The 72089-nt window shown below is 39.7% G+C and overlaps 1 long non-coding RNA gene across 1 annotated transcript; it reads right to left on the minus strand.

Annotated features, from left to right (window-relative positions):
• Nucleotides 1–24153: 24153 nt before the first annotated feature.
• On the minus strand, nt 24154–38077 carry LOC104140134 (uncharacterized). Its single transcript, XR_693221.2, has 3 exons — nt 38001–38077; nt 37605–37664; nt 24154–24220 (listed from the first exon to the last, which is right to left on the minus strand). It is a non-coding gene; the product is annotated as an uncharacterized lncRNA (long non-coding RNA).
• Between the last annotated feature and the right edge of the window lie 34012 nt (nt 38078–72089).

Here is a 72089-nt window from a genome sequence, read left to right on the forward strand (position 1 = left end):
TGGGGATAAATGTAATTCAGAAATGTGTTTGCATCCACATTGACTTTGGGATAGATGTGGTTAGAATTCAAGAAAAGCACAGATCACTCAAATACGGGTTTTTTTCCAATCTGATAAATTCTATTTGTCAGTGAGCATGTCATTTTTGTGATGAAATGGAGCCACTATGAGAGAACAGTTAAGACCAGATAATTGTTTTTCAGTAATGCTACAGGTCCTATTACACTTCCAAATGCTTTTACTTACACAGGTCATATACTATAGAACCCTGTCATAGACTACAACAAGCCTGCTAATGATGACCAGTTGGCAACATGGAGACTGGCAAGCAGTCTCAGCAAGGATATTTGGTGCTGAGGCACTACCATTGTACCCATAGCTGAAGGATTAAAGATTTGTTTTATATTGTACAGGATATGCATGTTTTCTCCATTCCATGTCACACCAGCATATTTCTAATGATAACACATCAAGGGTAGTGAGACATCTGGAAAACATACTTTTTGTATGCAAAGCCAAAGAAAATATAAATTATTATTTGAACAACAAATTAATTGAAGTATTTTCTTTCTGCTTCAGTTTTTTACTTATTTAGTTTTTACACCCAGTTTTGCCTTTCAAGATACTGAAGAATAGTGAAGCAAAAGTAGCTTTCTTTAAAGGAGAAAATTTCCTAAGGAAAAAAAGATGCTGAATCTGAACTGCCCCTATGTATTAAAACTTTATATTTGTTTTTTACTTTAAAATTGCACACTACTAAATTAGAATTTATGTTGGTATGACCTCTCTGATATAAATAACAGTCCTAAACAGTTTCCCTAAGTCATCTGTTTAAAAATACATCTTTCTAAAATCATAAATGAATGACTACATTTAATATAATGTAAATGACTATTGTGCATTTTAATTTCTATTTAAAAAAATGAGGAAAATAGTATTCTTTTGGGAAGTTTTTGTGTTATTGCATAATCTTTCCCAGCATAGCCGGTTGTGCTAACTGCAGCACGTTATGATACAATCTGGGCGTAGAAATACTCTTGAATTTATTTTGTTTTAAAAATGATAAAAGTCAGTTGATGATACTTAGTGATGACTGAAGTTATTAACTTACCTTTTTTAGCACAAAGTGTTTATGTGGAAATGAAGCTATAAGTCAGTTTCAATTAAATCGTTGGGGCAAAATCTCAAAATTTCGAAGGGAAATAAATAAGTACTAGGTCCTCAGTCCTAGGTCCTGAGTGATGGGTGCTACACACACCGCAGGGATTTCTGCAGGTGAAATACTAACCAAAAAAAGACTCAAGTAATTTTAAATAGTGTCCATGAAACCAGAGTAAAACTGTTGATCACACTGAAGTTCATATGAATCACAATGAGTATTCCTGCAGTGTAGAGCATTTGCTTTCTCTCCAGAGAGCCTGTAAGATTCTTGCTGGGGGTTAATTTCTCTAACAAGATTAAAAACAAAAAAAGAACAAAACAAAAAATCTAACTTTGAGGAATGGCTTTCAAAGGAAGGAGGGAAAGAAATATGTTTTAATTCATTATTCTAGTATGCTAACTTATGCTTTGTAAATCACTCTGCATTGTACTTAATGGTAGATACTCTTTAATTTCATTACAGAACCACAGAATCACAGAGTGGTTGAGCTTGCAAGGGACCTCTGGAGATCATCTAGTCCAACCTCCCTGCTCAAGCAGGGTCCTCTAGAGCATATTGCCCAGGATCACATCCAGACGGCTTTTGAATATCTCCAGAGAAGGAGACTCCACTACCTCTCTGGGCAACCTCTTCCGGTGCTCTCTCACCCTCACAGTGAAGAAGTTTTTCCTCAGGTTCAGACGGAACCTCCTGTGGTTCAGTTTCTGCCCGCTGCCTCTCGTCCTGTTGCTGGGCACCACGGAGAAGAGATCCTCTTGACACCCTCCCTTCACATACTTGGACACATTGTTGAGATCACTTCTCAGTCTTCTCTTCTCCAGGCTGAGCAGGCCCAGCTCTTGCAGTCTTTCTTCAGAGGAGAGATGCTCCAGTCCCCTCATCATCTTGGTAGCCCTCCGCTGGACTCTCTCCAGGAGTGCCATGTCTCTCCTGTCCTGGGGAGCCCAGAACTGGACACAGGACTCCAGAGGCGGCCTGAGGAGATCACCCCCCTCCACCTGCTGGCAACACTCTGCCTAATGCACCCCAGGGCATCCCATTGGCCTTCTTGGCCACAAGGCCACACTGCTGCCTCATGTTCAACTTGTCCACCAGCACTCCCAGGTCCTTGTCTGCAAAGCTGCTTGCCAGCAGGTCCACCCCTGCTGCAGCCTGAACTGGTGCATGGGGTTCTTCCTCCCCAAGTGCAGGTGCAGAACCCTGTACTTGCCTTTGTTGAACTTGAGGAGGTTCCTCTCCGCCCAACTCGCCAGCCTGTCCAGGTCCCTCTCCATGGCAGCACAGTCTTCTGGTGTGTTAGCCTCTCCTCCCAGTTTAGTATCATCAGCAAACTTGCTGAGGGTGCACTCTGTCCCTTCCTCCAGGTCATGGATGAGTACGTTGAACAAGACTGGAGCCAGGACTGACCCCTGCGGGACACCGCTAGCTACAGGCCTCCAACTAGACTCTGCACCACTGACCACAACCCTCGGAGCTCAGCCATCCAGCTCATTCTCAGTCCACCTCACCGTCCACTCATCCAGCCCACACTTCCTGAGCTTACCTATGTGGCTCTGATGGGAGACAGTGTCCAAAGCCTTGCTCAAGTCCAGGGAGACAACATCCACTGCTCTCCCCTCATCTACCCAGCCAGTCATTCCATCCGAGAAGGCTATCAGATTGGTCAAGCATGATGTGTGAATCCACGCTGACTACTCCTGATCACCTTCTTGTCCTCCACATGCTTAGTGAGGACCTCCAGCAGGAGCTGTCCAGGGATGGAGGTGAGGCGGACAGGCCTGTAGTTTCCTGGCTCCTCCTTCTTGCCCTTTCTGAAGGCTGGAATAGCACTGGCTTTTTCCCCAGTCCTCTCCTGATCTCCAGGACCATTCCAAGATGATGGAGAATGGCCTAGCAATAATATCTGCCAGCTGCCTCAGCATTTGTGGGTGCATCCCATCGGGGCCCATGGATTGGGTCTGGAATTCATGACAGCTGGCCTTTGCAGTAAAGACTGAAGCAAAGAAGGCATTCAGAAACTCTGCCTTCTCTGCATCCTTTGTTACAGGGGCACTTACCCCATTCAGCAGCAGGCCCACGTTTTCCCTAGTCTTCCTTTTGCTACTGATGGATTTGAAGAAGGCCTTCTTGTTGTCCTTGACATCCCTTGCCAGTTTTAATTCCAAATGGGCCTTAGCCTTCCTCCTCGCATCCCTGCACACTCGGACAACGTCCCTGTATTCCTCCCAAGTGGCCTGTCCCCTTTCCCACATTCTGTACACTTCCTTCTTCTGCTGGAGTTTGGCCAGGAGTTCCTTGATCATCCAGGCAGGTCTCCTGCCCGCTTTGCTCGACTTCTTCCTCAGAGGGATGCACCCATCTTGAGCCTGGAAGAAGTGATGCTTGAATATAAACCAGCTTTCTTGGACCCCTCTTCCTTCTAGGGCCCTGTCCCATGAGATTCCTCCAAGTAGGTCCCTCAAGAGGCCACAGTCAGCTCTCCTGAAGTCCAGCGTTGCAATCCTAGTCATTGCCCTGCTCCCTCCTCACAGGATCCTGAACTCCACCATCTCATGGTCACTGCAGACAAGGCTGACCCCAACCTTCACATCTCCTGCTAGACCTTCTTTGCTCGTTAGTACAAGGTCTAGCATTGCACCTCTCCTCGTTGGCGTCTCCACCACCTGAGTCAAGAAATTAGCATCAATCCTCTGCAGGAACCTCCTGGACTGTTTGTGCCGAGCTGTGCTGTCTTCCCAGCAGATGTCAGGGTGCTTGAAGTCTCCCATGAGAACCAGGGCCTGTGAGCGTGAGGCTACTTCCAGCTGTCTGTAGAAGGCCTCATCGATGACTTCCTCCTGGTCAGCTGGCCTCTAGTAAACCCCCACAACAGTGTCACCCATGTTAGCCTGCCCTTTAATCCTTACCCCTAGGCTCTCAACTTGCTCTTCATCCACCCCTCTAGGCAGAGCTCCCTACATTCTAGTTGCTGCCTCACATAAAGAGCAACTCCACCACCTTGCCTTCCTGGCCTGTCTTGCCTAAACAGCACATAGCCATCCATGACAGCATCCCACTCATGTGAACTATCCCACCATGTCTCTGGAACCGCAACGAGATCATGGCCTTGCGACCGCACACAGATCTCTAACTCTTCCTGTTTATTCCCCGTGCTGCACGCATTGGTATACAGGCATTTCAGAGAGCCAGTCAAGCATGCAAGCTTCTCAGGAGAGGTGCAAGAGGATCCTCCATAGCCATGTGCCGTGCTGTCTCCCCTGGTTGTATGCACCCGCTGGAGGCATCCTGACTTGAGCGGTGTTTTATTGACTCCCCTTCCACTATACCACTCCCCTTCCCCCATCTTGCCTAGTTTAAAGCCCTCCTTACCAGGCTGGCCAATCTGTTGACACAGACACGCGTGCCCCACTTGGTAAGGTGGATCCCATCGCTCCCCAAAGCAATGGTTTACAATTGTCCTAATCTGTACAAATTCTATAGATGGTCCCTCTATTCTTAGTAGAAGTATATGTGTTGTGCCTCTGTAGGTGGAATCACATGGGTTCCACTTAGCTTTGGGTTTCTGTTTGCCACTCCTTGTCTGGGGACATCTGTCACAACAAAAAGATAAAAAAAGAAAAAAAAATCCTACAGCAGGAGAAAAGTAAAGGAGGAAAGCAAGAAGAAAGTGGTAAAGTAAATTTGTATGCTATAGTGAAGGGTTATGTCAAGCACCATGTCAGCAGGCCTGTCCTGGGCAATCTGTCTGCAGAAGTTCTGACTCTGAGTGCCATAACTGAAAGAAAACTAATGAGCAAACGATTCATTTGCATCCTTTCTCTGAAGGACCTGGCAGTGCTGATGGACAAGTTAAGCAGGAGGCAGCAGTGTGCCCTGGTGGCCAAGAAGGCCAATGGGATCCCCTGGGCTGCAGTAGGTAGAGTGTTGCCAGCAGGTCGGGGAAAGGGATCCTGCCCCTCTCCTCAGCCCTGGGGAGGCCTCACCTGGAGTCCTGTGTCCAGTTCTGGGCTGCCCAGGACAAGAGAGACATGGCACTCCTGGAGAGAGCCCAGCGGAGGGCTACAAAGATGATGAGGGGACTGGAGCATCTCTCCTCTGAAGAAAGACTGCAAGAGCTGGGCCTGCTCAGCCTGGAGAAGAGAAGACTGAGAAGTGATCTCAACAATGTGTCCAAGTATGTGAAGGGAGGGTGTCAAGAGGATCTCTTCTCCGTGGTGCCCAGTGACAGGACGAGAGGCAGCGGGCAGAAACTGAACCACAGGAGGTTCCGTCTGAACCTGAGGAAAAACTTCTTCACTGTGAGGGTGAGAGAGCACCGGAAGAGGTTGCCCAGAGAGGTAGTGGAGTCTCCTTCTCTGGAGATATTCAAAAGCCGTCTGGATGTGATCCTGGGCAATATGCTCTAGAGGACCCTGCTTGAGCAGGGAGGTTGGACTAGATGATCTCCAGAGGTCCCTTCCAACCTCAGTGATTCTGTGATTCTGTGATTCTGTGATTCTGTTAAAAAGACAGATCTTCATGCTTGATGAGAAGGCAGGATACAGCAGCAGTATTTGAAATTGGAGAAGTGGATTTGTGATCATATTGCTTTTCATGTGTATTGAGAACACCTGTGGAAGACCTGGAGAAGAGTGTGTGACCCGCAGAATATGTGGTAGCAGGCCCAGCATGTGAAATGACACACTGAGCAAATTCCTGGTAGGGCCAGGCAAGCCTATTCCATTCTGTCAACAATGTCTAGCTGCTTCCTAGACAGTAGGTAGTCAAGGTTAGCCCAGCTGAGATAAGCAAATAGCTCTAGTAGATTCAAAGAGCCCTTAGGATTCAATGAGTTGAGTCCTGCCTGGGCGTCCAGCCTGTGCTTCCAGCAGCCTCCCATCAGTGACCCCTCCATGTGGTTTCCCAGGGCTCCCCGTGCAGCTTGGGGTGTAAGTTAGTCCTTCATTAAATCTATCCTGTTTAATCCCTTATGAACTTTGAGTGTCTCTGGTAATATCCAGCTCTCTCTTACCCACGTTGTGGGCACATCAGGCAATCCAGTAAGGCTATGGGATGTGTATATGTGTGTGTGTGGGGGGAGATAAAAGTTGTGGGGGGCAGTAATGAATGTTAATTGCTTTTTTTTTTTTTTGTATCTGAGATGTGTTCTCCCACCACTGAGAACTTTCAGGTATATCTTCCTAGCCATTCTCCTGTAAATACACACAATGACATTTTCACAATAGTCTGAAAAGCTTTTAAGTTTAAAAATAATTCATTGACACAAGTGATCATTGTGACTTATTGGGATTAAAATTAGGGGCTGCAAATCTTTTTAAAGATCACAAAATCAGAAGTTGTGTTAGCTTGAAGGGGTGATGGAGCAGAACAGAAGAGATCAAAACCATTCTACTTGAAGGGGATAACTCAGCTTAGAAGTATACACATAGTTGTAACCAGTATTCAAATAAGCAATGTTCTGTCCTGTCACATCTGAAACACTCTGCACTGTCAGAGATAAGATGCTGGATGAGATGCATCATAAATATGGTATGATATGCCAATTTCTATTTTCCCTGGCTCTGTCTGTGTAATAGTGCTCATTAATTGCTCATTATGTGAAAAACACAGAATCAGATTCAGTTCCACATTTCAGAACCATAACATACCCTTTGTGCTTATAGGAAAGTGAAGCATTTCTCCTAAAATTCACCTCCTTTTTCTCAGTTGTATTTGCAAGTTTGAGATTCGCATTGTCCTTCTGGTAAGGAAGAAGAAGAAAATTAGTGGTTGTCTCCTTATAGTTTGTCTTTGAGCAAAGATCCTTTAACAGCCTTTTGGTCATGCCTGTTCTGTTCAGTGAAATTGGCCTGATGTGATTAATTTTTTTAATTCAATAGGATTAGGCTGACAGGCCAATTAATCTAACTTCTCCTTCTGCCCTTTAACTATACTCTTATGGTGTTGCGCAAGTTACTACTCTCAGGAGGAATCATTCTGAACTGCAGGTACAGAAACAAGATGTTACCATTTGAATTTGTTATTTGCACACCTTCAGTGCTGTGAAAAAAAAATGGGGATGAGCTTAACAGTATTCTTTTAAATCTAAATGTATACTTGAAAAAGTACATAATATTTTTAAAAAGACTTTGGCATAGAAGGGACGTGCACTTTACTGTGAAAAGCATCCTGAGGTTCTTTCACTATGGCACTAAAACAGTTACATTTGAAACCCAATGTTTATGAAAGTGTTAAGTAGTTAAAGCACACAGATGAACCCAAAGACTCATCCATTTAGAAGTACTTCACAGGCTTGCTTTATGACCCTGTGGTTCATTTGAATGGTTCAGTAAAAGAATTTCGGTTTATGCTAAGATTTATCAGAATCTCAGGTTGTATAACCCTGTAATGTGTCTAGGCTAGTCACTTTTGTGGTATGTTTCTATTCTTTAAATAAGCATAAACTATGAACATACATGATACTGTTATTCTATCATGTTATTCTATCATAAGAAACCTTTATTAGGAGCTTCTTCATGTTTTCATACTGCTGTACTCCACACACATCTTCAAAGCAGTGAAAAGGCTTTAAATCTATCACATGAATATGTACAGCAGCATCCTCTATCTTCACAGCTAGTAATACTAAATTTAACTATTCTAGACAAATATTTATGTGGAAACTTTTTAAGTTGAACCAAATGTAATAAAAAAGGTAGTTGCATTACTATGCAATGAAATAGGTATAATTAATATTTTAATAATTATAGATAATATATCTATATCTATAGATTATATATATTATATATATATCTATATAAAAATATCTATAGATTAGAAAATAATAGATGCTAATATTCTTTATAATTCAATGCAAATATTTTGCTGTATCATAAAACTAGTATTATTATGATGATTCAGATTTCAAAACACTGTTTGTGTATGCTGAGGTTGCTGTTTGAGAAAAATGTGAATTTTTTCAATTTATTATTAATTCTAATGGAGTCAAACAATGACACAGACCATGGAAGGCATTTTATTACATGGTTATGTTGATGGGAAACTCAGTAAAAATCAGTAAAATCATTCATGCTCAGAGTGAGAAACTTGTGTTTAAAATTAAATCTAAGTTTAATTTCACTTGTGAATTACGGGCCAGAGGAATATTGCTGAGGGAATATTGCTGAGACCTTTCGAACCCTGTTAGTATGGGGACTTCTATCTAAACTATCAAACGCTTTTTAATAGTGTTTTCTCAGCATTGGTTATTGTGTATTGGATGTCTTCATGACAGGGAAGACTTTTACATAGAGCTTTATGAAGCTTCATTATATCCTTAGCTTATGCTAACAGGATAGGTTAATTGCTGCTATTTGATTAATCTCACACAATCCCAAACATTCTGAGCAAAAGACATGATCATTTCTGTTGGTTACCTTTCATACTCTAAATAGTTTGGTCTTTTGGGGTTTTTTATACCTCAAAGTAGCTAAGCACATATTTGTAGCAACAATCATCTACTCATTTTTCCACAAAAATCTGAAAATCACCTCTTTCCCACCTCCTGTTTGCTTCTCAAACATTACTTGATACTATCTTTTACATGTGTCTCACTCTCTTTGGAGCTGTTATCTACTTGGAGCTGTAGACAAAAAGCTAAGTTTTGGTAGACCCAAATCAGCTGTCATATTGCAAGACAATGTACATGTATTTTCCAGGGAAAATAGTCTCTCCTATAACTGTCTGGGCCAATCCTCCAGTTTGCACTTGGATTTAACATGCTCCTATCCCTGTTGAAAGAAGTATTAGCTACTTGCTATCTCTGGCATGCCACCAGTGCTGAATGAAAGATGAATAAGAAGTTTTCTGCGATAAGTCAAAGATGCAGTTTGTTACCGTTTCAGAAAATCACTGTATTTGAACATACTCTGATGCTTTTTGCCCTTTAAGCTAGTCATTCAAAATGCAAAATGATTTCTATTTATTCTATTTAGAAATGCTACTGTAGTCCTTCACAGCTGTTTCCTAAGCCCCCATTATTGTAAATAAGGTAGGTTCTGTGTTCAGTGCTGTGTACCATTCTTGATGGCCTATGAGTCCCATCTTCCTTTGATATCTAAGAGGTGGAACAGTAGTTAGCTGTTCTGTTTATATGTTGGCCCATCATGCCAGCAAAATGTAACTAAGTGATTCCCCAAATGCAGCTAGTAGGGGAAGGATTTGCAATAACCAGAAGGCTGGCACTGTGGAAAGTGTGAGCATTCCCTTTCCTCATCTCCAATATGTGTACAATTGCACAAGGAAAGGATCACAAACTTGCTGTACACACGTGACAGGACTATGCTTCTGGTCCAGTGGTTTTGTTTTGTTTTGTTTTGTTTTCTTATTCCAAACAATTGTTGGGCACTATGAGAGGGTATAACAGCTTTTACAATCTCAGTGGGAGGCCTACCCTTGAAAAAGAGAAAGGTAGAGTAGTAAGTACGAATAACAGTTTTTCCAAGGCACATACAATTAGTTGCTAAATGCATAGATTTATTTAATTCTTTGATTCAAAAGTATGTTGTCTTCAATAGTGAAAATCAGGCCTAGTAACAATCCATAGCAATCATTGTGTCCCATTTATGCTCTTCAAATTTTCGTCAAGTGTTTTTCGTGTAAGCAGAGAATAAGTCCAGTCTAAACCTTCTGAAACAGCACTAGATCTTTGAGTTTCTTCTGGCTATATAAAAGTAATCTGGAATTGTAGAACTGCTGCTCTGCAAAGGGACTTGTTGTGTCTTTACATACTGTATCAGGAACACAATCTCTGTGGAAAATTTACAGTACATAACTTCATTACTCTTAAGTCTTCCTAATTATAAGTGGGGAGTTTAAATTTAGTCATCATTCTAAAATGAGGATTAAATTACAATACTACTGAGCAAAGAGTGCAGGCAAGAAATACACCTGTTGTTCTACAGTTAAAAGAAGTTCCTCTACAGTTATCTGCTGGTGTTCAGAATGTCACCACTTCCATGCTTAAAGAGCTATCTGTGCCAAGAAAAACAATTTCATACAGAGCTGGCCTTTTTGTGTGTTCATCTTGGATGCCTTTTGCTAGGTCTAAACTTCTGGTTAGGCTCTGAATGAAAATAAGCTAACTTTGCTAGGTTGTAACATGACTGCTTTTTGATGTTATCTCTGATACATACTTGCCTTGAACTCTCAGCTGTCAGAAAAATGGCTGGGCATATCTAGGAAAGATAGATGTTTTAAAATACATTGTTATTGAGTAGGGGAGTCAAAGGTCAGTTATGCTTCCCTTTTGTTTTGAGACAGTATCTCTGAAACACCACAAATTTCTAAAGCTCTGTATTCTTCTAACAGTTTTATGAAACCACCAAAAGCACAGATGCATCTAAGAAAGATATTTTTCCTTCAGTCATCCTCAGCCTCAGAAAATTACTTGAATGCTAACAAATCAAGAATCTCTGATATGTGTGATTTAGTGAAAAAAATCACATTTCTGATTTTGTCTTTCTCTTAATGGCTGATGTTTTATGACAGTACAGTTCTATGAAAGTTAGCATCATAAAAATAGTTATGCTTTTGGAATTATATTGCAGCCCTTCTTACTTCCTAATCCTTATTTTAGAATTACTAAAAGGAAAATGCAGTTAACATGTTTCTGGATTTTGTCCCTTCTGAATATTGTGTCTATGTAGCTACATACCCCAGAGCTGAGCAGTAATTTTTGCAGGTACATAAATCAGTGTAGGAAAAAAAAATTGTAAATGTTCACATTTATCACAGACTGTATGGAGTAACTGAATCAGGATTCACCATTGATCACTGTAGTTGGTTTTTGGCTGTTACTCCCCACATAAATGTAATCAAATCTGAATCTGAAATTTAGAATATCTAGACTATCTGGATCTCTGAACTGATGTTTGACTTACTTAAATTAAAACACTGGATCAATTCTATCTCATGCAAACTTGTTACTTAGACAGAATAACTGAATTCAGCAGCCTGAATGTACCATTTCTCCAGAATGCTCAAATGACAAAGAATTTCTGCATTTGGGTAGTAGCTGCTCAGCATCCACACAGAAAATGTAGTTGCTCTGAAATGAAAAAGGCTATTTTTGAAAATGCTATCCTTCAAAGGTAGCTTAATGTCAGGTGTTCGAAAGGTGTTTAGGTGCTTTATAGGATTCATGCTTAAGTACCTTAGTAGATAAGGCACTTAACATTCCTAAGTTTCAAAAGTAGTAAGAAACTTGTTAAATCTTGTTAGGAGTATAGAGAGCGATCACTTTGCAGCTTTTGCAGGTATATAGGTCTTGATTTGATTTAGCGATTCTTGACTTCTTAAATTACTTGGCAACTTCAGGAAACTGATTCTAAATTTTAAGGTTTTTCTTTTGTTTATCTGGGGAATTTTTAAATTTCGTTTTATTTTATGCTTTCATCTCTCAAATGATGTTATTTATTGATGTTTTAAAGGATCGAAGGAAGTCAAAGTGTAATCTTAGCATGTCATATTAACCATATTGAGTAGGATAGGTATATGAGAAATGAATCTGGGCGATAAGATGAACTGTTATTCTTTTTCCTGTAATTAATAAAAGGGCTGATTACTCTCTATAGGAATAGGTCTTAGAGAATGTTTATTATAAAAAAGACCCCTAGAAACAAAGAGCTTACATTAGTAAGCCACCTAAATGTTATTGTGCCCTATTTTAGGTGTGAGTGCCTTAAGGATGATAACGATATCTCATTGTTTCCTGACTGGGCAAGTTAGAGAGGGATGAAAGGGTGCAAACATCAACAAGATGCCATGAGCATGGAATCAGATATGCTGACTATAAATGAATAACTCTTTATGATAAGACCTTTGTAGTAGAATGAGAATGCCTGCAATATTTATTTGTTTTAAAAGGCAGGCAGATACATAGAACTTGAATTTTATTAAAAATGACCAGTTAGGCTGAAATTTGACATAGAATCATTTTATCAGTGTTGGACTGAAGGACAGAATGTGTGATAAATAGGTCAAGTTTCCCAGGTGAAAGGCCAAGGAAAAAATTGAGTCGATGGAGAAGAGAAAAAAGAAAAGTTATTAATATCCTTGTGATCCATTCTGATTAAAAAGTACTGGAGCTTATTCTGTTCCTACTGTTTTACATCTAGGAAACTCCAATGAGAGTCTCTAATTGAATATAGTTGCTAGTGAAATTTGAATCATACACTCTAGCCTGAGATCCTCAAATCAGAGAGCCTGAATTGCTAAGTTGGATTGCTAAAGTGTCATCCTATTGACATCAGTACATTTGTATGAAAGTTTTAAGAAAGAAAATCTGGAGACAAATCCTGCTTTGGGAAAGAAATTTGTTAAATCATTGCAGCATCATTCTCTGAGATGACAGATGGTATTTTAACTCCTTAGCAAGTGCACACAAAAACCAACAGCAAAGGCCAGAGCCTCAAAACAAAACAAAAAGATTATGGGAGATGCTAGTTCTGTCCACACATTAGCCTGTGTGTTTGCATCACTTTTACAATGTTAGCTCTCCCTTTTCCCTTGTGCGTAGATTAATGTTATGTGAAACAAGTGTATTCAGTTTAGTAAGTATATCGTGCTTGCTAAATCATAGGGAGTTGTATTCCCTCTGCTCCTTTCCCCTCTTTTACATACTCATTTCAGTACAGGAAAGGAAAAAAAGGGGGAGGGACTTCTGAGATGTTAGCACTATGGCCTTCTTTATATTTAGGTTGCAAATATGTAGCATATGACTATATCTCTTGAAACTGAATGAGAGAGAATAGAAATAGCATGTTTGTAGATGCTCTTTTGTTCCTGTTATTAGGTCACACACAGTACTACAGCTAAAAAACAAAAGAGAAATAAGTAACTTATGCTAGCCTACAATAAGTATAGGTGGTGAGCTTTAAACTGATTTTCCATGCCCCAGGTTCCTAAAACATTGGAATAGTCCCATCTAAAAATATAATGTTTACTTTTTCTTTCATTCATTTCAATTGGAATATTCCCGCTGAGCCCACTGCGCTTGACAATATTGAGAAGGGATCCTGCCAAAGGATCAGTAATGTATCACTGAATTTAGTATTTTGCATCGGGTCCCAGGGACTTGTTACAATGCCTTTGTACTCTTTGATGACTTTACCATTTGGAAATATGATTCATAACCTAATAGTCTTCTTTTCTGCCTTCCCTGGAAATACAGACAGAAATGGTAGAGCTTTCTGTGGTGTACTGCACTGACAGTGGCTGATTTCTGAGCGAGCTAGAGGACTTCACTCATGCTTGTCATAGTAACAGCTTTGCCCTTATTGGTCTTAGGGTTAGTAGTATGGATATCAAACATGAATCACTTTGTGAGTCACAGAATCATAGAATCACAGAATGGTTGAGGTTGGAAGGGACCTCTGGAGATCATCTAGTCCAACCTCCCTGCTCAAGCAGGGTCACCTAGAGCAGATTGTCCAGGATCACGTCCAGACGGCTTTTGAATATCTCCAGAGAAGGAGATTCCACTACCTCTCTGGGCAACCTCTTCCGGTGCTCTCTCACCCTCACAGTGAAGAAGTTTTTTCTCAGGTTCAGACGGAACCTCCTGTGGTTCAGTTTCTGCCCATTGCCTCTCATCCTGTTGCTGGGCACCACGGAGAAGAGATTGGCCTCATCCTCTTGACACCCTCCCTTCACATACTTGGACACATTGTTGAGATCACTTCTCAGTCTTCTCTTCTCCAGGCTGAGCAGGCCCAGCTCTTGCAGTCTTTCTTCAGAGGAGAGGTGCTCCAGCCCTCTAATCATCTTGGTAGCCCTCCACTGGACTCTCTCCTGCCATGTCTCTCTTGTCCTGGGCAGCCCAGAACTGGACACAGGACTCCAGGTGAGGCCTCCCCAGGGCTGAGGAGAGGGGCAGGATCACCTCCCTCCACCTGCTGGCAACACTCTGCCTAATGCAGCCCAGGGCATCCCATTGGCCTTCTTGGCCACAAGTGCACACTGCTGCCTCCTGCTTAACTTGTTGTCCACCAGCACTCCCAGGTCCTTGTCGGCAGAGCTGCTTGCCAGCAGGTCAACCCCCAGCCTCTCCTGCTGCATGGGATTATTCCTGCCTAGGTGCAGGACCTTGCACTTGCCTTTGTTGAACTTCAGGAGGTTCCTCTCCGCCCAGCTCGCCAGCCTGTCCAGGTCCCTCTCCATGGCAGCACAGTCTTCTGGTGTGTTAGCCTCTCCTCCCAGTTTAGTATCATCAGCAAACTTGCTGAGGGTGCACTCTGTCCCTTCCTCCAGGTCATTGATGAATATATTGAACAAGATCCAATTGCACAGAGTTGTTTCTATGCATAGCTGGAATTTTTCCCCTTTAAATTTTCGGTGATGTGGCATGTAAGCTACAAGATGATGTGTTGCTGAATGTCAGGTCTTGTACTTGTGTTAAATCTTGTGCTGTGCTACTTGAATGTCTTGCACTTGACACATTGAACTTGTTCTCTTTGATTTAGTGAAAAGTGGTATTATGGACAGTCTCCTCTTGGCAAAGCTGTATATTTTGTAGTATTTTATATGAGGCTGTTTGGCAGATCCCTATGTTTCTTTTCTATATAGAATGAAGTTTAAATTAGCAAAAGAATATGCCAGGCTTGTAGGTTGTCAATGCTAAGTTTTACGTTGCTGTCAGGATGAGTCAGGGGAAATCACTAATATTTTAAGGCTAAATATTTACATTCATATTTTACACTTGCCAGATTTCTCAGATACCTCTATCTATCTGCATAAAAATCATATGCTTTAATTGCACAGCTGCACGCGGCTACTTAGTTTTTAAGCGTGTATGAAACCCTACACAGCAGATGGTTCAGCAGATATTATAAGCATACCCTACATGAGTGGCCAAAAAGTTCTATGTGAATTGTTTGAGAAAAGGAACAAGGAAAATTATCAAAGGGCAGAAGTAAATGAAAATCACTTTTGAAAGAAAAGCAGAAATTTATTTATGTGACTCCCTATCTTTTCAACTTAATTCTTTTCAAATTGAAAGAATGTCTGTTGTGAAACCAAGGAATACTGAAGTTTTGAAAGATCAATTAAATTATGCAGTGGACTAGCTGCATAGGAATTACAGATTTTCCTTATTTTTAAGTGAAAGCTGTACTGAAGAATGAAGTACGGAAGTTTTGTATCCATCAGAATATAACATTTTTCTTTAATTTTCAAACATCTTTCTGTGTAAAAGATACATGCAAGTGACTCTGAAGCTTGAGAGGAAATTCTTGTGTAACACAGCATCTTGTGTTAGGTATATGGATCATGCTTGAGAAGTGTTCAACATCTTGAGATGGGATTGTAAACAAACTTCTGAGCTTGGTGGGAAGTTGCTGGCATCAGTAGTCAAATATACTGCGGAAAGAGGTGTGCCTTATAGCTGTTCTTTTTCTGGATCCTAGGCATTTCTCTCACAACTGGATGAAGGCAGTTCAGCTCATTTAAACTCACAAGCTCTCCTAATGGAGAGGGCTATGGTTTTTTTGTATGAAAGCAGAATAAGGCTCACTCCTTTCTTTTGAATCATACCCATTTTTTATGACAGAAAAATCACTGTCCAAGATATGTGGGACAATAATTATTCTAAGAAATGTAGAATTATTCTTTTTAATAACTGTGTCATTCATGACTCCAATTTGCCTATGAGGTAGCTGTGTTTCCTGTAGAGTAAATTTGTAGTCCTCACATATTCGCCAAGGGCAGGGCATGACACACATTTGTGTGTCACTCACTGTATTTTAGCGAACTACCTAATTTTCAAAGAGCCACCTATGTTCTTCTCTAATTTAAACACTTCATAAATAGCAGCTGTTTGTTAAGTTTTACTTACATAGCTGGTAAATACTTGGTTAGATTCTTCTATTTTTATTACAGTCAAAGAGACAATTTATTCCTATGAAGCATCATAAATTGACTATCAATACCAGGTAAAGCATATTTTTCTCATGTAAAGTATGCTGCCATCTCCTTTTGCCATGCTATGTCATACTTTCCTTATCATTTCCACAACATACCTATCTTCCTCTGTTCTATGTGATAGGAAGTCAAGTACTGCAGTGAGTAAACTAAAAAATGTTAAGGGCTCATTACATTAATGGATTAAATTAAGGAATGTATTTAAAATCCAAAATATCTTCCATGCTACAGTTATCTTTGTAAAAATCAGTTTGATTTAACTTAAAGTTGTCAAAGATCCTCCTAAATATGCGCTAAAAGTTAAATTATCACTCAGAGGTGTATTAAATAATTAAAACTTGATTGTGTTTACTGGAACAAGTGTGTCATATCTATTGTCTTTATGCTAGCATTTATTCAGTTCACAGCATTTCAGTAATTCAAAGTAAAGCTTCTGTTGCTTGTGAAATTCTAATGTACTTTAAATTAATTACATAAAATTTATTTTAAGGTCCTTGTTACTCCAGCAAATTGGACAATTCTTTCATGAGCAAAGGTAGATGCATACTCCCTTTTGTACTGAAAACGGACCTGCAAAGAGACTGGCTTGTCTGAGTTCACGCAGGAAATGTAGAAATAAGCTATTTTGAGTTCCAGGCAGACACTATAATTGCTGAGCTACTTTGTGGCCAGTGTATTATCTGTATCTGGTTGTGTCTTGATTTACTCATATTTTCTTTGCTTCCTTACTATCACTAAAATTCAAGAACTATATACTTGTTTTAAAAACGTTTTTGCCCAAACTTCGCGTTTTGCTAAGATTCAGCATCTGGGCGAGAAAAAGAAAAGAGACTCATGAGGGAGCTCTTCACACCTTTACAGTTTTCTGAATGTAAGTACCAACTCTGCTATCATCTGATTATCTTTGCTAATTAGCAGATTTCCTCAAAAGCACATGTGCCATCTGCAAAGAACTAGAGCCCAGGGCATGTTCTTTCCCTGTGCTTGCATCTGTGAGATGGGCCAGCTGTGAGCCCTTCCCACACTCAGAGAATTGCTGATCAGGTTCAGTGTAGATGAGTTGCCAGAGAAGGAAAAAGCAGAGAACTCACAAGAAAATTAGACTTGTTTTTATTTTAATTATCATCTGCAGGAAACTGATGACTAAAAGTATTAAGAGGTTTAGGATTCAGTGGACAGATAAACAGCTTATAATTATACAGTTATTTATGTGCTATGAGACCTGATTAATTATATCATTGTGAAAGAAACTTGCCACACCAGGGTGAGAGAGGGGTATGGAAGGGAGCTGGAGGCTTGTATGGAGGAACAGTACTGCTAGTTTGCAGTTAGCATGTTGGTATAAGCAAAAAAAAAATCTGTTACAAATTTGGAAGGACGTCCTTGTCACAGTACGCACAAGGATGGTGGACACACCAGTTAAAAAGGCATCTTTGATTTAATTAAATTGAATGCGTAAACTATGAGCTTGATTTGTTTGGGTCACGGTAAAGGTTCTCCACTTATACGAGTGAGTTTACTGTAATGCCCTTAATGCTACCAACTAATTGACATATTAATACTACAACTGACAATACACAATTAATAATGCACATAGTATAACACCAGAACTTATTTACAGATATTCACAAGAAGCTTCTGTGGGTGTATGGATGAAACAGGCGACGTAACCTGACGTCGGTATAGCTGTCGTGGAATAATGAATGATGTCAACGCGTCGCACACAGACGAAGGGGCAGGGGTTGGAATACCCTTACTGGATACCTGGATGGACGTATCCCCCGGCCTCACCACGTTACGCCAATGGGCGTACTGGCGCTGTACACCAGGCTACACCAGAGGGGTGTGCCGGCTTAGTTACACACGGACACGTGTGTAACTCACGTGTCCGTGAGCTAAACGCCATGGGGAATGACGACTGACAGGATCCCAGCTGCGCCAGGACTCAGTGTCCTGAGCCTAGGGGTGAGGCAGGTCTTCAGCAGGTGCCGCTCCTCCGCTTCAGCGCTGGCCAGCGGCTTCGGTGTCAGATGATCTGGCAGGGTCTTCGACCCGAGGCAGAGCCGCGATCAAGGCTGCTGAACTTCCAGCCTTGAGAAAGGCTGCTCAGCTTCTCTGCTTCCTGGCACATCGATTTTTCCTCCGTCTTCATGATTTCAGCTCTTCTTCTAGCGCCGAACTGCTAAAGCGCTAAACTCGGCCACTTTTATGCCCAAGACCCCTTGTGTACGCAGGCTTAAACCATGTCTCCGATTGGTTCGGATTTGAATCCTGGCTCCAGTTGGTCCAATCTCAATCCTTCGTTTAAATATTCTGGAACCTGTTCGTACTTGACAGTGGCTACTGCCACCCACACGTGGTGGTTTTCCACCAGTGGTTTTGAATCAGTGTGGCGGGAAGCTTGGCTAGCTGAACTGGGGTTACGTAAAGGTGCCCTGTATGTTTCTCTACAGCATTCAAAAACTTTAACATCCCAAACCATAACAGTCCTTGTCCTGTACTTTTTACATTCTGCTTGTAATCTGTAAGAACACGTATGCATGCCAGTTTTAATCAAAAGAGTCCAGGAGTGCTTTGCCTGTTGTTCCATTACTGTCTAGCTTATTTTGTCTGTTGAAACAGAAGTGCTTGTTTACCTTTTTGAAATAAGTTCATAACCAGCACAGTGGAGCAGTTATTTCCTCTAGGTAGTTTTCCACTGGTTTGTTGTTGATAAAAATTGTATTCCTTGCAATTTTTTTATAAGACCTGAATTAGCCCTGTGTTTCATCTATCTTTTTCATCAAGATGACAGAAATACCATTGTTAATGGAAGTAACTGACACTTGGATTGCACAGAGGTAGAAGACACCACTTTGGAGTAAAGTTATTAGATATTTATTAACTTGAAATCCCCAAACACAAGGGGAACAACAAGGGGAACCTTGTAGCATGCACTGTAGATAACAAGGGAAGGAGGAATCCTTCAGGTGTATACTGTGTACTGGCGCCTATGTGGTACAAGTCTAAGGGTCGTGACCTGCTGTTCTCATGGGTTCCGTATATCAAGTGTTTTTGCAGCTCAAATAATTGATTGTTCAGCGTGCTCCTATCTCCTTGCCAATCTTCCACTGTTTATCCACTACAACCATATTGGAATTTAATATCTGAAAGGACAAATGTAGGAAAAGGGTGGAGCTTAAAGATAAAGTTAGTCTCAGAAAGAGATGTACGACTTTTTTTTCTTTAATAGAGCTTTCTGGCAGACACTGACACAAATGAAATCATCATGTCACATCTTAGGTGGTTTTTTTTTTTTTTTTACATATTATAGCATTCTGTTTGGGGATAACATATGAGCAGTCAGCGATTGTACTGTGCATTGTAGTGCAGATTTATAGAGTTCAAATGCTCTATTTTATCTCTCACACAGGATGAAAAAATAGGCAAATAATATTTCCTTCATTCTATCTCATAATGTAAGTACAATTTATAGGCTGATGCTTATATATGTAAATATATATGCATTTACCCAGGGAAAATAGGGGGGGGAAAAGACCTAAATGCTGAGAGATTTTTTGTGTAAGACTTACAGCACATTTCTGATAATGTAATGTCCATTCTCTGTGGATTATTGCTGATTTTAGAGATCTTGCCAGTATGTCAGTTCCTTTTGTATGATTCCAGCTGTCTCTCCAAGTGTTGGAGCTCTTTACTCAGCATAGAAAATGCTGTATATTTGCAGAGATATCTGGCAAGAAGAGTAGTGACAAGTCTCTCTGTTTCTTCCACAAGCCTTGCTTTTCCTGTAGATCAAGGGGTGGTAAGTGATGGATCTTACAGCAGATCACCAGAAATAATTAAAGATGTGGCTAGTATTATCTGCCTTTATAGAGAACAAGCTGTAGCAGTTACAGAGATCACAGATTAGTGGAGGAAGTTGTTACTACCCTCAGCTAAGATGTAGCTTGTTTTCAAACAAGGTCCTCAGGTTCAGCAAGTCTGAGCTCGTTGATTTGCTTAGCGTTCTCTCTTACATACTTGTTACATGCCAAAATTCATGCATCTTTGCACCTTTGTGCTTGGAACTAGCTTTTTGTGCCAGAATGGAATGGAACCTCTGAATGAGTTTGGACCAGTGATCTCTCTGGTCCCTTACCTTATCTTCAGCTGTTTAGGATACTCTGTAAGTGATTTTTCCAGGTGCTCATCCCTTGCTCTCTAAGTCTGCTTACCTCTGCAATTTCTGCAAGTACAAGAATCTTGGTTTTTATAATCTGCACAAGACTGTGTTTGTGTTCTCCTCTGGCACAGTAGTCCGAGGCCCTGTCTCACGTATGTGAGGTGGTCGTCGCTCTTCTAACTTGTCTCCAAATCCTGCCTTGAAATTGTGATCTAGGGAAATTCTCTGCCTGTCTGACAGGGGAGACATCATGACCGGGAAGGCGAAGTTGTGATAGCAAGGATATGTTTGTCTTATTCCCTTGGAAGTGAGGGTAAGGGATGTAAAACAATGTGCAAAAAGAGATCTGCAGAAGAGTAAAACAAGCATATGCAATGCTTCCCCCAAGTTCAACTGTTCTTGGCTCACTTTAGTAACTCCTAATGGGTTAAGACTCTTCTAAGCATTTTGTTCAGTCTCCTCTTGAGTGCATATAAACATTTTGCATCCTGAACATACTTTGTGGAGAAGCTGCACTACCCAAAGGATGACAAAATACTTCTTGTCTTCAGTTATTAGTAACCTACTACATTTTGGATTTTTTCATGGGTTAGTGTTATGGTATTTTATTAATGAGCTATCTAACTTATTGATTGCTGTTTATTATTTACAGATTTCAGGTTACAGTCACTTGCCTGTTAATGATCTGCATTGCAAATATATTCTTTTAATAGACTACACTTGGTTTGCAGTATGCTAAATAGGTAAGAGTGACACAGTACTGATGATATAACCACAGTACTGTTTAGTAATGCCATTTCTCTTCAGTACCTTGCCTGACTTTTAAATCATTACATCTGAGTTACTGACCATAGGATGTTTATATGTTTGAGCGACTTTTCAAAACCATCTTCTTCATTTAAGCAACAAAAAGTATTTCTTACACTACCCTGGGAAGTTTTCTAAATTGAGAAATTGACAATATCCTCTGCAAGATAACCCCATACTAATCTGGTGTTATTCAAATCACGCCTGGCTTTCAAGTGTATTTCAACAGAGGAGGCATATACAATATTAATTTTTATTGGCATAGCACCTTTATAAATGTTACATTTAATAAGATCATTGCTGAAAGGTTAAAGCTAGTGAAATTCCTGCCTATATAGGTAGGTAGTGTGAATTTGACTTTTTGAATTATCATCCTGAAATCTAAAAATGCACTTCCTGTTATGCCTTTCTTTATTTCATTTGTCTATGAGGGCTAGACAGGAATGGCTTCTGCAGCTTAAATGGAGGTTTCTGTTGTATATCTGTTTCAATTTACCCCCTGTGGAACAACATCTTCTAATCTCACTCTGGTTCCCCCTGCTGAGTCAAACCCCTACAAGTAAAGTGACAGATGAGATGTGGGATCAGAAACATTCCTGAATGTAAATTATATACTTTTGTGAACTCTTAGCCATTCTTAGTAATTGTGGCAATGTTAGTTTTTCCTTTTCCTATTTTTTAACAGATTTTTTGTTGTTATAGTCCAAAAGACAAGCATATAAATACTTTTTGCATTCATTATTGACAGTAGCATAAGCTGTACTTATTGCCTTGTTTAGTTGCCTATGGAAAGAAAAGAAAAGTGTGTTTCTGCAAGTGGAGGGGAAAAGAGAAAGGAATATACGGAAGCAAGAACCGAATTACATCTCAAAATGTCCCTTGCAGGAAGCTTTTCATAATTTTCCTAGCTTTCTTCTTTCTGCAACTATTTCAACATAAATTGTACCAATAAGATTCAGCAGGTCACATGCAAAACTGTAATTCTTAGCCAGCTGCAAATGTTGTTGTATGACAGTTAACATAAATATTAATGAAATATTGTTAATATCCCTATAATGAAATTCCTGTATAGTAAAACTCATAATTACTCATAAACTGAATCAATGAAGAAAGATGAGCAGTCATATTGTAAGTTCAGATCTTCCAGTAGGACTGGTCCACAAACTCTTTTAATACTGTGTAGCCCAATATTAGCGTAGCTTTAAAAATGAAACTGAGTGTTATTATTATCACCATTAATTTGCATTTCTCCAATGCAAATAATGATTTTGTGAGTTGGGAGAAGGGCCTATAACCATCAATATCCCTTCTCTTATAAACTCAGAGGATGGGGTCTATATGATGCAGAGCTAGTGGAGGTGAACAGTTACTTTGTGAATGTCCCTCTTTGAGGTCCTTGCTTCATATTAGGTCTCATAGTTAGAAGCTATAATGCCTAACAATGTTTTTACTTTTCTGGAACCTTTTTTCTTTCTGAATATATTTCTTTAGGAGCTTAACTCATTTTATTTCTGAAAGTATAGAGTTGTCTGACCTGGTATCAAATCTTTACAAGATGGATCTCTCTCAAACTCTCTATTGTTTAATCCTTCCTTACTGGAGAGTGTTAAATGTTCCCTTTCACACTGATATCCATCCCTCTCACAGGCTAAGCATGTGAAGTCTAAGGGAAACATTACTTTCTTTGAAATAAAACAAAACGTGAAACCACTTATGTGCTTCCAGTCTACCTCTCTTCCTTTGCTTTCTCCATTCATTTTTTACCTCTCGTACTTGAAGGCTAGGTACTCCTCAGTAATAGAGAGTAATAATGTGGTCTTTGTGACTAGTTTGAAGTCAGGTGTCATTGTCCCAGATTCTATGATGATTATTGTCTCTTGCAATATCCTGCAAAAGTTCCTCTTCAAGGGTTTTAGTGTAGGAGTAGGAAGGCCCTATAGATGCAGTCAGCAATACTACAATACTTGCACTTTCCTGAACTTTTCACGCTGCTTGGTAAACCTACTTGTATTTTCTTTGTTTTCCCATTGTAGAAGACTATTCTACTATTTATTGCCGAGAAACAAAATCCATTAGCATTAGATATATATCCTTTTATTCTTGTGCTAGCATAATCTTTAACCCTGAATATCTTTGTTTAAGGCTAAGTACCTTTGTCTGCTTTACTCATTCTAACTTCTATCTGTTCAGAGTCATTCATCTTCTGTTTACTTTTTGACAGAATAGTGACTATATTGCAAGAAAGAAGAGCTATATCTAGTGTTTAAAATACTTTGAAACTTCATTTATTGACTTGCTATTGCAATGGACAATGCATAAATGGTGACTTTTTATATGACATTTCTAACTCTTATTTTTTTCCTGTACAATTTTGCAATTATATTCCCCAGAATTAAAGTCATGAAAGTTTAGTTTCTTCCATAATATTTGGAAGCTGTTTTACATTCATAAAACATCTTCTTTAATATTTCAAAGCTTATCTCATTGGAGATAATCTTACGCTCTGACAGTTAACAATTGTCTATCAATTGTACCAGTCTAGCAACTGTAACAGTCACTATGCTCTATTAGGTTCATACTATGAATTAGAAATCATTATCATTACAGCACTTCTAATTGCAGTACCTTCTGAAAGTAGACAGTGTATTAAATATGAATAATGACAAACATTTTCTATGAGTATTCTTTTTCAAGAAATAGTTTTTCACTGTTTAAACTTCATTTCATGCCTTGACATCCATTCTGTGCTACTCTGGTGAGGGTGAATGTGGGGAAATATACAATTTCACAGTAGCAGTAGAGAAATCATACAGATCGTTTCTTATGGACACCTCAACAACTGTTAGGAAAGACTTTTAAAAGGCATCCTTGAATTTTATTTGCTTATTTATTTATAAATCATGAGCTCTGCATGATGTTATTAAGGACTGGAAACTATATCTCTGCACGAGTGGTCCAGGGTGGTCCAGTAGCAGAAAGCTCTGTACTAAGGACTGTCAATGATCTAAGAAAACCTTGGACAAGTCACTGAACTTCTATGGTATTCAGGTCACTATAAGGAAGAGAGATGCTGATGCTTTCTTTCACCCATTGTTTCTTTGTCTTCTTCTGGATGACGTTGAATGATTTCACTGGAAAAAAAAAGAAAAAAAGAAAAAAAAGGATTTATATCAGCCTTTTTTTCATTCCATCCCCCCTCCATTTTCCAATGAGGGAAAATGTGGAGGAAAGGTAGCCCAACTACAGCACTCATATGAGTGGTGAGACAGAGGAAGGTTTGCACAGCTGTGAACAAATATGGCTGCTTTTCTTTTCATCAAGATAAATCTATGTTTGGAGAAAAGAGGAGGCACGTTTCTGAGGAAGTAGCGATATGGGGGAGAAGCCTTTATAAAAAAAGTGGAACTAGAAATGGGGAGCTAACAAACTAAGAAGTGGATGTGACTGTTCACTCAACTCCTGCTCAGGCTGTGGGCCTTAACACACAGCTCGTGCCTGATGCTTGCTGGGAACAGCAACATTAGGCCAAAATGACAGCAACTGTATGCCAGATACTCAAGGACAACAAAGAATGAAGTCTGCTGTCTTGCCGCTTTATAAGTAGCTGCTTGTTAGCACCTGATAAGCACCTGAAACTCTTTGGAATTAAGTAAATCCTTGACAGTGACTGAAGCAACCAATAGGAATTGTATAGACCAAACTTTTCAAGCTAGAAAGCATAAATAGGTCTGCCCACCCAGACAGCCTTTGAAGTGCATCCACCAGCAGCTGGACTGCTGAGGCTCTCATGCTTTCCAGAGCAACACAGAGGACACCAGCTTCACAATGGCGGAGGAAGGATGAGTGCTTTTGCCATTGGTTAGGTAACCGTTTTGCTCATAAGCACGCAATGCTAACAAATTATCAAGTTAACGAACCAGCAAACTAGTGAATTAAATAACTAGAGAACTGACAATTTAGGCTGGTCTACAGCAAAGGGATTAACCTCTTGTTTTCTTGTTTGCTTGTTTTTTTCTTAATGAGCTCATAAAAATAAAGTCTGTTTTGCATAGTATGCAGGCTTGTAATTTGAGAGATCACACTGAACCATGACAAGAGGGTTGTCATAAATTATACATTACCAGCTAAACCTAAGCTCCAAAACATCAGTGATCACTATTGCAAGTCATGATTAAGATAGTAAAAATTAACAAACTAGTGAAAGGCAAAGCTATCTTTGAAAAACAGGAACAGGAAAACTGTTGACATGTCTGCTTAATTCTGGCTCCCCAAAAGGTGCCAGAACTTCTTATTATTTGCTAGTACCTACAAATAGAAGAATAAAAATATACACAGAGGAAAGAAGGGAAAAATAAGAGCAACAGGCAACGCAGTGTTTTGAAGAACAAATTACGTGAGACATATCTAATTTCTTTCTGTGACAAGCTAACCTGCCTTGTGGACTGGGTCAGGATTTTTTTACTTTCAGACTTCATATTCTGACAAATGACCGTGAAGAGCATGATATAGAATGCATTATGAATAACATTGGCTAGAAACCTGTATACAGTTATTTATTATCCGTGGTTCATAATCAAAAGAGAAGAGCATAGTGAGTTCTGATATTCAATATTTTCATTAGTGTTATGAAAGATAGAATGCAGACTGTTTATTAAATTTACAGATCAAACTAAATTGAGAGAGTCTACAAAGTTTCACTTTCAGGCTCTTACAAAGTTGTGGTTGCAGAATAGGTCTAAAGGATTTAAATAAAATACAATGTGAACTCAAACCAGAGGTGGCACATTGTTGCAGAGCCCCCAGTCCACTTGCACATGTATGAGGATGAGTATTGTCTCTAAGTCATATGAAGGTATTCTTTCCCTTTTTACTACTGTGTTCTCTTCCGAAGTACTGTGAAAAGTTTTGGGCGTTACAATTTAAGATGGGTGTTAAATAGTTGTAGCGAATCCACAGAAAATACTGGAAGTTAAACACTGAGCTTGCTTACTTAAGGAAGTCTGATGATGACTGAACAGTTGCCAAATATATCAAGGATGGCTGCAGAAATGTAGGCTACTGTAATTTGGAATCTCAGATGTAAAAGTGCAAGTACCTTCTTCCCCATTCACATTGCACTACGCAAGAGTAATAAACAGCAGACTTCTCAACCTTTGTGTAGTTTATTCAGTGAACAGAGAGATCAGTGTTGCTTAAACATGAGTTATTTTAGAGCTAAGCAGCTTTTTGGATTGGAAGAGAAATCAACATAACTAAAATAAATATCATAAAATGTTTATTTTTAAACATATATTTTCTCTGCAGAAGAGCTACGGGGGAAAAGGAAATCAGGCATGATATAGTCTCACTCATTTTAGCCGATGGGAGCTTTACTTTCCTTTTTACTTTGACTTTTATTTTGGGAGAAGATGTAAGAGACCATCGACCACATTTGGTAGTTAGAAATACAGTACATTTTTACAAATGTGTAGAAAGATTTTCTTTTTTCTGTACAATTCTGATTCATATTCATTTTCTGGCAGAAACAATGATATTCCAGTCCTTTGCAATGGCAAGCATCCTAATCTGTGTATACGAAATAAAGTTATTGAAGGCAACGATCATCCCTAGCTAAACAGCAAGTCTATGTGGCTCTTTGAATGATGCGATTCTGTATGTACATCTCAAGGATCATTGCAAGTTGCAGTTACTTGTAAAGATCAAAAATATACTTGAAAATTACCACTATTCATTGGCCTTTGCCACTGTTACACTCAACAAACAAAACAGTTCTATCTGTCCCAATAGTCTGTTTGAGCTTCCCTCATGGTTTATGTGACCCATTTTGAAATATATTTCACTTAATCACTTTACAGATAAGGAAGGGCAAGCAATTGGCAGGTAGGAGATGTCATGATTTTCCACCTTTTTATGTGGAAATTGCAGCAGAACTCAGAGTTTTCATTAAGCTCTTGGTTTGGTGTGTGAGAAGGAAGATCTTTTCCACAAAAACTTTCTGAAAAGTCTATCTGTTGCTGAGGTTTCACTTTGATCATATTTTTCCTACCATCTATCTAGATGATAGCAGGATTTGTGATAAGAACATGACGTTATTACAACTAAATAGATATTCAGACAGACAGACTGTGAAATTAAATGGTTGTTCGGATTTTTCCTTGTTTTTGGACATGGCTTATGTTCTGTATGAAATAAGTCAGTAGAGCCATCCTCATTACCATGCCAACTACTGTCTGGTGTTTTCTTGATTATATCATTTTAGACCTCAATAAAGTAATATACAGAAGCTTTTCTATTTATTCCGGTCATACTATGCTCTCAGAGGAAGCAGGCTGTTTTTTTCTCATCTTGTTTTACTCATCCTGGAATAACGGATGAAATGAGAGAGAAATTGAAAAAATAACAATAAAAAATACACTGCAAAGATAAATCCATTCAGTGACTTTGATATAGGTTGAAACGTAAAACTGTCTAGAATTCTATTACTTGTAGTCCTAAACTAGCATTTTGGGAAAGAAAAATAAAGATATAGAAAAAACATTCTTTTCATTCTTGTAAAAACAGGAAGGGAAAGAAACTTCAAGTAAAATGAAGGAAACTTAAGGAAGAAATCTGTCCTTCCTTACAAGGAAACTTGAAGTAAAGTGCACACAGCTAAAAAATCATCAATTAAGAAATATTCGTTCAAGAAATCAAGTGTTTAAAATTATCTATCTTGTTTCCAGGTCTAACACATTCTATTTACTGTTCTATTTCAATTCTAATTCCAAGCAACTAGTTATTAGTCTTAACGCAGCCTTGGAATAGGGTCCAAATGATGTAGGAATGAACAGTAAATATGTTTTTCATGATGACTGGTTTCAAGAAACACGTGAAAAATTCCCTCAGGTGTAGTGGGACAGTGGTATTTCTTGCTACAGATCCTACATTTATAAACTGTGGAGAACTGTCATGAAATGAAAGAGAAAAATGAGAGTTACTTTTCACCCATATCCTCAGATTATTTACTGAGTATCAGGAAAACAGTAATTTTCCGTTATCTTAACTTGCTTGGTCTGTGGACTTCACTTGGAAACTACTGTTCTAAGAATAATCTCATTGGTTTTGATTTTATTAGTGCTTGTATTAAGCTAATATGTTCATGTAAAAGACAGTGTTTCTTTTTATAAAAGTTATTGTGGTCATTTTAAAAATTGTCTCAATTCTCATGCCTGTATATATATCTTGATATAGATAGGCAGATATATATTTATAGATCTTCCATTTCCAGGAGTACTTTACAGAGGTTCAGTGGATAATTTAAGAAAGGTTTGAAAACCCTAGTAAAGAAGATCCCCCCAGGCTAGAAGAGAAAATGATATATGCAGACTCACTGTTATTAAAGCTATGATTAACAAAAGAAAGCCCGTGGGTAGAAAGAAACTCTTAGTGTTGATGAATTCTGGAAATTAAACTGCTGTAAGAGGAGAAACAAAGATATCACAGAGTCATAGAACAGTAGGTTGGAAGGAACCTCCACTGTCTGCTCTAATTTAGCTCAAGTTTCTCAGGGCCTTGTCCAGTTGAGGGTTGGATGTCTCTGTGGATGGATATTCCACTGTCTCTTTGGGTAACTGATTCCAGTGTTTGACTACCCAGCTAGGAAAAGAAATTTCAGTACCTACTCAGAATTCCCCTTACTGAAACCTAAGTGTGTTGCTTCTCACCTTCCACTATGCATCTCTGAGAAGAGTCTACTCTGTCTTCTCCTGTCCTATCAGGTAGCTGTAGATAGCACTATAATCTCCCCTTCCCCTTCTCTCTTCACTGCAAGGGCATACTGCAAGGACACACTGTCAACTTGTTGTCTAACAGAATCCCAAGGTCCTTTTCTGCTAAGCTGCCTTTTAATCAGTTGATCCTCAACCTACATTATAGGGAAATTTTGTCCCAGTTATAGGACTTTACAGTTTGTCTGTGTTGAGGTTCATGAGATTTATTGAAGCTGAGTTCTTCAACCTGTTGAAGTTCCACAGAATACATGCTCCACTCTCATGATTGCCCAAGGTCCAAGCCATTGATAAAGATTTTAAACAACATCGGCACTGGTCTCAGCCCCTGAAGGACAGCATTATTAACTAGAAATTGTCTTGCTCTGGAGCCTGTTCACAAATGGCAGAACAGTTGGGGTTGGAAGGCACCTTTGCAGATCATTTAGACCAACAACCCTTCGCAGAACAGTGCCACCTAGAGCAGGTTGCCCAGGACCATGTCCAGTTGAGTTATGAATAGCTCCAAGGATGGAGACTTTGCAACCTCTTTGGGCAACCTGTTCCTATGTTGACTGTTGGTCCAGCCAATTTTCCACCCACTTTACTGTCCTCTTATTCAGTCCATAGCATTCCTACAGCCAAACTGGGGACATACAAAGACCCTGTTGTTACAGATGAGCGGGGAGTGATGCACTTCACTCATAAGAGAGAAGCAGTAATATGTTTTATTGAGGTAAGATAGCGATTTAATAAAAGTTCAATAGTAAATAAGACAGTGATTTAACAAGGGTTGAATGGCAAGGTTCAGCCAGGTAATTTACTGTGTGGAGGACAGGGTCAGGCGACAGCATTAAGGAGCTGTCAAGGAGACGCTCCCATGGAGTCACGAGGTTCAGAATGGTCCCAGCTGTGCTGGGAGGCATCCACCAAACCAGCTGATAGGCATTTTGTCTTGGTTGGGTAATCCAGCAGACTCTGTACTTTAGAAAGGTTCGGGTAGTAGTATAGAAGTATCCTTTACAAAGGAGCTTACAATGATAGGTCAACTGATAGATAAAATCACAAAGTTTAAAATATTAACAACCCATAACAATAACAACAACAACATATTGCTAATAATATATAATGACTGCAATGTACTAACTTATTTACATTTGTATACTTGAAACTTAGAGCCTAATAAAAGTGATACAAAAGAGAAATGGTTACATCTTTATGTATATATGTACACCAGCTCAGAGGATGGTAAACAAATACACACATATTCACTTTCCGGGTAGGACATTGCGAGGTGATGATGTGGGAAGAATGCTGCCATTACCAGGTGAGATGCCCGCTTCCATATCCAGAGACCTGTATTCTAAGTAGGCCACACCAGAGGGTGCGCCACTGTGTAGCATAAGCTCCTAAGTTAAAGCAGGCCACCGCTCAAAAAGGGGGAGGGAGGGCTGTGCTGCTTCGTAGCCAGAGGCCCTAATATCAAGCAGACCACACTAGGTGGCGTGCCACTTTGCACTTCCAGATTCAAACTCACGTGTCCACGGATTAACCACTGCTTGATGGTCAGTAGCAGTGGGGATCCCAAATACCTAGCCTGGCATCCCAGGTCAGGCATGGGGTGCGCCAAGTCTCTGGAGGCTGGCTTTGCTGATGTTGTTCATCTGCCGGCTATCCCGCAGCCTCCGGTAGAGCAGTTTTCAACTGGGGAATGCCCTCAGAGGGGCAGCCCAGTGTCTTCGGGTCTTGATAAAGACCATCAGATTTCTTCCCCCCGATGCACCGGTCTTCGTGATTTCAGCTCTTAACTTCAGGTGCATTCTTCTGTTCTGTGTCGCCGACAAGAGAGTCCCCGCAGTGTTAGGATGCATGGTCCTGTTGTAGGTAAGCCACATTGTGACCACAGGCAACAGGATGCCACTACTGGTCAAATCTTACTCAGGCCCACGTTTCTATTGGTCCATTTTGGATCCTCCTTAGCATAGAAAAGACTGCGGACCTCTTTGAAAACTAGTGCTTAAGCCTGCCTTCTTTCTGGAATATTCTTTTTGATTGACAATCATAGCCCACTAGATCACATATCACTTTCCCACCAATGGTTTTATAACATAATGGCGGAAAGTCCTATAAAGAAACCATGAACTAGCTAAGGGTCAAATAAGGGACAATATGATTGACATAACATACAAATTACAAATAAAGCCTTTTTTGTGGGTTTAAAACATAACTCTCAATCTAACAAGGGTCCTACTATGACACCGGTGGATCTAATCCTAGTCCCAGACTTGGTCAATGGTTTATGTCTGACGATTACATGCACAATCAATCAGAGATGTAACCTAGCAAAGTTTGTAAAGCAGGTTTCAGGGAGACACTCTGGCTGGATCCAATCTTAGTTCCAAACTTAGTCAAAAGTTTGTGTCTAAGGATTATGTGCACAATCAATCAGAAGTTGAGCCAAGGCCATCTACAGCACAGCTGATAATATTACAGTCCCTCTTTTTGAAAAGTCAGTGTACCATCCTTCATCTCAAGTACTAACTTTCTCCTCTAGACTGATATTGCCAAAGGTTAAAACACATTAATACAGTAATTCATAACTGGATAATAAATGTTTAATCCTGAGTTCATACTTTAATGGCAGGCTTAGTTTAAAGAATATTTGTACTGTGCTACAACTATTAATCAAATTCAGATGAAATTTGTATTTTAGTGTGAACAATGGACAGTTTTTTGAGAAGATGTAGGAGACATAATGCAGACTATAGTCTTCCAGTATAAAGAATATTATTTCATACATATAACAAAAGGAGAGAAGTATATTTCCTTTAGTCAATATTTTTTAGAAATTTTTAAATTAATCTGAATAAAATTGTCTTGTGACATGGGGACATGAGAAATGAATTTAAAAGCATGTATTACATCAAACTGTCCTTGGTATAGCCTGCAAAAAATCCCCCTGGCTAAAATAGCAGGCATTTTGTTGATTTTATGAAAGGCAGGTTTTTCAATTGATTATCATTATCTACAAATATACTTGACAACTAGATTAAGTATTTACATGCTGGGAAGATCCGTACACACAGGACCTGCTATGGTTTGGAAAAAGGACAGTCTTCTTCATCTTCTAGGCTACGTTTCAGCAGAGTCTCAGCAAGACACTGGCCTCCTTTCTCTTTTGTTGCCTTTAAAGTTCTGTGGTTGTTTGAACATCTGCAAAGATTATGTAAAATGTTACACTATAGGCTGATAAGCATCAGAAAGGAGATGGTAGCTGATACACAGCTGATACACCTGTAGATGGCACTGATAGCAATATAAAAATGCCATGTACCAGCAATGACTATGGGTCTGGAATTTGTGAAGGCTGGCCTTAGCAGAAGACTGAAGCAAAGAAGGCATTCAGTAACTCTACCTTCTCTGCATCCATCGTCATCAGGGCACCCGTCCCATTCAGCAGCAGGCCCACATTTGTGGCTGATGTATTTGAAGAAGCCCTTCTTGTTGTCCTTGACATCCCTTGCCAGATTTAATTCCAAATGGCCTTCCAGCTCTCATCCCTGCATACTCAAATGATGTTTCTTTATTCCTACTAAGGGGCCTATCCCTCCTTCTACTGCCTATTCCTGCTTATGACTGAGTTTTGCCAGGAGTTCCTTGCTCATCCATGCAGGTCTCCTGCCCGCTTTGCTCGACTTCTTCCTCAGAGGGATGCACTGCTCTTGAGCCTGGAGGAGGTGATGCTTGAGTATTAACCAGCTCTCCTGGATCTCCCTTCCTTCTAGGGCCTGATTCCATGGGATTCTTCCCAGGAGGTCCCCGAAGAGGCCAAAGTTAGCTCTCCTGAAGTCCAGGGCTGTGATCCTACTCATTGCCCTGCTTCCTCCTCGCAGGATCCTGAACTCCACCATCTCATGGTCACTGCAGCCAAGGCTGACCCCAGCCTTCACATCTCCAACCACATCTTCTTTGTTAGGACAAGGTCCAGCAGCACACCCTCCTCATTGGTGTCTCCATCACCTCTGTCAGAAAATTATCATCAGTGCTTTGCAGGAACCTCCTGGATTGTTTGTACCTTGCTCTGTTGTTCCTCCAACAGAGGCCAGGGTGGTGGAAGACCCCCTTGAGAACGAGGACCTGTGATTGTGAGGCTACTTGCAGCTGTCTGTAGAAGGCCTCATCGACTCTTCCTGATCAGGTGGCCTGTAGCAAACCCCCACAGCAGTGTCACCCATTTTAGCCTGCCCCTTAATCCTTACCCAGAAGCTCTCTACCTGCTCTTCAGCCACCCCGAGGCAGAGCTCCCTGCATTCTGGTTGCTCCCTCACATAGAGGGCAACTCCCCCACCTCTCCTTCCTGTAAAAACATGTAGCCACCCATGACAGCACTCCAGTCATGTGAGCTATCCCACTTTGTCTCTGCAACTGCAATGAGATCATGGCCCTGCGACTGCACACAGATGCTTAATTACTCTTTCAATATCCATCCTAAGATTTTTCCAAAAGTCTGTGTCAAATTAAGAGTGTGGTGTTTGCCTTGATTACATTTCTTCCAATATGATCACTATATGCGCAGTACAGTCACATAATTCCTGCCACTGCTTCTTAGTGTTTCCTTCCCCCTTGATTTCAGAGCTTCAAATTTGCTATTAGACTTGCCATTTAGTGTGGTCATTTATCGAGAAATAATAAAATACGGTTCTAAAGATCATCCTTGGCCATGACACAGATTGTAATAATAAATATGGAAGGAACCATAATGTTTTATCTTGCTGAATAGGTCAGACTGCTATGTGAGCTTTTGTTATGGTATCATTGGATAAATTATTTAAAACATATAAATTAGGAATGCACTAAACTGGGAGTAGGGTGTAAATAAAAGGCACCTCCCTGCTCTTCCCAAAACATGAGTAAAAGAGTAGCAGTATCTTCAGGTCTGCACATTGCATTTGAATTATTCAGATACATCTCCATATTTAGTAACAGCTTTACACTGCTAGCCATTTCAAACTCCATACCAACCACAACCTGGCAAGAGTTGGACAGAACTAGTTTCAAAAAGGTCAACTTAAAATGAAGAGGTGCCGAGGAGGAGAAGCTTCATGACATACAGCATGATCTGTCACATACACATAGAAACACTAGTGATTCCTGAGGTAGAAAAGAGAAAGAGATCCAGACCACTTCCAGGTCAAGAAGCAGCCAGCTCTCAGAGGGAAAAGGAGTGTGCCACCATTCACCAGTAGTAAGGGCAGCTCAGAAGGAACAGGTTTGTATGTGCAGCATGAACAACTGATCTTACTCATTCTGAATACTCTTATGGTTTATGTAGATAGATATACAGATAGAATGTCAGACAGACAGAGAGATGAATATATCTCAGATAAAGTGATTAAACAGGACACTGTCATTCCTATTCAGGACATGGCGAAGTGGTTCCCATGTGTAACATCAGGGACCAGCAAGGCTTTGCCAAATAGTGAGAGAAAACAATCACTAATTTAATAAACTAAGGCTAACTTTACATTTGTAAGCAATATGAGGTGGTAGAAGGTCTTTGAAAGTGGTCTTCTGTGCTGAATGTCCATTAGCAGTTGAGGTGAATAAAATGAATTATTGTAGCTCATACTTCAGCTAAATTAAAAGAATCACAGAATCACAGAATCGTTGAGGTTGGAAGGGACCTCTGCAGATCATCTAGTCCAACCTCCCTGCTCAAGCAGGGACCTCTAGAGCATATTGCCCAGGATCACATCCAGACGGCTTTTGAATATCTCCAGCGAAGGAGACTCCACTACCTCTCTGGGCAACCTGTTCCAATGCTCTGTCACCCTCACAGTGAAGAAGTTTTTTCTCAGGTTCAGATGGAACTTCGTGTGGTTCAGTTTCTGCCCGTTGCCTCTCGTCCTGTCACTGGGCACCACGGACAAGAGGCTGGCCCCATCCTCTTGACACCCTCCCTTCAGATACTTGGACACATTGTTGAGATCACTTCTCAGGCTTCTCTTCTCCAGGCTGAACAGGCCCAGCTCTCTCAGCCTTTCTTCAGAGGAGAGATGCTCCAGTCCCCTCACCATCTTGGTAGCCCTCCGCTGGGCTCTCTCCAGGAGTGCCATGTCTCTCTTGTCCTGGGGAGCCTGGAACTGGACACAGGACTCCAGAGGCAGCCTGAGGAGAGGGCTGAGGAGAGGGGCAGGATCACCTCCCTCCACCTGATGGCAACACTCTGCCTAATGCACCCCAGCATACCACCTAACGCACCCTCCAGGCCACAAGGGCACATCATTGCTGCCTCCTGCTTAACTTGTTGTCCACCAGCACTCCCAGGTCCTTCTCGGCAGAGCTGCTTGCCAGCAGGTCAACCCCCAGCCTCTCCTGCTGCATGGGATTATTCTTCCCCAGGTGCAGGACCTTGCACTTGCCTTTGCTGAACTTCAGGAGGTTCCTCTCCGCCCACCCTTCTGCCTGTCCAGGTCCCTCTGAATGGCAGCACAGCCTTCTGCTGTGTCAGTCATTCTTCCTGGCTTAGTATCATCAGCAAACTTGCTGAGGGTGCACTCTGTGCCTTCCTCCAGGTCACGGATGAGTACGTTGAACAAGACTGGAGCCAGGACTGACCCCTGGGGGACACCACTAGCCAAAAGAGCTCCAGATCTCTCCAGTATCACTATGATGTGACCCACAGCAGAGTAGGTGGGATGACTGGAAGATCTGCTTAGAAATGCGCTCCTGATCAAAACTTATTTACTAACGTAGATGAATACTGAGCATTACGTTCCTGCTTAGATTGTATGAAGGATGTTGTCTATGGCACTTCTCTGCCCAAGAGACACCGCTAATACTGATGTTTAACCAGAACTAGGACTACTTGCCTTTTTTACAATTGGTTATATGTATGTAGAAAAATTGCCATTTTCATACCCATATATTATCGCTTCACAAAAAAATCCCTTATTTCAAATAATTATTTAAGTATTTTTTGTTTTCCTAAACTTTGCTCTTCCCCCACCCCGACCCTCAGCCACCAGGCTCTGTTTAACTGCTGTTGCCCTAAAGAGCTTTGGTTTCATTTTTGCAGCTTGGGAAACTTCTGTTAACCGGGGGAAAGGGTTGGGAAAGGTATTACAGAGTAAGAGGATTTTCTCTGAGGTCCAAAGACTGAATAGTACTATTTCATTCAGCCTGCTGTTCTATGCCTTGTAACCTTCTACCAGAGCCGAAAAATTTTAAATTTGATTCAGTTATTTGGAATCAGAAACACTGAGCTATAGTTCTGTGCAGAACAAACTTTAAAAATCTGTATTTGCCTTTTATAGGAGTAATTCAGAACAGTATGAGCCATGATTTCACCATCTATTTCTCTCTTTTGGCTGTTTTATGATAAATTTTATATGATATTCTTTTAGATACAGTCAAAATCTCCTAGATTATTCAAGAAGCTTACTTTGTATCTTGCATATTTTTGCATAGAAAATATGACTATGTTATTTTCCTTTTCAAAACACACTAAGCTGCAGTTTCTTTCCCCATTGTCTCATGACCATTCTGTCTGGAATTTAGAATAATCTTGTAGATTTCTTCTTAAAGACATAGAGGATAACTCTGATATTCTAAACAGAAGTTTCTCCTTTGCTAAAACAGGCTTAGATGGTCAGAAGTGAACAAATTAATTGTGCTGTTTGTCTACTTAGATGCTGTTCCACCATTACCTAACGTAGTGAATTTGCAGTCATATGTGGCGTTTTAACAAGTATTTTTTATCATTGGCTACACTGGCAATTTGAACAAAATTCATTAAGGTTATCAGAATATTTTTTGTTAAATCATAAAGGAGGCACTGCCAAGTAATTCAATTCAAAATGCAAAGCCTTCTCTCTTTCTCTCGCTCTCATTTTTAATACTCATATAAATCTTAGATTATGTTGTTGGACAGCTAACTGTTCCGTATTTCTGCTGTAAAAGTCTACACTCTAACTCCATAACAATCTCATAATGATATATACTCTGGGCTTAGACAGACACATGTTTTGTGATGCCAGGTCTAAGAAGAGCTTGCTGCATGACAGGAGCCTTGAGCACTGGTGCTTTTACTTCACATGACAATGAGCCACACAGCCTTACCATGCAAAATGAGTGAGGCACAACAGGTTACCGAACAGCACCACAATAAGAGTAAAAGTTTTTCTAAATTATTGCAATTTTAGTTTAAAATGTTATTAACGATCCAAGTAATACGTGACATAATTTACATCTTGAGAATTCCTATATAGTAATAATAAAATGAAAGCATTAGTACAGTTATAGGGAAACCATAATGACTATTTAAAATATTATGCATTTAAATACAAGGATAAATGAAGAAAGAGGAGGATTTTAAAATTTGATTTGCCATACAAAGTTCTTCTAAGAACTGTGTGCAGTTTCTCTGATTTACCAATCAGAAAAATATGATATTAATATCCTGCCCAAAAACTAAATATGTTTCATGTTCAAATCACATATATTTGCTAAAGCAATCTTCATAGCACAAAGTCACTTAATATGAAATCCCTTCAAGTAATAATGATTTAATGCTGCTAATTACATAGATTCATTAAAAGACACAACTGAAACAAGAAACATATTACAATGTGCATTGTTTCAATTCCCACAGAGGATATTAGGTTGGATTTCTTTTCCCTCTCCACCCACATGCTGCCAATTCAGTTTGTATTTACAAGACACCAATTTCAAATACCAAAAGTGGAAATAGAAATAAGTTGTCACTCACCATATACTTTCCAATAACTCTGTGCTGTCCAATTCTCACCTTTAAAGGTTTCTTTTATACCTGCAAAGAGATATGGGTCATGCTCAGACAGATGAAAATAAGCAGCATGTTTACTTCTCACTTAGTCACAGGTGGAATTAATATTGATTTCTATGTTCTTTTACCAAGTGTCAAAGCTTAGAGTAAAGCTCTTTAACTGGAGAAGGCTGGCCCTGCTAAATGAATAAGTGTATCACGGGTGTGCGTTTTCTTCAGTTATTACAGTTCTTCATAAACATCTGTTGTTTAAACTAACTTCCTTCTATCTGTTAATATCTACCATCATCTCACTGTAATGATTTTATCATTACTAAACTTGAGGAATGACAACACGAATTTTTAAAAAATTATTTTTACAGTGAATATATCAGCAGGTTCTGCAGGTCAGGTGAATATTCACTCTTCCCTCACCTCCAGAAGGACTTGAATATCTGAGGAGAAACAAAGAAAGAAATGGTAGGAAAAATTACAATAACAATAGTAATAATAAGTTTACCTATTAAGCTGCTAACTCTTTAATTATAAGGGTGTGATTTTTAAAAGTTACTAATGCATTGCTTTGCATATACAGATCTACAAGGAATTGTCAACCTAAGACCTAATGAACTTATCTAAATAATTTAGGAAGATAAAAAGGTCATTAGCTGATTTTTCAGTGTTCTTCACCTTGTGTATTTTTTGTGATAACATATTCCATACAGAAATGTTGAGCTTGTTTCTTTTGGCTACTTATTTTGAGCACGCTTTTCTTCCAAATGTTTGCAGGTAGCAAATCACTTTAAGCAAGATGTTTCATGCAACTCACAAAACTGTATGTGAATGGAAACTTTACAAATCTTACCATGAAACAAACACTTACAAATTTTTAATAGAGTGGAGGAGCAAATATAGATATCATTCAAAAATGGCTGAAAAATCCACCATTCAGTTTCTCTGATTGGTTTTGTGGGTAGGTCTGGCAACTTCTCTGTCATACCTTGTGAAGTTAAAAGTCTAAATAGATGGAATCATGGGTTAAAAAAGGGGATATCTGAATCAGTTTTTGCTCTAGTAAATGCAATCTGGCTATTAAGTGGTGCCAATTTGTCTGCTGCTATGCCTGACAATGCCGATTTTGATGAACAGAGCGAGGTAGTACTCAACATACTTTGCACGTGAACCGAAGTGTCTTCTACAAGTCAGCAAGTGTTTTCTGTAGAAGTAAGAAAAACCCTTGGTAACTGCTGTTCTGAATCACAACACATAAGGCTGTTAAGTCATGCTCAGCGTTCTTCCATGCTATCCTCTAATGTTAACATTTCTTCACCAGTATTGAATGCTTAGGCTAGTAGAATATGCATGATTCTGCAATAAAAATCTAGACTTTTTGGCTGCTCTGAAGAAAAGTGTGCTGCTCCTATCTATAAGCTGCTAAAAAGTAGTCAGATGTTATATAACTGTAAGTAATAAGATCAAACATCATTTCTTCAGCTGATAACAGTAGACATTAGAAAACCTTGTTTTGTAATGACATTGCTGGGTCTTCTCAGAGTGCTTGAAGATGAGTTAATGGTTCTGCTGGCAGAACCACTGTGGTCATCAGAAATGGATAGACTTATCCACAGATTCCACGTTAGGATGCGAAAGGACTTCTGCACCACACAATCATTTCTACTACTTTGGCAGCAGAGGTCATCACATGATTGTGCTTCATTTTCTGAGACGATGTTCTTCATATGTCATATTCATTACATAGGTAAAAGTGCTGCACTACATGGAGAAATATTTTCCACTCATGTTATAACCGCCTTAACTGGCTGTTGTACAGTGGTCTTCACAGTGTTTACTTGCTGAGAACATAGAACACAATATAATTGTTTCAAAAAACCTTTGCCATGACAAACTCTGCTAGATCACTGGTGCCAGTCACTCTCTTAAACTCCTGATGCTTTGTGTACTTTATATTTAGACACTCCAGGAGTAGCATATGTCAGTAATTAAATCTCTTTAGTTCTTCCTCTTTGCTGGTAAATACCACCCTGACAAAAAAACTCTGGTACCTGTGGGAAGACATAAGAAGAAATAGGAACCAGCTAGTGATATTATCAATTAGAGAAAACATAAATTGATATTTTTTGCCATAACAAATAAATATGCTGAAAAATCAACTGTTCTACAATGTTGTGGAAGTCAAAAGTGTACAAGGATTTCAATAAAGAGATTTGGTGCATTCATGAATAGTAGAATCACTAAGCACAGTACTCTGAATGAAGTTGGTGCTTGAAGGAGTCACCAGAAGTTAGGTTGCCAAAAGCTAGGGCAGGGAATAGCAAAGAGAAGATCACTCTATATGCATCCCAGTTTTTATCATTTTTCCCTAGGTATTTACTACCAACCATTGTAAGAAAAAGAGCAGAAGAACCTTTGACCTCTTTCAATATGACTTATATTTAAGCTCTTACATATTCTCATAGGAATAATCCTAATGTGTCACCTCTCCTTCATGATCCCTCCTCTCCAGACACTCCTGAACAAAAACTTTTACTGCTTATGCTTCCAAGTTTTCTACAAATATCTTTGAAAGCTTTCTGTTTCTGGCTGAACTATAACCAAACAAAAAACTTCTTATCTCCATAGAGCTGATTGCACTAGCCTGTGTCACTGAAATAAATCCCAGATTGTAACAGCAACGTTAGACTGAAATACTATATTGTAGTTATTGTACTGCTTGCATTAACATGGTTTTTATGAGCGTCATTTTCTCTGTCCAGTGCTATCAGATGGAAACATTAATGACTACAGATGTGTTAAGATCAAGAAGACAACTCTATCACTGCTGACCATAAAAAAAAGAAAGAAAGAAAAAAGAAAAAGAAAAGCATTCAAACTCTTCATGAGTTTCAGACACTCACATATGGATGATTAAAAACTCAGCAGCAAATGGAGCATCCTGGAAAGCTAGCAGTATTGGTTGTGAAATTATACTGAAGACAGAAAAAATCAGAGATGAAAATCACAGAATCACAGGATGGTTAAGGCTGGAAGACACCTCTGGAGATCATCTTGTCCAAAACCCCTGCTCAAGCAGAGTCACCTACAGCACATTGCCCAAGGTTTTGTCCAGATAGCTTATGTGTGTCTCCACAGCCTCACTGGGCAACCTCTTCCAGTGCTCTCTCACCTGCACAGTGAAGACACTTTTCCTCGTGTTCAGATGTAACTTCCCGAGTTTCAGTTTGTGCCCATTGCCTCTCATCCTATCACTGGGCAGCAGTCAGAAGAGTCTGGCCCCATCCTCTTGACACCTTGCCTTCAGATACTTATGCATATTGATAAGATCCCCCCTCAGCCTTCTCTTCTCCAGGCTGGACAAACCCAGCTCTCTCAGTCTCTTCTCATGTGAGAGCTGCTCCAGTCCCTATATCTTTGTAGCCCTTCGCTGGACTCATTCCAGTAGCTCCAGGTCTCTCTTGTACGGTGGAGCTCAGCACTGGACACAGTACTCCAGGTGTAAGGCCTCCCCAGGGCTGAGGAGAGGGGGAGGATCACCTCCCTCCACCTGCTTCCTAATGCAACCCTCCAGGATCCCATTGGCCTTCTTGGCCACAAGAGCAGAGTGCTGCTTCATGCTTAACTTGCTGTCCACCAGCACTCCCAGGTCCTTGTCTGCAGAGCTGCTTTCCAGCAGGTCAACCCCCAGCTTGTCCAGGTGCATGGGGTTCTTCCTCCCTAGGTGCAGGACCCTGCACCTGCCTTTGTTGAACTTCAGGAGGTTCCTCTCCTTCTTGCCATCCCATTTATTCCCCATACTGCATACATTTGTGTAGGCACTTCAGAGAGGTATTTGAGCATGCTAATTTCCCAGGAGGGGTGCGAGAAGATAGCCCGTAGTCATGTCTTGTAGGTACTTCCTTGGCTGCATGCACTTGCTGGAGGTATCTCCACCTAAGCCCTGTTTTGCTGACTGTATGGTCTCTATAGTTCTCCCTTTCCTCCATCTTTCCTAGCTTAAAGCCCTCCTTACCAGACTGGCCAACCTGTTGGTGAAGACGCATGTACCCCAGTAAGTTAGGTGGATCCCATCTCTCCCAAACAGAAGTTGATCTTCAAACAGGCTCCCATGGTCATGGAAACCAAACCCTGTTGCTGACACCAGCAGTGCAACAAAAAAACCTTTCTCCTAAGAGTATTTCTGATTAAATACATGTTGCCATGATTTCTCTAGAGTTTATCTTCAAATTAATGCCTAAGTTCAATATACATTTTACCATCTTTTATTTCATATGAGCCATCAATTACTCTCCCCATTCTATGACACTTAATTTATTATAAATAGTTTCTAAACTTTGCTGTGCATGAAGAACAAGCTAGTTCACATAAAGTGTCATGAATTTAAGAAGAGAAAAGATAAATGTATCAACTAAATATTTAGTAAGTTTTGGTCTATTTTCGCAACCCAGGATTCGAAAAGTTGTGTCCAGTAGTATTTAATACCTGAGATATACACCATTCCAGTGATTTTCTTATTTTGCTGTGTAAAACCAGAAATTTCAAGGATTTACAAGCACATTACTTAAAAAACTCCAGGATACTGATTATACCCCAAAGACTATGAAAATACTTCCTGTATCAAGCTCTCTTTGTGCAAGGAAATACTACTTATCTGCTTTTGAAAATAGCAGCTTTTGGTGGCAGCTCTTGCTCTAGAGAGAGGTAGTTGGTTGGTTCCTATGGAAACAAACTGTGTTGCTATCTGAAATAAGCAGTTGTAAAACTCAAAAAAGAGGTGAGAGAAGATGAATAATCAAAAGCTCTAATTCCTTTGAGTCAATTTCTTTTGAGAAGCAGACCAAAATGAGCAGAAATTGACTTAGAAAACAAATATCTGTGTCACATTTCAGTTTATAATTTCATTTCAAGTCAATTTATTTTTATTTTCATGTAAAGATTTGCAAGAAACGCAGCCAGGAAGGGAATAGAACAGCATCATTAGTGAAATCAGACATGTGTCAGAAAAGAAAATACAACAACTTTTACATAGTGAAGTATTTTTAAAATATTTTGAGAAATCCAACAAAAATGTAGATTGTAAAAGGCATAATCTTTTGATGAAATTGACATTTTTCTCAAAGCATGAACATATATATGCACAAAATATATATGAATGACTTTTCTTTGAAAATAGAATTTGTAAACCTCTCAGATGATTTTCTTCATAGAAGATGAGTCAAAGTGATCCACAGAAATCACATCTGGTCTTCAAAAGGCGAATTGTAATTATAGCTTTAATTTCTGAAGCAGTCAGGAAAAACAAACTCAGACACTATAGTCTGTGGTGCTCTCAGACTATGTGCCTCCTTGGCACATATTTATGCCAAGTAAAATAGAGCAAATTGAAGTTATGAATTTGCAAATCCGTTAAATTGTTATGATATATTACTGTCCTCCTTTCCCTCACCACTGCTTGTTCATGCTCCGAGGTATAATCTCTCTCACCTCCACTGAGTATTTATGTGACCAAGTGATGAAACAAGTCAGGGGAATGAAGTTGGGTAAAAACAGACCAGGTAAAATCTTAGCGTTAAACTATATTGGCTTCCTGCGTTTTTCATTGTGTATTGACAAAAAACACTTGTTCCAACAGAATAAAGAAGATCACAGGGATGCAAAGGGGAAGAAAATAAGCAGGGAACTAAGGGAGTGTAATGCTAGCTGAAATGGCTCACAACTTCTGGCCTGGGAGCCCAAGGAGAAAAATCAACAAATAAGTTTTTCTTTCCATGGACAACGGAGTACTTAACTGGGGCAGATGAACTGAACTACTGGATTAGTGAGAAATACTGCTTGAATTAAGGATTGATTGCAATATGAATTCACAGGTATTTTTCTCAGGGGAAATATTTCATTTTTCTTCAAATGCACTGTTATTTAAAAAGATTATAAATCACTATTTGCATTATTTTAACATAAATATCATTCGCAGCGATCAAGAAAGATCGTTATGTTTGTCCACTTTCAGCTTTACGCATTCTATTATCAGGGTGGATTTTATATTAGATTTTGGAGGCGGGGGGGAACAGCAACATCTGATTACCATGCGTTTCTCTTAAAACCTGTTGACTTTTAGTTATTTTTCTTTCATACTTATTTGAGACAGAGCCTGAAATCATTTACTAGTCCATGTCGTGTGCAATTAACATTTCTCCAACAAGCTTTTTGTTTACCAAGCATTTTCAGAATACCTGTGAAAAATACACACTCCAGGCCGGGATGCCTTTCTTGTCATCTAAGAAAAAGAATTAAATAAATACATGCTGCCAGAATACAATACCTCTTCAGATATTGTATCACGTCTTGTTCTCAAGAGGTGATATTCTTGTATTTGTATATACCTCTTGTAACTCATAGTAGCTTAAAAATCAAACGTTGTTGAAGACTTTAAGCTATCCTTGAGCAAATCTTGAGAGAATCTTGAAATGTGCACTGTATTAGCAGTGCAGGGGGAAGGCTGAATTGTGCTTAAATGTATATTTTTGCAGTTCACTATGAGTTCATGAGTTTCATAAGTATAAGTAAGACATTCATTCCTTCTCTCTATCAATAGTTCTATTCACCAAGATACATGTTCACATAGCTTGCTAAGGTCACATAATCACTCCTTACTGAATGGATTGTCACACCATCTTTTTAACTGTCTTGAAATTATCTGCACAGGCAAAGAGTGGTAGACGCTACAACTACGTTTGAACAAGAAGTCAATTATTTAAATTTTTTTTTGAGCATATGATCTTTATAATATTGGGATCCATACTTACAAGGTTTCATAGCCTTTCAGTATTTGATTTGTTTAAGATTGTGATATATTTTAAGCTACTAGGAAGAAAGATCTAGACTAAATATATCACCTTTCCTAAAGCAAATTTAGATCATCCTGCATCATCCTTTAGAATATCTAGCAGGAACATAAGAAACTCCTTCAAATAGTTATTGCTGTTTTTTTGAATGTATTAATATGATTAACTTTCTAAATAAAGTCTCTGTCGCTGGCACACCAGTCAATGTGCAGGCAATGTGAGACTTTGACTTTTTGAAGTTCTATTTGTGGTATTATCCTGAGACTCATTCAGTCCCAAGTTAGTGACTATCTGGAACACAGATGACACACAGCTTCGTCTCCACAGTCCTTGATTCCCCCATCCATGTCTGTAATGCGGTTATAAAGATGAAGAAGCTAAAATCTTCTTATTCAGTTCCTGAAAGTGACTTGCACAGTCAATTTTTTGCAAAAGTTAATATTATTAACATATGTATTAATGCATATCAGTGCTAAAGTTAGGACACTGCCTCATCAAAGAATAGTAAAATCATTACTCTGTTCAGAATATCTCTAAGACACACATCACTCTCTTCAACTTACAGAACATGAAACAGGAACTCAGGTAAATATACTGCCACAGAGTGAGGATAAAAACGTGATTAAGTTCAGAAAGTCCTAACTGTAGGCCAATAAAGGACAGATCCCATCACCTAGTGTCTGGGTTGTTTTGTTGATGATCTGGATTGTTTTCTTTAATATGTAATTGTAATTTGGATTGGAATTTACATAATTCCCCAATTGTTTAATGTTTCCCCTCTAGTCTCAAAGTTAAAATATTCTTTCATATCGCTCTTTTAAAAATCATTGCACGATATCTATCTGAAAGGAATACAGCTGCTCTGGAGAAAGACTGTACACTTGTGAAGGACTTCAATACAAAAATCTTTCAATCTGAAGTTTAATTATATATCAGCTTCTATGCTGCTGCCTGACCTTTTGAAATATGACCTTCAGTTTGCTTTATGGATCCCAGTGCATAACTTTCTGCATAACAATTTAAACATAACCAATTTCATAATGAAACTTTAGTTCTTTTTATCGTCAAGAAGTAATCTTGCTACAGACATATGGTAAGCTCTGTTAAATTATATAAGATTATATGATTAGAGCCTTTCAGAAAGATGCTGTTTTCTGTGCTCTTACATGCCCTTCTCTAGCTGCACCTGGAAGAAAAAAATAAATGAAAAAAAATTATTTCAGATAACTCCTGAAAGACAATGAAAAGTGGGTTTTGAAAAATATGACTGCAGTCTGTATATACAAGGGAAAAGAGAAATTCAGTTACTGTCAGATGGAACATTCAGCTCTCAGAGATAATTTTTTGTATTGACTTGCATTTCTTAAAGAGTAAAGCAACTATTTAATGAAGGATAAAGAGCTGTGAACCTACAGTCACCTATGAATAAGTGGGCTCTATATAGAGCTTCAACACAAATGAAGATAGCAGATATGAAACTAGCTGGCAAGATTTCTTTAAGATTATCCAGATGAAAATACTTCTGTTCTTAAGTATTTCTGACAGCCCTAGTAAAATTAAATCTTAATAAATAATAGGTTTGAAATATTTAATTTAAAGTTTTGATTTGATTTAAATGGAATTTAGGCTTTGAATGGTCATAAAAAAATTATTTTACACTTCATCACCAGAGATACCAACATGCAATACTGCCAGAAGCTTAGCAGATAGCATAGGAATCTATAAGGTTTGAGTGCAAACCCTGTGGATCCGTATTCATTCAGAACAGCTTTTGTGCACCCTTTCTTCTTAATCTTTGTACAATTTTTGTTTGAACTCCTAACGATTATCACCAGACTATAGAAAACATTTTCTATTGTTCTTTAAAATGTGCTAAATATGCATGTAAAAATAGCACTAGACAAATGCAGAAGAAAAAACACAAAGCCAAATGAATGCGAAGGAGCATAATGTACATCTGTAACAAAGACTATGAATACCTTTTAATGTGTGGTCAGTAACCCCCATGGGTATTATTATGACAATTTAAATATCATGGAACAGGGTTCCTAAGTTGCTATGATTGTAGTTACCATTTGTCAAATTCATAATAAGAAGTAGTCCTAGTTAGCAGTATTTGCAAGTTAATTTTTATCTGACTGGCTGCAAACCTGATCCAAAGCCCAGTGAAGCTGATTCAGATTTGATGGGACTTTAACCAGACCACTGTTAAAATCAACATTTTAAGCATCTTAATGTTTTGTCTTCTTAGCTTGATTTAACTGATATTAAGTGTATTTATAGAGACAATGACAGACCATCATTGAGATTTCCACTAGCAGCTTAGTTGAAAGCTATCCAAAGAAACAGAATTTCTGCAAAACAGGCTTGAAGTCACCTGGGAATAATGTTGCATACAGAATCGGACACTTTGCTTTGGTCTTCATAGTTGGAAAGACTATAATGTTTGCATCCAATTTTATACTCTCTCACTTCTGGCTGCATGCAAATCAGACACAAAAGAACCACTTCTCCAAATACTTCAGAAAGTGGAGAGCAGCTCAGTTGAAGCTCATCTTTTACAAGGGAGAATTAATATGTGAATATGTGGGCTTCTAATTGATTCTAGCATCTGCAATAGTTAAATAAATAAACCCTCAAAACCCAAAAGGTACAACTCTGATACTATTTTTCTTCAGAGCTCATACCAGAACTCTTAGTAATTTTGTTTCTAAGTTTAAAACAAAGAAAAGCATGAATTGTCTGACTAGTGAAAAGATTAACCTCTTGGTCTCCAAGAATACTCCAACACAACTGCTGTTGGCTACAGAATTACCGCATTAACATTTAATAGGATTAGTACAGCAAGAAAAGCAAAGAGCGGACAGAAAAACGATGCACCAACCAAACAACCAATGAAAAACACAAGCATGAAATAAGCAATTTAAGAAAGGAAAAAAAATCACCCTCTGCCAAAAATCAGGAGTATAGTTAAAAGATATTTTTCTTGATAAGTCCAGATAACATAGTGATAACACGGCTTGCATTTACTGACTTCAGTGTGTTGCCAGTGTTTCCATTTCATATGAGGAAACGTGATACTCAGGGATTAACTAAATTTAAGCTGAGTATAGCAGACTAATACTCTTTTGATATCCTGTACTGCCTGATGAGCATAAAAGCACGTAAGTAAATAACGTCAAGTGAACATGTATACACAATATGAATACAGAATTACAGAGTAGCTGAGTTCAGAAGACACTTCTGGAGATCATCTAGTCCAATTCCACTGGTCAAGCAGGGTCAGCTGAAGCGTATTGCACAGGACACGCTCCACTCAAGTATTGAATATCTCCAAGAATGATGTCTTTACAACTTCTCTGGAAAACCTGATCCAGTGTTCAAATTTCTCTTGTTCTTTCATCAGATACCACTGAGAAAAGTCTGCCTCTGCTTTTTTTATTCCGTACCATCAGGTATTTATACACATTGATAAGATATCCCCTGAGACTTCTCCAGGCTGAACAGCCTCATTCTTTCAGCCTCTCCTTATATGTCACTATAAGAAGAACACTTGCAGAAGATCTGGCAAAGTGTTAGGTGACTGGTAGAGTGTGTGATAGCAGCTCCAGATTGTGCTCTCTGTGTACTGACCAAAACCCATCAAGGTCAGACATGCATATTCTGTTTTGTCAACAATGTTTAGCTGCTTTGTGCAGCAGCTACCCAAGGTTAGCAGCACCATCAGATAAGGAAATAGTTCTGGTAGATAAACAGGGCCCTTAGGATACAACAAAGGGAGTCCTGCCTGGGCAGCTGACTCGTGTGTCCAGCAGCCTCCCATCCATGACCCCTCCACACGTTTCCCAGGGCTCCCTGTGCAGTTTGAAGTATAAGTCATTCATCTATCCTGTTTAACCCCTCACAAACTTTGAATGTTTCTCTATGCCAGTATCCAACCCTTCCTTTCCTGCCTCGTGGTCGCAGTTACACAGCCTAGTCCCTTAATCATTTGTGGTCCTTTGCTGTGGACTTGCTCCAGCAGGTCCATGTTTGCCTTGCACTGGGGAGCCCAGCACTAGGCACAGCATTCCCGATGTGCCCTCACCAGTGCTGAGCAGAGGGGAAGGATCACCTCCCTTCGCCTGCTGGCAACACTTTCTAATGCAGCTGTGGATGATGTTACCTTTTTTGCCATGAGGATGAATTGCTGGCCCGTGTTCAACTTGTTGCCCACCAGGACCATTTCTTGGTCCAGCTGCTGTCCAGGTGGTTGGCCCTCAGCCTGTACTGGTGCACACAGTTATTCCTCCCCAGGTACCAGACTTGGCACTTCCCATTGCTAAAATTCACTCTACCCATTTCTCCAGCCTGCCTAGGTCCTCTGAATAACAGTGCAACTGTCTAGTGTATGAGCCACTCCTCACAGTTTTGTATCATCTGCAAACCTGGTGAGGGTAAGTACATGCTGACTACTCCCAGTCATCTTTTTATCCTTCATACGTTTGAAAAAGGTTTCCAGGAGGATTTGCTCTCTCCGCTTTCCTGTAACCAAGGTGAGGCTGACCAGTCTGTAGTTCCCTAGAATCTCTGTCCTGCCCTCTTGAAGACAGGAATGTTATCTGCTCTCTTCCAGTCCTCAGAAACCCTTTTATTGCCACAGTACTTGAAAGATATTCAAGAGTAGACTCCCAATGACATTGGCCGGCTCCCTCAGCACTTACGAGTACATGCCATCAAGTACCAGGGACTTGAGTATATGAGGTTTGTTTAAGAGTTGCCTAACCTCATACTGCTTCTGTGAGGGTAAATCTTCCTTGCTGCAGACTTTCCCACTGGAATTATGTGCCTAGGATTCCTGAGAGCAAAACCTGGTAATAAAGGCTGAAGTGAATAACGCATTGGGTATCTCAGCCTTTTCCATATTCTTTATCAGCAGGTCTCAGGCACTGTCTAAAAGGCAGCCCACATTTTCCCTAGTCATCTTCCCTTTTGCTTCTGATGTACTTGAAGTCGTTCTTGTTGCCCTTTATGGTCCTTTCTAGGTTATACTCCAGATATACTTTGGCTTTCCTACCCCCATACTTCCATCCTCAGACAGTTTGGCTGTATTCCTTCTAGGTTACCCGTCCCTTCTTCCATCTCTTATCTACTTCCTTTTCACATTAGAGTCTAGTTGGGAGTTCCTTGTTCATACATACAGGCCTTTTCTGATGCCTTGCTTAATTTCACACATATGGAAATGGACTGTTGTTCAGCCTGGGGGAGATGATCCTTGCAAATTAAGCAGTTGTCCTGCACTCCTTTTCTCTGCAAGCCTGTCTCCCATTGGATTCTTCCAAGCAGATCCCTGAAGAGACTAAAGTCTGCTAACCTGAAGTCCAGAGTTGTGATCCAGCCTTCTCCTTTCATTCTTCTAAGGGTTCTGAACCATCTCATGGTTGGTGCAGCCAAGGCTGCCCCTGGCTAACCAGTTCTAACTTGATTGAAAAAAAGTTAACCTTTCAAAATCTTTGCAGGCTATAAATCACTTCTGGAGGCACTATAATGGTCGCCTAACTCTCTTCATCACTAAACTAATTACTTTATACTAATTCAATTTTATATCTCACTCTCCAAAGATCTGCCATAGGCAGCCTTGGAACAAATTTTTTGGTTATCTCTGACATGTAAAGAAATATCTATCTTGGTTAATTATAGTAGTATCTTTTCTTTATTTCTAGATCTTCTGCTGTGCTCAAAAAAAAAAAAAAAAGGATGCAATATTTTTCTCTTCCACTCACTCTTCTTATCGCAGTCTCCATATCTCTAAGCCTATTTGTAATCAGAGAATCACAGAATGGTTGAGATTGGAAGGGACCTCTGGAGATCATCTAGTCCAACCTCCCTGCTCAAGCAGGGACCTCTAGAGCATATTGCCCAGGATCACATCCAGACGGCTTTTGAATATCTCCAGAGAAGGAGACTCCACTACCTCTCTGGGCAACCTGTTCCAATGCTCTGTCACCCTCACAGTGAAGAAGTTTTTTCTCAGGTTCAGATGGAACTTCGTGTGGTTCAGTTTCTGCCCGTTGCCTCTCGTCCTGTCACTGGGCACCACGGACAAGAGGCTGGCCCCATCCTCTTGACACCCTCCCTTCAGATACTTGGACACATTGTTGAGATCACTTCTCAGGCTTCTCTTCTCCAGGCTGAACAGGCCCAGCTCTCTCAGCCTTTCTTCAGAGGAGAGATGCTCCAGTCCCCTCACCATCTTGGTAGCCCTCCGCTGGGCTCTCTCCAGGAGTGCCATGTCTCTCTTGTCCTGGGGAGCCTGGAACTGGACACAGGACTCCAGAGGCGGCCTGAGGAGAGGGCTGAGGAGAGGGGCAGGATCACCTCCCTCCACCTGATGGCAACACTCTGCCTAATGCACCCCAGCATACCACCTAACGCACCCTCCAGGCCACAAGGGCACATCATTGCTGCCTCCTGCTTAACTTGTTGTCCACCAGCACTCCCAGGTCCTTCTCGGCAGAGCTGCTTGCCAGCAGGTCAACCCCCAGCCTCTCCTGCTGCATGGGATTATTCTTCCCCAGGTGCAGGACCTTGCACTTGCCTTTGCTGAACTTCAGGAGGTTCCTCTCCGCCCACCCTTCTGCCTGTCCAGGTCCCTCTGAATGGCAGCACAGCCTTCTGCTGTGTCAGTCATTCTTCCTGGCTTAGTATCATCAGCAAACTTGCTGAGGGTGCACTCTGTGCCTTCCTCCAGGTCACGGATGAGTACGTTGAACAAGACTGGAGCCAGGACTGACCCCTGGGGGACACTGCTAGCTACACACCTCCAACTTGACTGCACCACTGACCACAGCCCTCGGAGCTCAGCCATCCAGCCAGGTCTCAATCCACCTCACTGTCCACTCATCCAGCCCACACTTCCTAAGTTTACCTAGGAGGATGTGATGGGATATGTCCAAAGCCTTGTGGAAATTAAGATAGACAGCATCCACTGCTCTGACTCATCAGCCCAGCCAATGTTTTTATCAGAGAAGGCTATCAGATTGGTCAAGCATGATTTCCCTTTGGTGAATCCATGCTGACTACTCCGGATCACCTTCCTGTCCTCCACATGCTTAGAGATGACCTCCAGGAGGAGCTGTTCCATGAGGCTGAGAGGCCTGTAGTTTCCTGGCTCCTCCTTCTTGCCCTTTTGGAAGACTGGCGTGACATTGGCTTTCTTCCAGTCCTCAGGCACCTCTCCTGATCTCCAGGACCTTTCCAAGATGATGGAGAGTGGCCTAGTGATAACATCCGACAGCTCCCTCAGCTCTCGTGGGTGAATCCCATTGGGGCCCATGGATCTGTGGGTGTCATGCTTGCCCAAATGATCTCTAACCCGATACTCCTCAACCAAGGGAGAGTCTTCCTTTCTCCAGACTTCCTCTCTTGTCTCCAGGGTCTGGAATTCGTGAGGGCTGACCTTAGCAGTGAAGACTGAAACAAAGGCAGCATTCAATAACTCTGCCTTCTCTGTATCCTTTGTCTCCAGGGTACCCACCCCATTCAGCAGCGGGCCCACGTTTTCCCTAGTCTTCCTTTTGCTACTGGTGTATTTGAAGAAGGCCTTCTTGTTGACCTTGACATCCCTTGCCAGATTGAATTCCAACTGGGCCTTAGCCTTCCTCCTCACATCCCTGCACACTCGGACAACGTCCAACTCCCAAGTGGCCTCTTCCTTGCTCACCCATGCATGTCTCCTGCCCACTTTGCTCAACTTCTTATTCAGAGGTCAGAGGGATGCACCGTTCTTGAGCTTGGAAAAGGTGATGCTTGAATATTAACCCATTCTCCTGGACCCTGCCTCCTTTGGAGGCCTGATCCCATGGGATTCTTCCAAGCAGGTCCCTGAAGAGGCCAAAGTTAGCTCTCCTGAAGTCCAGCGTTGCGATCCTACTCATTGCCCTGCTTCCTCCTCACAGGATCCTGAACTCCACCTTCTCATGGTCACTGCAGACAAGGCTGACCCCAGCCTTCACACATCTCCAGCCACATCTTCTTTGTTTGTTAGGACAAGGTGTAGCAGCGCATTTCTCCTTGTTGCCTTCTCCACCACCTGTGTCAATAAATTATCCTCAGTGCTTTGCAGGAACCTCCTTAACTCTTTGTGCCTCACTGTGATCTCTTCCCAGCAGAGGTCAGTGTGGTTGAAGACCCCCTTGAGAACGAGGACCTGTGATTGTGAGGCTACTTGCAGTTGTCTGTAGAAGGCCTCATCGACACTTCCTGATCAGGTGGCCTGTAGCAAACCCCCACAGCAGTGTCACCCATTTTAGCCTGCCCCTTAATCCTTACCCAGAAGCTCTCTACCTGCTCTTCAGCCATCCCGAGGCAGAGCTTGACACATTCCAGTTGCTCCCTCACATAGAGGGCAACTCCACCACTTCACCTTCCTGGCCTGTCTTGCCTAAAAAGCACATAGCCATCCATGACAGCATTCCAGTCAGGCGAGCTCTCCCACCATGTCTTGGTAACTGCATCGAGATCTGCAACCACACACAGAGCTCTAACTCTTCCTGCTTATTTCCCATGCTGCGCACATTGGTATACAGGCATTTCAGAGAGCCGGCCAAGCATGCAAGCTTCTCAGGAGAGGTGAAAGAGGAGCCTCCATAGCCATGTCCCATGCTGTCTCCCCTGGCTGCATGCACCCGATGGAGGCATCCTGACTTGAGTGGTGTTTTACTGACTACCCTGCCTCTAAAACTCTCCCCTGCCCCCATCTTCCCCAGTTTGAAGCCCTCCTTACCAGGCCGGCCAACCTGTTGGCAAAGACGCGCGTGCCCCACTTGGTAAGGTGGATCCCATCTCTCCCCATCAGCTGCCAATCTTCAAACAGGCTACCATCGTCATAGAAACCTCCCATAACTCCTTGGCCTCGCGATACAACTCATCAACTGTGCACACCTTTTGCAGGAGAGTTGACTTTCAGCCCAGGCCTCATGGAGAGGGCCCTAGCACTCCTTACAGTACTAAGACCTGCAGAGCTACATCTGCTGTCGGAGAGTCTGCCTGGGTTGACCCTTCAGACACAGCTGATGCAGCAACTCCCGCACCCACTGGGGAATGTGCTCTGTGATGAGTGCTGACTATATCTGAGGAAGCATACACTACTACTAGAAATAAAGGTGTCTTCTTCCCATACTGCTGCGCAAAAACTGCTGCTTCTGGTCACTGCACTGTGGTAGCTGTGCTCAAGGTCTTATATAGGTCTCTCCCTAGCACTGACTCACATGTTGCTTGACCCAACCTAATCAAGGGCCGCCTGGATCAAAGGACCCAGCTCCCTCTCAGCAGGGGCAACCAAGAGATCTTGTTAGCAGCAGCTACACCTAGCTAGAGCTTCCAGGAGAAGTTAAGGCCTCCTGTAGTTGTGCTTGCCTTGCTTGCCTTGCTTGCCTGTGCTTGCCTGCCCCTTTCCTGTTAGCAGCAAGCACCTTCTAGTTCCTTGGGGGTCCCCAGAAATCCCCCACAACTTCCAATAAGGCCCACAAAAGTTCCAAGCAGAGCCTAGATGCTGCTGCACAAACTGCTGCATCTGTTCAGTGCCTGTTAGCTGTGCGTATGACATGGAGAGAGACTTCTATTACACATCCTTGTATCATAAAGTCAGCTACTACAAACATAGCAGGAATTCAATCAATGACACTTTTGAACATTTTGTATACGTCTTATAATAGTGTACCGAATAGGTACTTGACTGTAGCAGGGATCTGTAGCAGGCATGATAATCATCTTGCCCAGATGTTTTGGAGAGATCAAAGTTTTAGAGATGAATTTCACTTGAGTGTATTGAGGACTTCTGAATAGTAAATCCTCAGTATATAATATACATATCTGTTTATTCATCTATATGTATACTATATATAAAATATATCTTATATATCTTTGTATATATATAAACCTATATATTCAGAAATATATGTGTATATGTGTTTATAAGCTATATATTGAGAAATATACAACATATTCAGTTTTATATACTACTCCGGTATGGAAACACTTCAGCCAAAGCAAAGGCTGGTGACACCTAGCAATTATAATTGTACTAATCAGAATATAATTAATATTATCTTCCATTAAAAACAAATACAACCTAGTTAAATAGTGCAACTTATAACAACTTATAAGCATTTTGTAATGCTGTGATGACATAGTAATTACAGTGCAATGTATAAGCATTCTATTTAAGTATATGAGCAATGTGAGGCAAACAAAGAGGGGATAGTTGCACTTGGGAGGCCAGTGAAGGGAGAAGATAAGCCCAAGGGACTTCATACGGGTGGGACATTCTGCTAAACACACAAGAAGGATCACTGGCAAGACAAAATAAAACAAGATAATCAGCAACAGGAGCAGAAGGGACCCCCTTTCTGCAAGGGGACAATAACATAAAATCATTAGGAGTCTGTGAGGAAAACCAGAGAAGACAACAAGCCCTCTTCTGTTCCAGCTTCTCCTGCTCTCAAGCCTGATTATTGTGACCTCCATGACCAAAGGCCACCAAGAGCCCCAGTCATCAGTCCTAACTGCATGGCATCAAACATTTGCTATTCTACATGTATTGCTCACTTAGAATATGTGTTAAAGACTAAAACCTTTGCATGTGTAGTGATGATGATTAATGTCGTATAAGATTTGGCACAAAATATATTATTAATGAACATTAAAATTTAAAATTGACCTGATTTTTAAGTCTTGTAAGTGTTCCCATAACAACAACCATTGATTTTCTGTTATATTATATATATAATATCAGTATTCCACAACATATATGTATATAAAATACATATATATTCAGTTGTCAAAATCTCAGAATAAACAGTAGTGATTATGTCAGTGCCTTCTATGAACAAATGCATCCTAAGCTTTACATGTTATATTCCCTATTTATATAAGGCTATTAGTCCTTACAAAACAGAGACAAAATAAATGTCTGGAGCAGCACAATTACTTCAAATTATAGGTATAATTTATTGAACACACCCATTATAATATCTTTCTAAAGGTTTAGTAAAAGATGAAATCTTATGACAGCTGTCAGTTTTAAGAGTGTCAAAACATTAGACTATCCATCTTAAAAATAGCTTTAAATTCATAATAATGCAATTTCTCAGTCCCTTCACAGGAAAATAAAAGTCAATTTTCTATTGTAGTTCATTCCCCAAGATCCAATTGCACAATAAAATCATTCATGATAGCCCATAGAAGATAAAGTCTAGTTATTTTGAAATCAGTGACAAAGTTTTCATTAACTTGTACAGTTTTTTCTCCCACTCAGTCATGTTGCGAATCATAAGACAATATATCTAGGAGAAAATAATAAAACACATAGTTGTTTTCTGGGAGCTATAAATACCAATTTAGTAGAGAAGACTTTAATAGAAAGCAAAGTAGAGGAGATTCAAATATTAAAAGACAATTCCTTTCCAAACAAAAAGAAAAAAACCCATCATAACATGTTTACTATTTTTTCTTATTTCAGTTATACATATACATAAAATTATAAACATTAAAAAGTGAAGACTATTTTATTTTCCTTTTCTTTCCGATCACATTTTTACTTCTTCCAGTTTCACCAGTAAATATTGGCTTTGTACTAGTATATGCTTTTTTATTAGTAGTAAATATTGTTTATTTATTTTATGCCATAGGGTAGGAAAATTAAAGTGTTTAAAGATTTTCATGTAGAGGAAATGCTGTTATTAAAAGTATCTTTAAACGAGTAGACCAAAGCATAACAAAAGCTGTTGCTTGGAAGTTAAGGTTCAGCTGAATTATTTGCAAATGAGGCATTTTTAAAACTGGCAAGTATTAATCACTGAGACAAACCACCAAGAAAAGTGATGTGCTTTTCGTTATGGAATTCCCCAAATCAAATCCATTTCTGCACAGGCAAATAATCTTAGCTGAGAAACATTTTTATACAAATATATGTGAGTAATGCAGAGGACCAGACTATATGATCTTATGCTTCATCTAATCCTGAAATTTAGGAATCTTCAAAGACTTAACAGCCATAAACTCTACGCAAATATGGGGAATTATTTACTGAGCAGGAGTAAGGCTGTACACTCTGTCTTTACACAGTTCTTGTACTCTTTTTTACTACATGACATTTCATCATTATCAGTTGCTGTCAAGAAGGAACAATTTGGCCCTACCAGTCATCTCTGGTTTGATGAAGTAACCGGACCAGATACAGTGTGAGACTTCAAGGGTACTGTGGCTACCCAAGGTCCCAAGCCCTTTATCTAACAGCACAGGCTTTCCAGGAATTGGACTTCTTGGCAGCCCACCTGGAAGAAATATTTGGGAACTCATGGCTCTGAAAAATCACATACTGTTGCCAGTCTGCTCAGCAGTTTGAAAGCTGGGAAATTTCCATATGCAGCGGCCCTCTGAAACAACTGTCTTGCCAGTATTTCCCCAAGTCAGACAACAACCTTGGGAGATATATTTTCAAGGTTAATCAAAAGCCAGCTGGTCATTTGTTACAGATAAATCCAATATTCTTATCTTATCTTTCTCCTAAAATATTTTTAAGTTTTATCTCCTAAAAAAATCCAAATATTTTCCAGTAGAAAATAGGCATTTTTCAGTCAGTTTGTTACTACCTTCAGCACTGAAAGACTTTACTCTTTCCAAGAAGAGCACACAGAAAAATAAATTCAGGGTGGTAGATCATGCATAAACACAGAATAGTTAATATTCTGCCTCCTGCTACTCAGGAAAAAAAGTGATTGTAATGGATAATAAGTCTCATTTAACTTCAGCCTAGGGAAAAAAAAAAGCAATAGGTGGAATTATCTAAAGACTTTTTTACTTTTTTCTTTTTTCCTTTTTTTTTCCTTATTACACACCTAAGCCCTCAACACTGCTTGAAAAATACCTACATAGCAACAGAATAGTTGTAATTGCGTCTTCCCATTTTAATTATTCGTAAATAGAAATGCCATAGAATGAGATATAACGTTATATCCATCTTATCTCAGTACATAAAGTTACAAAAAGATAGTAGTACGTGGTGATGTTTTTTGGATGCTGCAAGAAATTAGACAATTCTACTCAAAACACACAAATGAAGTAGAGTTGTGATTATAGCTTCAAACTTGTGTTTCCTTTTCATGATTTTTACATTCTTAGCCCAGTAAAATAAGCACACTTACGTGGAAATACTAAAATAGCTATTTTGATTAAATCAGTGATAATAATTTTCAAAGAGGGAAATTAATATTAAAGGGGAAATAGAAAAATATAATTTTCTGCTGTAAGACAAAAAATAGTCTTGTGCAAGTAAAAATAGGCTTGTAATTTCAGTTAATATTTCATGACACAGTGTGTGATTTTTTTAAATATATATTCTAAAAGTAAAATTACCCCTCCCGTGAAAACCTACAAATGTATAAACACCATCAGAGATACATACAAATGAGGTTTTGAGAGTGAATTTGGGCATAGTCTTCACAATGTTATATTTTGCTGTTTTACAGCTGATGTTGATAGAGCTTTTTAACAATGGCAAATATCTTAGCGGCTGTACCATGTGAAAAATGAGTTGCCACATGGAGAGAGAAGGGACCAGAATAATACCACCTTTGCTGAACTAGAGTTTAACTTAATATTTTAGGATGTTTCTGTGTGATCTACATAGAACTTTACTGTAAATGTCAAAAGAGTTGCAATATTCTGGTCATTTAATTAAGGATGATGTACTTACTGGCAGACTGACACTAGTTTAGTCCCTGCTAATTTTAACCATTTTACAGCTGGTGAGGAAGGGAGGCAGATGTATAAATAGCAATTACCATTAAGGCAGTACAAAGCACAAATCATTTAGCATGTTTAGCAGATTTAGCAGTAAGAACACCAGTGCACAATGTTAATCAATACATAAGAGAAGAAATAACAAAAATAGCCTAGGAAAAGTTCTTTTAAATCAAATAAAAGGAGAAAGAATATGTCATTAAAGACTATTTTTAAAAGATTATTTTTAAAAAGAAGTAGTCTTTTCCCTCTTCCATTTAGTGATTTTGCTTGTTGCGCTCGTGGTGAAACAACATGTGGATACTCATTTCGTCATTAAATCAAGAAAGGTGGAGATAGGTTTGGTTTTTTTATTGGAAATCTATACTTCTGTGTTTATGGAGATATAATTGATGTAGTGACTTTTATGAAACACCCAGGTGAAACAAGTCAAAAGATATATCAAGTTGCCACTTTTATTTTTATGGGAAATTTTATTTTGTATTTCATTTGGACTTAGTCACACACACATGCTATTTTCTGAAGAAAAAATGAGAAAATCTCTTCTGCTAAAAGCCTAGTAACTTCTTCAAAGCCATATTAAACTACCATTTTTTTTCAGCAAAGCAAAACAAAAAGAAACTTCTTTCTTAGACCCTAGAGTTTGTACTAAAAAAGATTTAATATCTGTTTTTAATACAAATCTGGAAGACTTCATTGAATATGACAATTTTCTGCAAACCTTGTTACTTTTAATAAAAAAACTATTATCATTGTTATTCAGTGAAAATGTCTTAGTCACTCTTTGATGTAACTTTCTGCTAAAGCACACTATCACCACGATTCTAATCCTGGTGACAAGCGTTTGTCACCAAATTAGGCAAAATTCTAATTTATCTTGTTTTAGGAGCCTGCACATAAAAAAATGCTAGCCTGAATGCACACTTTTCCCCTTTGTTGGTCTTATCTCTAATCATTTTAATGTTCTGAGATTTAAAACAACCAAAACAATGGAAGCAACAACAGCACCACCAACAACAAAATAAAAGTGCTTTATGAACTCCGAACTGTAGTGAGAAAGTTCTCACAGTGACAGATTGTTCTTGCTCTTCTGTTGACAAGAAGAGCTCTTCTTTTATAAAGATAATATCTCAACTAAAAGAACTCCAGTGAAGCACATGCCTGGTAAACATAGCAGTATCACAATCCAGTCTCATAATGTCTTTTAAGAGGAGGCATATTGGAATGGCCATGTAACCATAAAGTCTGCCTGACTGACATTGTTTAAGTACTACAGTACTACTGGAATTGGATCCTTTTTCACAATAATATTGAGACGAAGGTCCCATCATGTCTCCATAACTGCAATGAGATCATAGCCATGCAACTGCACACGTACTTCTAATTCCTCCTGTTCATTACCCATGCTGTGTGTGTTTGTGTACAGGCACTTCAGAGACGCACCCAATAAGTTTACTAATTTCCCAGAAGGGGTACAAGAGGTTTCCCAAGAATGTTGTCTTGTAGGCACTTCCTTGCTTAAATGCAAATGCTCGAGGTACTCCCCACTTAAGCCCTGTTTTGTTGATAGTGTGGTTCATGTAATTCCCTTTCCCTTGTCTTTGCTAGTTCAAAGCACTAATTACGAGGCTGGCTAGCCTGTTGACAAAGGTGCTTGTGCCCTGCTTAGTGAGATGGATCTCATTTCTCCCAAGCAGATGCCTATCTTCGAACTGGGTCCCATGCTCATAGAAACCCAAATGCTGTTGCCAGCACAGCTAACTGTTGATGCACAGTATCTGTCCACTTCTCCTCATACTCTTACCCTTCCCTGGCAGGATCAAGGAGAAAATGATTTGGGTCTCCATACCCCTCACCAGCACCCCCAGGTCTCTGTAGTCACTCTTGTTACCTTCCAGTTTGCTCTTGGCAGTATCATTGGTGGCCACATGAAAGAGCAACATGGGGTAATAGTCAGTGGGGTAGACAAACCTTGGCAGTTTCCCTACAACATCCTAGATCCAAGCCCCTGGCAAGCAGCAAACGTCTCTAGAGGACAAGTCAGGTCAGTAGATGGGTGCTTCTGTCCCCTGCAGCAGGGAATCACCCATTACTCTCATTCACTGCTTCCTATAGGTGCTCCTACATGAATCAGGGTTCATTGGCCCAGATCCTTCCCTTGAAAGCACACCCAGCTCCTCCTGAGTTTTGATGGCACTGAACATGTTCTGTCGCTGAAAGCTTGCAGGAGGAGCAGGAGCCTTTCTCCCGGTACAAAAAGTACCAGCTTCCAGCCTTCACCCACCTTGGAGTTTCCTCTTACCATCCCACTAGGTACAGATGCCACCTGTGACAGGACTTATTCTTGTAACTTCTTCACTTGGTGACACAGCTCTTCAGCAACAGCACATCTGCAGGAAAGATAACTATCTTTCCCAGCTTCATGGAGAGGTCCCAGCCGTGAGACCTGTAGACTTGCATGCTCTATTGGAAGGTTTGTCTGGACTGAAACCTCTGACATGGCACGCACAGTGACTCCAACACCTACTGAGGAATGGGCCTTGCGGCATCACAGACATACCTGAGGATGTGTATGCTGCTCTGAACTGAGACAAGGACTCATTCTTTGTGCCCTTCTCCATGAACTGATACGCAAGCTACTGTGTCTGTCAGCTGCCTCCAGGCAGCCACAGAGTGATTTATAACCGTCAATATTTCAATAATGTTTCATTGAAACATTTTGCAATTGTTCCTGCCTTGCTTTTGCAAGCAGACAAAATTCTCAGACCAGGAACAGTTAAGATATTTGGATTTCAAATCACTCACTTGGAAGTCATCTCTCTGTACCTCCCTCTGCTCTCCTTCCAGGCTACGGAGCTTTAGTCTGGAACTGAAATATGTGGATTTGACTCTAGACAGTAAAAACACTTTCTTAGAGTTTGCAGTAGCTAACTGTGAAAGAAATGATGCCCAGCTAGTGATCATGTTTAGTCATTCAGCCCTTGAGTATCCCAGACTGGAGAAAGAGACTGCTCTTACCTTATCTAGTTCAAAACACTGTGACAATATTTTTGGGGATGAGTTCCTAAATGCAATCACACTATAAACAATTAAGCAGAACAGAGCCCACTGACCATGGGATATTAAATTAAACACTCAGACAAAAGGGATTTTGAAAAGCAATCTGAATGGATTACTGAGAACATTCAGTACTTTTAATCAATACTGATTAAAATTTTCTTCTAAGGCAAGATCCTGCCCCCCCCCCCAAAAAAAAAAAAAAGAAAAAAGAGCATCCAGCTAACAGTGATATACTTCATCTAATTTTCTTATGAAAATAATGTGTAGCTAAGCAAAGCCATTGACTGAACAAGACTGCTCACACCTTGGGCTTATTTCACCTTATTTCATCTTTACAACATTACAGTGAAAATGATCACCTTTTCCTCTAGTCTTCAGACTGTTTTTGGGATCCCATTATTACTGTTTATAGCTTCCTAAGCACTTTTTGTTTCCTGTCAAGATGATGCGTGGATCTCATAACCTCTTCCCAAAGGAAAAAATGACTTTCTGCATCCACCTACAGATCTCATTTCTCTGCAAAATGTCCTAAATGTGAAAAAAAATCTCTAAATATATATTGTCACAGAGGAGGGAAAGATAGCTGTGTCCTTAAGCAAAGTAATTCTTTAACAAATAAAACTAATGCTAAGACTGATAAAAGCCTAAAGATCAATTAAACCCTACTTATTATCAGTGCTAGTGCGAAGACCACAATAACGCACAGTAACTTATTCTAACAGTAAAATAAAGCAAAATCAGATTTAAGCTTAACTGCTACACATGTTTTCATTCCACGGTAGTGTGCAACTTCTTAAGCATGTACTGTATCTCCAATTGCATTTTTAAAATGTATGAAAGATAAATGACCTTCTTTTGTCTTCTCTAGTCTAAAATATAAAATAGGTATAGTTATGTTAAATAATAGTTTATAAACTAAGTTATGGAAATGAAAGTTTTAAAAATTAAGATTTTATCTCTGTGTACTGTACATGAGCAATGATTCTGTAAGCACAGATATGCTGTACTAAAGTCGCATTGAAAGATTCCTCAGCTTAAATCTTCATTTGTTCATCAGGAAGCTTAGAAAGATTAAAAAAACTAACTTTATGTGCAAGATAAGCTCATCTTACAAATAGTAGTTGTACTGAGATTGGAGCTTTTTGTTTGGAATTAGCTACACTGGTGTATGGCCATATTATCTATGCATATCATTTTTAATACCTACATATGTACTGGAAGGAAGAAGCATGGTGCTTAATCAGTGAATGGATTAAAGAACAACCTTTCTTCACAAGAGATCTGAATTCCACTTGTGATACGCATTACAGGAAAAAGGTATTGCTTCTCTTCGGTATCCCTGCATGATTTTTTCAGATCTTAGCATGAATAGCTTTCACTTTCTCAGCCCAAGACTTGAAACAGTATAAATAGCACAGCTGATGATGAATGGGAGCTGGAAAATATATGCTTAGAAAAAGTCTATTTCTGTTATGCCTCTTTCAGACAGGGACTTTTATTTTTTCCATTTCTAAAACAACAGATTCTCCTAACTCTAAATTGTGCTCACATGAATTATTGAAAGGCCCACGCTGGATAACACTTAAACACAAAATGTATTAGTTTAAATCACTTGCACAACTTATATAAAGGGAAAAAGAAATCTTTTGTTGTAAATATTTTTTTCTGATTAAATTCTAATGATACAAGGATGAAGGCAGCTGATTTGTTCTCCATTAAATTAGGCAAGATACATTCATAAATGTAAATATCCACATTACATACAGTTGCTTATAAAAGACAATGATCTCTTTCTGTATATGATTTACTAATTTCTCTGTTTCTCTGTTCCATTAAATACTGGGTATTATTATCAACACATCAGAGACTGGAATGCTTTTGTGTACTGTTCTTTGTATACTGTCTAGATTGTAGCTTCTATGTGAAGCCAACTAGTAAGTACACTGTAAACTCCTGCAAACATTTCTGCACTGTACAATCTAATCAGAATACATAATATGTGCAAATACTGCAAACGTACAAATACTTAAAGTGGTCTAACAATGTCCATGGTTGTCCTAATGAATTCAGTGGGACCATGTAAACTGAAAGTACACATGCAAGTATCCAGAGAATACATAGACTAAACAGGTTTCTAATAAGATGTTAAAAGTTTATCAAAAAATTTTACATTAATTAGGATAATGTATATGGCTTACAGAAAGCCTTACTTTGACTTGCAGTGCAGTTTATACTCTGGAAATCATCCTTCTGAAACACTGCATGTTTTATTTTCAATATTTAGCATTTCTTAGTAAGTGAAACATCTTAACCAAAGAAAAAACAATGACCTCTAAAAATAGGGATGGAGAGCAGATACAAGAAGTATCAATGATGGTAAAACACAAAATCTGCACGCAAAGACTGGAAATCCAATTCACATAAAACACAGCAAAAATATACAGAAAAAGGCAACACATATTCTGTAACGACAATATGATGTTATGATACAAACCTCAGACAAACAGAGCAAATTCACTAGATCTTTGCAAGAAGATATATGCATGATCCAGTCTATTAAACCCTACAGGAGAAATAATAATGATGCAGATGACGCAAGAATTAATAATATTTTATTAAACTATTATAAAAGCTTGTATCCATTAGTGATTAACGATTCTACAGAGGAGAGAGATTTATTTCTAGTGAGGCAAAATCTCACATTTCTGACTGAAGACAGATAGATAGAATCTACAAAAAATGGATAAAATACAATCTTTAGAGCATTAAGTATAAACAGTGATCCAGGATGTGATAGGTTGCCACTGGAAATTTATAAAGTCTTCTTGCATCATTTTGTGTAATAGTATACTCGATTAATTTCAGAAGTGTATAGATATTAATAATTAATTAGGGTGGAGGATTCCAATGTGCCACAAGATAAGGCATTGATGACTCAAAAGCTGGCAAAATTTTCTTTGGAGGTAAAAGGGTTTACATGCTAATTTATGACCAATCCTGAACTAATTCTCAAGGCTTGGCATCTGGTTTTGCTTTTTATTTTGTTTTTTCTTTTTAATATCAGACACGCAAGTAGTGCTCTGATCAATCTGAGGTCAGACAGCAATCTGACATGTGAATCTCAAACTAGTACACAGGATTCTTTTACCAAAATTCACCCTAAGATTTCTATAGCAGTGTCATCTCTTCCCTACCCTCACTGCACATGCTTGCACAGATAATAGCACTCCCTTCCACTAAAAAAGGAACACTTCCACCCAGTCAAGAGATTGCTACAAAAAGATATTTGGAGCTGTTTCCAGGTATGTTATTTTGCTGTTTGTTATGTGAATGTATGAGTCGTTGATTCCAGCACAAGCCCATAGGAGAAGAAGGGCTTACCTGTTTGCTCGAAGACTGCCTCTTCAGAGATTCTAAACTCTTATGCTGCCTGGAAACAAGAAATATATTGCTGTACAACAAGAAAAAATAATCCTACAGAAAGCAGAAGATATTTGGATTGTTGTTGCTGGCTTTTTTATGAGCTTCAGTGACTACAGATAGAGCAAATCAGCTGTGTATGCCATAGATTATGATAGACCTCGATAAATAAATGAATATATGCTCACTATGTTTATGTTAGAGACATCATGAGAAACTGTAGAATATTATGACAGACTATATTTTTCCATACCTACATAGATTACTCTTTCTGCTCTTTCACAACTAATAAAGTTCCAGTAGGCCTACCTTTCAAATTAGCACTACAAATTCATTGCTTATAAACAGCTTATTTTCTACTATATATTGAACTATTTCACTTTAATATGAAGTAATGTTCCTGAAACTAAATATACCTTTCAGTGGGAGCTACCTTCTTAGAGATTCTTTTTCTCTGAGCGACTGTGTCTTTCATTACTTTGTTTTTGTATCATACCAGTTCTTTTTAGGGTATTTGCTGTCTTCCTGCTTTTATTTCTTTCCATAGTGTCATGGACTAAGGTAGTTTACAGAATCTGTAAAGGAGAATAAAAATCTTTCTCTGCTTGGGGTTACTACTGCTCCTGAGGATATATGAGGATGAGCCAATCATCACAAACTAACACGAAAGATCGTCATAAGCCCTAGTAAAATTCCTTCAGTTAAAAAATTTCCCTAAAGACAACAGGGAGGGCAAATAAAATCTGTTGTGTGCACTGATAATTCTAAATGAAGACAGGGAAAAAGAAAATGTCATGATTTAGGCAGGTAATGATGCGTTTATTTTAATCACTTTGTCATAAAAGCTTCTGAGACAGGCCAAAGGGATTTAAAATTGACCTCTCTCATCACAGGCCCTGCAAGTTTCTGTAGTCTCTGTGGTGGAGCCTCTCTTTCTGGCAGAAAAGGGCTAAGCATGACCTAAGAATGTCACGTTAAGTAACACCTTGGCTGTTTTTTTTTAAATTATGCCCAGTGGTTTCACACCCATATAACTCAGTGAGAGGACAGAAACCTTTACATGACATAAAGTCCCAGCTATTTATGATGTTTGGAGAGGTACATATTACTACACTACTTAAAAAATAATCACTGCTATCTCAGCAGTAACATATATATGGATATGCATTTCTGTCTGCTCTAGTATCACTGAAGTATCTAGACCCATTTGACAGATGTGGTGTTTTCCTGATCCTCTGTTTTACTCTTTTCTTTAACAAAGCTTGTTTTACAGAAAAAAATTAATAACTAATCCTCAGAATTTAAAACCAAAAATGCAAATTTTAGGTCCCCAAATTACAGAATTAGGAAAGCTTCTGAAAACCAATTAATGCAATAATCACTCTAAACTGTCAATTAAAGAATTGCTATGAAACTGTTTAGGAAATATGAAGTGACTAACAGCAGTCAAACATTCACACCATATGGGCCACTCATTTCAGAATTTCTCTCCCTGATTTTATAATTCGTGTACCTTCAGGGACTGTCTCTGAATCTTGGTAAAGTATGCATGGATTCGATAATAATCTTTTTATTAATGAATCTCTATGAAATACTCAGCCAATAAGAAAAGAATAATAAGTACAGGAAGCCAGGCTATATTGGGACTCAAGTTAATTTAACATCATGAGAACACAATTCTTTAATCACTACCACTCCTTTGACTTTTATCTACTTACTAAAATCTATACACTGATTTTTGACCTAACGTGAAATCCAAAAAAGAAATGCATGGCTTAAAACAAATCTATTTGAAATTGGCAGAATTCTGTCTAAATCATTCTGTAGTACAGGACACTTACAGAAAGGAGTATTTTCATTCCCTCTAGCTTATCTGGATCACCCTTGAGTGAGTACTGGCCCTCATATTTCAAAAAAAAAAAAAAGGAAGTACAAATTTTAGACCAAGTACCTGCTCATAGACTGGGCTGTCTACAAAACCTACATCCTAAGATTTCAGAGAGCAAATAGAATTTAGGTTGCACATCTTGAGGTATTTTAAGGAAATCTGATTTTACTCTTTTACAAACTGTTAATAAAAAGCAGGCACTCAAAATGTGATATCTATGAGCACAAGGCTGCTTTAACATGGGGATGAGTGATAGGTAATACATGCTTTTTCTGTGAAGACTTATTTGCTTGGTTAACCATCCAGCCAAAGGCAGCTACCAGGCTTAGAGTAGAGATGAAGTAAATAAATCTCTCTCTGGCTGAAGCAATGGCTGAGCAAGTCTGTAGATAAAGCCTGAGTAGCTTTAAACCATTTTCTCTAGCTCTCAAATCACTTTACAGCTTTTCTTTGTAGCCTCTTTGCTTTTTCACCATTCTTTTAAAATTATGGGTGCCAGAGATGGGTGCTCATTTCCAGTACTGGCCTCATCATGGATCATTTACCTCCATTTTTCTGCTCCCATTGTCCCTAATCACAGTTGCAAAGGACCTCTTTGATCCTTTCTGCTGCTCCTTCACTATGTAGACTACATTATAAGATTGTATTCAATATTTATAATTCTGCCAAATTTTGCACCATTATATATATTTTTGAGCTTGCATTTACTTCTAGAAAACTGATGAAGAAACTGAACTGCACCAAAATCTGCTACCAATGACTGCAGGATTGTACTAGCAACATATACACTATATTGATATATTTTTTTACATTGTCTATTTTAATACCTTTACTGTTATGGAAATAGTTTGACCTTAGGTTTCTAAGGAGCAGTCTCACTTATGTTCAGCAGCAAATTTAATTATTTATTTAAATGACGGTACAGCAAAGTAACAGTTTGAGCTGGGTGCATCTCAGGAGGGACCCTAAACAAAGAAATTAGGGGGTAATTATACTCTTTACAGTCTTATTTCCCTGCCTGCCCATGACAGTCTCTTCCAGTCTTCTTTACTGAGTCAGTGGTCTCTTTCCTCTGGATTGGTTCACGTCTACATTCCGGGATGGTTGCTATGTTCCTGCTTCATGGTGCCTTACCTTATCCAAAGGTTAACTATTACCTCTGTCCATTGTGTTCTGTATCTCTGAGGGCTGGTTCTAGCTGGGTTTGCAGTCGCATCCTCAGCAATGTCTTTCGAGCTCATTTGCAAATCAGTCCTGCAGCCTTTAGGCTTCACCTACTTTAGGCACTAGTACTAGGCTTAGCTAAAGCTAAATTAGCTCCCTTTTCTAACTTTTATACTGTAATATATTACTGCTTAAAAAAATAGACTACCATAAAGTATTAAATTGAACGCCTCATAAAAGTCTAAGGTGTACTACATTCTCTGCTCTTATATATATAGGTCTAACTCATCAGATATTTTTTTTCTTCTGGGGGCAATGACATTCCTTGAACTGTCTTCATGATACTTTGAACAACATTCGTACTTTCTTGTTGTTTCTTAACCTTTGCACAGCATGGAAAAGGAAGAGAGGAAGGGTTGCATGGATCTTATGCATGGATCTAAGTATTGAAGATATTCATAAACCATTTAAAAAGGGGATAACAAAGTGAAGGGACAACCTTTGCTGACAGTTTTAAGATATTAAGATAAATAAAGATGAGGATTTACCATGAAGAATGTGAGAAAGATCTTACAAAACTGTGACAATCCAATTAAAGAGCAGCTAAAATCCAGTCTGTATTAATTAAAACTGGTTCACACGCTTCAAAAGAACTCCCATTTTTACATACAAAATGTAAGGCTCTCCATTACTACCCAGTACCGTTGCAAAATATTAGCCTTTGTTAGGAAAGAAAGATAGGGAAAAACAATCTGAAAGGTATTTATTTTAAAGCATAATTCCATGCACTCTCATGTCTTAAATATTTTCTTTTAAATGGATATAATGCAAATGTAAAAATAATAGGAGAAGATAGAAAAGATGATCAAAATAAGGAATGGCTTCCAGATAAAGAAACAATTAAAAAGTGTGGGTCTCTTCAGCCTTGCAAAGAGCCACCAAGGCAAAATATACTGGTCTGTAGAATTAGGCATGGCAGTGAGAAGATGAGCAAGAAATGACTCTTCATTACGTCTTTCATACACTTCTAGCATATCTCCTAAGGTTTGGAGGTGGCATATCCAAAACAAATTTAAAGAGATGATTCTTACAGCAAACTTAGCTAAGCTGTGGAACTCTGCCTCAGTATATTCTGGATGCTCAAAGGTTACATGCATTCAAAAATCAGTTGGCCTAATTTATGGAAGAAAATTCCTTCTGAGGTGTGACTTTACCATAGAAAGTTCTTGAAAATGAATGGCTGTTGGTTGGAGAGCATTGAAGAAGTACTACACATGTTTCCCTTGGTCTTATACTCTTCACCTTACACTATTTAAAAGAGAAGATATTAGCTGAAACAGACCTTTGTCTGATCTTGAACAGCTGTTCTTATGTATTTAGTGTGGCAATAACTGGCCTATACCCTCACTGTAACCTGTCTTTAAGCAATGATGAAATAAGAGGAATCCCTTATGGGAGAAATATGAGGAATCCCTGGAGAGAGTCCAGCGGAGGGCTACCAAGATGATTAGAGGGCTGGAGCATCTCTCCTATGAAGAAAGACTGCAAGAGCTGGGCCTGCTCAGCCTGGAGAAGAGAAGATTGAGAGGGGATCTCATCAACGTGTACAAGTATCTGAAGGGGGAGTGTCAAGAGGATGAGGCCAGCCTCTTCTCCGTGGTGCCCAGCAACAGGACAAGAGGCAATGGGCAGAAACTGAACCACAGGAAGTTCCATCTGAATCTGAGAAAAAACTTCTTCACTGTGAGGGTGACAGAGCATTGGAACAGGTTGCCCAGAGAGGTGGTGGAGTCTCCTTCTCTGGAGATATTCAAAACCCATCTGGACGTGATCCTGGGCAATATGCTCTAGGTGACCCTGCTTGAGCAGGGAGGTTGGACTAGATGATCTCCAGAGGTCCCTTCCAACCTCAACGATTCTGTGATTCTGTGATTCTGTGAAAAGTTAATGCACTTGTTCATGTTTCTTCTGTTCAGTGAACTTGTTCCCTACTACTTTCATTCTGTCTATGAGCACTGCCATTGCTACTGTCACAGTCAAAGGAAATCTGATAATAGTTCCTTTCACATGAAACTCTTAATAGAAAAAAGAATAATAGTTCCAAAAATATATATATAATATTTAACACTTATATATGTTAATTATATATCAGTATCCTCTGCACACACCCAACATCTATGGAGGTCAGTAAAGTGTAAATGGTTGCAAATTTTGATTTGGCAGCTCCTTTCTTATTTAAGTCACCACTGTGAACTAATTCAAAGAAAAAAAAAAGACATCTCTTCCAAAGCTGGTAAAGAGAACAACCATATGTCTTTGGCTCTTTTCCTTGCTATGTATGGTCTTTGCCATAAATAATAACAGCACTCAAAGAAAGCTTATGCTATTCTAATAAACAACAATTTTCCTGTAATTTCCACATTAAAAAATGAATGCAAAAAAAAATAAAAAAGCTGTAATATTACTCAGAGAGAAACACTTATGAAACAAAAATCATAACTATGTCTGAATTTTTAGTTATCTCTAGTAATGAATCAGTATATTTTTATATCAAAAATAATCTAAACCTTGTGTGTGTCTTGGGTCACATTAAAGAACAATAGGAATATTTGGAAAAAAATACATATATATGTAGGTAACATCCTCCCTTTAAAAACAATCAACATGGAAGAGTTCTAAAGGAAGCAATCTTCTAACTCTTTTCCATTTTTGTGGAGAGTAATATTCCTGTGTTTTCCTCTACTCTTCTGAAGTACTTGCGTGGCTTCCTAAACCCTGAGTAACTGAGTCTGTCCTCCTGTAGTGCTCTTAGTTTGTCCTACCTTCATGGCACTATTTAAATCATGCATCATACAGTCCAACTTCAAACTTTAGAGATATGTCGGTGAAAAAGTGAAAGTGATTTTTTGCATAGGTCTCAGGCTGCAGGGAGCACTTGGGGCCTCTCCATGAGGCCTGGGCTGACAGTCAACTCTCCTGCTGTGGTTGTGCTGTGTGCTGTGGTTGATGAGTTGTACCGCCAGGTCCAGGAGTTGCAGGAGGAAGTCAGTAGGCTGCATAGCATCCAAGAAGATGAGCAGGAGATAGATAGGGTATTCTTGGAGGCCGTGCAGCTTTAGGAGTCCCAAACCCCCACAGCAGTGGAGTTGCCAGAGGGCTCTGTGCCATGTGAAACGGTACATCATAACACTGTTGAAGAAGGCTGGAAACTGCTCATTTATCATAGGAGGAGAAAGGCTCTTGCTCCTCCTGATGATATACCTTTTAGGAACAGGTTTGGTGCCCTTCAGGCTGAGGAGGAGCTGGGCATGGTTTCAAGGGAAGCAACAGGCCTGACAGACCCCATGCCATGCAGGAGCACTTGGAAGAAGTGGCAAGTGATTGTTGTGGGTGATTCCCTGCTGCAGGGGATAAAGGCACCTATCTGCCGACCTGACCTCTTGTCCGGAGAGGTTTGTTGCCAAAGACTGCCAAGGCTTGTCCAAGCCTGCCAGGGGCTTGAATACAAGATCTCATGGAAAGACTGCCAAGGCTTGTCCATGCATCTATTACCCTCTGCTGCTCTTCCATGTGGGCACTAATGACACCAAGGGAAAAATGGATACCATCAAACAGGATTTCAGAGCTCTGGGGATGGTGGTGAAAGGTGTGGGAGCCCAGATCCCTTGCTCCTCAATCCTGCCTGTCAGGGGAAAGGACGGGAGCAAAAGAAGACGGATTCTCCAGGTAAACAGCTGGCTGCGCCGCTGGTGTTGGCAACAGGGCTTTGGTGTCTATGACCATGGAACGCTGTTTGAAGATCAACAGCTGATGGGGAGAGATGGGATCCACCTTACCAAGTGGGGCACGCGCGTCTTTGCCAACAGGTTGGCCGGCCTGGTAAGGAGGGCTTTAAACTAGGCAAGATGGGGGAAGGGGAGTGGTATAGTGGCAGGGGAGTCAGTAAAACACCACTCAAGTCAGGATGCCTCCATCGGGTGCATGCAGCCAGGGGAGACAGCATGGGACATGGCTATGGAGGCTCCTCTTGCACCTCTCCTGGGAAGCTTGCATGCTTGGCCGGCTCTCTGAAATGCCTGTATACCAATGCACGCAGCACGGGGAATAAACAGGAAGAGTCAGAGATCTGTGTGCGGTCGCAGGGCCATGATCCTGTTGCGGTTCCAGAGACGTGGTGGGATAGTTCACATGAGTGGGATGCTGTCATGGATGGCTATGTGCTGTTTAGGCAAGACAGGCCAGGAAGGCGAGGTGGTGGAGTTGCTCTTTATGTGAGGCAGCAACTAGAATGTAGGGAGC

Source organism: Struthio camelus, chromosome Z, assembly GCF_040807025.1.
Source record: "Struthio camelus isolate bStrCam1 chromosome Z, bStrCam1.hap1, whole genome shotgun sequence".
In the NCBI taxonomy this organism is placed as follows: Eukaryota; Metazoa; Chordata; class Aves; order Struthioniformes; family Struthionidae; genus Struthio; species Struthio camelus.